This window comes from Anomaloglossus baeobatrachus, chromosome 11, assembly GCF_048569485.1.
Source record: "Anomaloglossus baeobatrachus isolate aAnoBae1 chromosome 11, aAnoBae1.hap1, whole genome shotgun sequence".
Taxonomy (NCBI): Eukaryota; Metazoa; Chordata; class Amphibia; order Anura; family Aromobatidae; genus Anomaloglossus; species Anomaloglossus baeobatrachus.
This window is the reverse complement of record NC_134363.1, coordinates 26,136,184-26,196,183: the sequence shown is the minus strand read 5'-3', so window position 1 is coordinate 26,196,183 and position 60,000 is coordinate 26,136,184. Positions and strand designations below refer to the sequence as shown.

Sequence of the window (60,000 nt, the reverse complement as noted above, 5' to 3'; positions counted from 1 at the left end):
ATAGAAAGAGGGATAGATAGATAGAGGGATAGATAGATAGATAGATAGATAGATAGATAGATAGAGGGATGGATAATAGATAGATAGATAGATAGAGGGATAGATAGATAGATAGAGGGATAGACAGATAGATAGATAGATAGATATATAGATAGATAGAGGGCAAGATAGATAGATAGATAGAGGGATAGATAGATAGACAGACAGACAGACAGACAGACAGATAGATAGATAGATAGATAGATAGATAGAGAGATAGAGGGATAGATAGATAGATAGATAGATAGAGGGATAGATAGATGGATAGATAGATAGATAGATAGATAGATAGATAGATAGATAGATAGAGGGATAGATAGATAGATAGAGGGATAGATAGATAGATAGATAGATAGATAGATAGATAGATAGATAGATAGTTAGATAGATAGATAGAGGGATAGATAGATAGATAGATACAGTCAGGGCCAGAAATATTTGGACAGTGACACAAGTTTTGTTATTTTAGCTGTTTACAAAAACATGTTCAGAAATACAATTATATATATAATATGGGCTGAAAGTGCACACTCCCAGCTGCAATATGAGAGTTTTCACATCCAAATCGGAGAAAGGGTTTAGGAATCATAGCTCTGTAATGCATAGCCTCCTCTTTTTCAAGGGACCAAAAGTAATTGGACAAGGGACTCTAAGGGCTGCAATTAACTCTGAAGGCGTCTCCCTTGTTAACCTGTAATCAATGAAGTAGTTAAAAGGTCTGGGGTTGATTACAGGTGTGTGGTTTTGCATTTGGAAGCTGTTGCTGTGACCAGACAACATGCAGTCTAAGGAACTCTCAATTGAGGTGAAGCAGAACATCCTGAGGCTGAAAAAAAAGACAAAATCCATCAGAGAGATAGCAGACATGCTTGGAGTAGCAAAATCAACAGTCGGGTACATTCTGAGAAAAAAGGAATTGACTGGTGAGCTTGGGAACTCAAAAAGGCCTGGGCGTCCACGGATGAACACAGTGGTGGATGATCGCCGCATGCTTTCTTTGGTGAAGAAGAACCCGTTCACAGTAGGTGTATCTGTCTCTAAGTCAACAGTAAAGAGAAGACTCCATGAAAGTAAATACAAAGGGTTCACATCTAGATGCAAACCATTCATCAATTCCAAAAATAGACAGGCCAGAGTTAAATTTGCTGAAAAACACCTCATGAAGCCAGCTCAGTTCTGGAAAAGTATTCTATGGACAGATGAGACAAAGATCAACCTGTACCAGAATGATGGGAAGAAAAAAGTTTGGAGAAGAAAGGGAACGGCACATGATCCAAGGCACACCACATCCTCTGTAAAACATGGTGGAGGCAACGTGATGGCATGGCCATGCATGGCTTTCAATGGCACTGGGTCACTTGTGTTTATTGATGACATAACAGCAGACAAGAGTAGCCGGTTGAATTCTGAAGTGTACCGGGATATACTTTCAGCCCAGATTCAGCCAAATGCCGCAAAGTTGATCGGACGGCGCTTCATAGTACAGATGGACAATGACCCCAAGCATACAGCCAAAGCTAACCAGGAGTTCATGAGTGCAAAAAAGTGGAATATTCTACAATGGCCAAGTCAATCACCAGATCTTAACCCAATTGAGCATGCATTTCACTTGCAAATCTAGACTTAAGACGGAAAGACCCACAAACAAGCAAGACCTGAAGGCTGCGGCTGTAAAGGTCTGGCAAAGCATTAAGAAGGAGGAAACCCAGCGTTTGGTGATGTCCATGGGTTCCAGACTTAAGGCAGTGATTGCCTCCAAAGAATTCGCAACAAAATATTGAAAATAAAAATATTTTTTTTGGGTTAGGTTTATTTGTCCAATTACTTTTGACCTCCTAAAATGTGGAGTGTTTGTAAAGAAATGTGACAATTCCTACAATTTCTATCAGATATTTTTGTTCAAACCTTCAAATTAAACGTTACAATCTGCACTTGAATTCTGTTGTAGAGGTTTCATTTCAAATCCAATGTGGTGGCATGCAGAGCCCAACTCGCCAAAATTGTGTCACTGTCCAAATATTTCTGGACCTAACTGTAGATAGATAGAAAATAGATAGATGGATAGATAGAGGGATAGATAGATAGAGGGATAGATAGATAGATATATAGAGGGATAGATACATAGAGGGATAGATAGATAGAGGGATAGATAGATAGATAGATAGAAAGATAGATAATAGATAGATGGATAGATAGAGGGATAGATAGATAGATAGCTAGAAAGATAAATGAACAGTGTTGATGAATAAGTTGAATAATATGTTTTTTATTATTACTAATATTATTATTATTATTATTATTATTATTATTATTGTTATTTCAGATTCAGAATCAGAATGGACGCTGCTGATAATAACCTGACCTTACCTGATATAATCCTGGATTTTTATAACCAGTAAGTTTTATATATATATATATATATATATATATTCCTCATTTTTATACGTTAGATTTCCGCTGCTCTCATGTACCGGTGTGCCTGGATGGGAAATTCCATTTTCAGATTCCACTGATATATATAATATTATTAATTCTGTGTTCAAAGCTTCTATTTAATACTCGATAACAAAACTGTGTAACAGATTTTCTATAAAGGGATTGTTCACTAGTTGGACACGCCCTTCTCACTCGCCATGTGCGCCCCCATAAAAATAAAAAAGGGCATACTCACCTACGGTGCCAGCAATGTCGGCAGTCACATTCCCGGGGCCCATGTGACTTGTTATGACATGCAAGTCCCACATCCAGTCACTGCCACATTCCTTCTCCCCAACTTCAGATCTCTAGGTAATTAATAGGAAGTGAGTACTGCGGCTGCCAATCACTTCCTGCTGATTGCCTAACCGTCTGTAGGCAAAGATAAAGGAAGCTGGCGGTGGTGATTGTACATGGGACTCGTGTTTTATAACATTGTCACCTGGGACGTGAGTTTCCACATTGCTGGAACCACGCTCGCACCGGAGGTGAGTATAGGCTTTTTTATTTTTATGGACGCTCACATGGGGAATAGAAGGGGCTTTCCAAGTAGTGAACAACCCCTTTAATTGTAGGATCTTGCACATCTCTCAGTTCTCTACAATGACAGCATATTGAATTATGCATCTATTTCTCCTGTTTCGGACGCTAAAGGAGAGTCACATTTCTTACAAAAAATGCAGCACATATGTAGTAATAAGACAGGATATGGAAAGGTCTATTATGTTTCAATACTCCTTGTATTTCCGTTTCTTTTCACTATTAATATCCTGTTTTGCAGTTAGTATATGGGCGCATCATTGTATACATCCGTAGGGTAGTGTATTTCTTACAGCCGAAAATTTGTTATAAGTTTATGTTTTTAGTTTAATCAACTCAATATCATTTTTTTATTGTGAAAAATGTGTGTCTTTAATTAATCTTCTTAATAGTGTTGAGCGAGTCGTTAACTATTCGCACTCGCTACACCGTTAGTGAGTACTGTCCGCTACTCGCATATTCGTTATGAGTAGCGGGTGCAATGTAAATCAATGGGAAATACTCGAAAGTAACTTGAAAGCCGTACTTTTCATGCGAGTAGTGAATAGTATGGTTTTCAGGTTACTCGCTACTTAGTGAGTATTTCCCATTGACTTACATTGCGCCTGCTACTCGTAATGAATATGCGAGTAGCAGACAGTACTCGCTAACAGCAGCCAGTACTAATAGTCAACCACTCGCTCAACACTACTTCTTAACAAAATATACAAGAAGTTAACAACAAAATGTTTGTAGCTAAGGACTATAATGCGCCACTTTTGTCTCACAGCTGTCCTCTAGATGTAGTTTGATTAGTTTCTCTTCCCGTGTCCAGCGATGAGTTTCCGCCAATGCTCCCATTGTCTGTTATCTGTAGAGATGACCAAACCCGAGTTTCGATTCTTGAAGCTAATACCAACTTAAAAAACAGAGATCGGGTTCGGCGTTTGGATGCTTTACCTGTGAACTTAACTTGCATGACCAGTGCTATGTTCAGGTACGCTTGGTGCTCAGCCCAGTACGAGCCCTTGCAGTGTTTGAACGGCTCGCTCTGGGGATAACAACATCATGATTAGATGTAGTGTGTAACAAAAAGAAAATTTGAAAAAGCCCACTCACCCTCCCGAGAAGTGATCTGCTTATGGCTGACTTATGCGGGAGGAGACTCAAACTGCTAATCAGTGATTACGAACCTCCTCGGGCCAAGTTCGGGCCAGTGTAGGTTTGGTTTGTTTGCTGACAGTGAACTGAACTTCCAAAGGTTTGCTCATCTCTGCAGCGCTGGCATCAAAGTCCCTGTAACTTTCTATGGTGGGGACATCTAGCACTCTAAGGGGATCTCAACTTTAAGTCATCCCCCGATTCTCCATGCATACCTCTGTATCTGTTTACAAAATTATAAATTCTTCCTGATTCTAACGTCTACCCTATCATGTCTTCTAAGGTCATGTTACGAATTCAACAACACAAGTAACACAACTTCTTACAACGGTTCTTATGATCTCATGTACATCCTACGTAAAGTTGCAATTGCAATATACAGCGTTGTTTTTGCTCTCGGGATTATCGGTAATGGATTAGTCATCTGGATTGCCGGATTCAGGATGAAGAAGACGATCAGTGCCGTGTGGTACTTCCACCTGGCCATCGCGGACTTCCTGTGCTGCGCGTCTATTCCTCTGCTGATAGCAGAGTTCACTTCCTCTTCCACAGACTCACAAGTTATTTTTTGCAACTTGAACTTTATTCTGTTTGGTCTGAACATGGGCGCCAGTATTTTTTTCTTGATCGCCATGAGTATTGACCGTTGGGTGTCCATCATGTGGCCATTTTGGGCAAAAGTTCATAGAACATATAAACTAGTTAGAATCACTGCAGGAATCATGTGGTTGATCTGCTTCCTTGTGACTGGTTTTTTTTTGCTTGCATCAAAATTTTTTTCATATCACATAACTGAATGGTGTATAATAGACAACAATCAACAAGTCTATCTTTGTAAGATTCCCTTTAGTACTCGGCTGCACAAATTAGTTTTAATGTGTGTGATCCCTTTTCTTATCATCGTCACCTCTTATGTCACCATTTTCTACAAGATTAGAAAAAGTAAGAGATCCCAGAGATCTCAGAGATCCTCCAGGATCATCACCGCTGTTATATTGTGTTTTGTTATCTGCTGGTTTCCATTTTTCATCTTTCCCCTTACACCCATCTATGATGAAGATAGCCTTCTATTCGATAGTATGAATACTATTGTTACCATCCTGGCTTGTCTTAACAGTTGCATCAATCCAATCATTTATGTATTTATCGGCCAAGATTTCCAACAAGGTTTCCTCAGATCCATTCCCTTCAAGCTTGAAAAAGCTTTAGGTGACCAGACTAATGATGTATGTGTAGAACGACAGCCCTCTAAACCTACTCAAAGTACAGATGGTTAAAATATATTTTTTTTCATCCAAACCTTAAAAAAAATTCCGTATCCTAAATTGATGTATTATCATCTTACAATTCATTTAAATCAGTTTTGTTATATAATCATAGAGTGAACAATAGATGGTTATTTTCTTGTTTTCATGATTATTTATGTAAAAAAAAGTCATTCTTAATAGTCTTACTCGCTGTAATACCTGTTGTTGCCCGGGATAGTAATTGTCTCTCTGTCTCTCTCTCTCTGTCTGTCTTTTTACATTTCTGTCTCTCTATCTCTTTTCCTGTCTTTCTATCATTCCCTGTCTGTCCCTGTCTGTCTCTCCTTCCCTGTCTTTTCTTGTCTGTCTCTTTCCCTGTCTGTCTCTTTCCCTGCCTTTCCTTGTCTGTCTCTTTGTCGGTGTCTATCTGTGTCTCTCTGTCTTTTTGTCTTTCGGAGTCTTTGTCTGTCTGTATCTTTCCCTGTCTGTCTGTTTCTTTCACTTCCCTGTCTGATTCTTTCCCTGTCTGTCTCGGTGTCTGTCTCTTTCCCTATCTCTTTCCCTGTCTGTCTCAGTGTCCGTTTCTTTCCCTGTCTGTCTTGGTGTCTGTCTCTTTCCCTGGCTATGCATTGCGACACGCCAACATTCTTCTGAAGTTCTGGCTGCATTGTGGTTCCCAGCTCCATTGACTTTAATGGACTCAGGGTTTACATACGACGGTGGAAATTCCTTTAGCGGGGACACACACACACATAAACACACACACACACACACACACACATACACTCAGCTTAATATAATAGATTACTAGGGAAAGTGGATCAAGGAAAATTTAAATTTGCATGGTTCCACATTTTTCCTGGGAAATTAAACTGGCGGAGAAGTTATTTAACCTCATATTTAATGTCGGTTATCAAGTCTCAGGATCTCTCGAGACCTTAGACCCATTCAGTCTTTGCTGCTCTTCTCAGCCATCACTGCTACCAGGAGCTAATAATAATAATTTTATTCATTTATATAGCGCTATTAATTCCACAGCGCTTTACATACATTGGCAACACTGTCCCCACTGGGGCTCACAATCTAGAGTCCCTATCTGTATGTCTTTGGAGTGTGGGAGGAAACCGGAGTACCCGGAGGAAACCCACGCAAGCACGGGGAGAACATACAAACTCCTTGCAGATGGTGTCCTCGGTGGGATTTGAACCCAGGACCCCAGCGCTGCAAGACTGCAGTGCTAACCACTGAGCCAGCTCTCATGTTCAGCCAGGACGTCCACTTTTCATGATACCCAGGAGGGCTCTGTACGAGTGTGTGGAGGGTCATGACATCAGCACATGCATCATGATCTTCTGGGCACGTGTACAGAACTGTTCCCAGGCCTATTGACACCCAGAACTCGTAGCTCAGTGCAAGAGGCCCAGAGATTCCAGCACGAGTAATGAAGATGTGGCAATGACCAAATGTTTGATAATAAAGAATGAAAGGGACATATACGTGAGTGTTAAGGTGATAAGGATGCTTTTATTTATATTTTTAATAGCTCTTTTTGGTTTAGAAAAATTGCAGCCAACAGTTGGCATATTCCTCAATTTGCATGTTACTTCCAATGGGTGGCACTAGAGTTCGTCTCCTTACTCCCTGAAGAGACAATTTCAATTTGCATGAAAAAAAAATTCAGAATTTTGGTAAATTTTGATTCTTGTAGAAATTCAAGACTTCAATTTATTCTCTCATCTCTTTTTATTACATTTAGATGTTATAGTCAGCACATTGGTTTCCTACATATCCAAAAACAGAATAATTGCTTTATTTATTTTTTAAGCTCCTTTGTCTTTTAGAATCTTTTTCTAACATTCTCTGAGATGCGTTTGTCAAATTTAACTGAGCATGATATGACAGTCTTATCTTGATGTATTATTATAGTCCATCTATCTATCTATCTATCTATCTATCTACCCATCAAGTATTTATATATCTTTCTATGTATCTTTCTATAATCTAAATATCTATTATCTATCGATCATCCGTCCATACTACTGTCAGTCCATTTATCTGTCTATCTACTTGTTTGTTACCATGTATCTTCTTATATCTAAATAAATGTTTTCCTAAAGATACAGTAATATACCAGATTCATTCATAATTCTGAAAAAAATCCTTCTCTATATTATTTCCATGTTTGCTATTATAATCTGTATTAATTTTTTCTACATTTTTGCTATGTGGATTTTTACCCTAAAAGTCATTTCTATCGATTTCTGTCTATATTAATTCAATGGTTGTAATGATGTATCAATAAAACAAACTTTAAAGTTGTTAATTGTCATCATTTTAATTAAATGTTTAAACTAGAAAAAAATGGGTAATCATGATTAGAGATGAGCGAAACTGTTTGATAAAGGTTCATCAGTTTTAAATTCGGTACGAGCCTTAACACGTTTGTAACCCTGAGCACTTTCCCCAAATGTTGGTAATCTTCCACTTGCTCTTTTTTTGCCCCGAACAACATCCACTTTTCCAGAAATGCTTTTGTAATAACACTTTCTGCTTTTGTATAGGATTATGGTGCTGTCTGATGAATGGGGGTATGTGTAAAATCAGTGAAGTGGAGGGGTGGACTCGGGAAAATCCTTTTGGCGTGCGACATTGATTTTTTTTCTCAACTTTAATTACAGATGTTCCTGCAGCCAATCATGGTGCAGCAAACATCCACAAGGTTCAGACATAACGGCTTCTGTGATTTGCTGCCTAAGTCACATGTCTATCTGTCTGTCTGCATATAAATTGAGGACATGTTGGTCGGTGCCATTTTGTGAATGTGACACGTTAGGGAAGGTGCTGCCACCAGTGCTGCTAGACAGTGAGCGTAGCTAGGGGTTTAATGTTAGGTAGTTGAGATAGATTGGAGAGGAATAGTTTAGAATAGGGATGTACAGTGTAAGGAAAGATGTATGTGTGCCAGAAATTGGCACATAACATGATGGAAATAGGGATTGGTACTATAGTGCCTGCTAAAGAGTTGCCCGTGAAGCATCTAATTAGGTATTTCTACATATTACTGCCTGATAAAAATTGTGCAAACACATTTATATGTATTGCTAGTTAGCAGTGCCTGGCCTAAAAAGTTGCTATGGAAATATCTAAAAAGTGGCTCCTGGCAATTTTAATTGCCTGTTCAAAATTATGCAAACACAGTTATAGGTATTGCTAGTTAGCATTTCCTAGCCTAAAAGGTTGTTAGGGAAGTATCTAAAAAGTGGTTCTGAGCCATTTTAATTGCCTGCTTAAAAGTACATAAACATATATTGCTAGTTAGCAGTGCCTGGCCTAAAACTTTGCTAGAGAAGCATCTAAAAAGTGGTTCTTAAAATTGTCTGCTCAAAATTAACCAAACGGATTTAGAGGTCTTGTTAGCTAGCAGTGGCTGGCCTAAATATTTCCTAGGGAAGTATCTAACAAAGTGTTCTTGACACTTTTAATTGCCTGCACAAAATTATGCAAACACATTTAGATGTATTGCTTGTTTATCTGCTGTAAAATTTCGAGGCAACTAGCTAAAAAGTTCTTCTTGGCAATTTTAATTATCTGCTCAAAATTCAGCAATGAAACCCATTTATAGGTTTGGCCAGTTAGCAATGCCTGGCCTAATATAAATTTTCTTGGTAACTAGCTAAAAAGTTGTTCTTGGCAATTTTAATTGTCTGTTCAAAATTCTGCAGTTAAACACATATATAGATATGTTTATTAGTGCCTGCTTAAAATTTGCTATTGAGCAAGCTAAAATGGTCTTCTTAGCACTTTTCCATGTCTGCTCCAAATTATTCAGTGAACCACATTTGCACGTAGTGGAACTTTTTAGTGCCTTCACAATATTGCCAACTCAGGCAGGAAATAAAAATAAAATATCTTTTGTGTCAGTTGTTTGAAAGGTGTGGGTGTAGGATTGCCAAACATCCCCTGTTTGAAAGGGGACGGGTATATCAACCATGAGTGGTAAATTATGTCAAGGTTGTCAAACAGGGGGAATAGGCAGGGTGTTGGTGTTAGAAGTGTACATGTGGGAAGTTCTGTTAGTAAAAGGTCTTTGAGCAAACATTGGCTTATCCTATCCCAAGAGAAATAAGAACAACTGGTCAGCCTACTCCACTAGATTTCTTAGGCAGCTGCACATCACTTCAACTTTGAAATGAGGCTGATAAACAGCAGGTGCTATAGTAGATGGCAAGCGCTGCATCAAGTGGCCTCTCTTCTTCCTGCACCTCAACATAACACACAGTTAATTTCTCAGGGGTGCCACCCCAATTACACTTGTTTGCTCCCGTGTCACAAATCACCAACTGGCAAACAGACTGTGGGGAACCACTCATGAGCGAATCTCAAAAACTCTTCACAAATTCTATTCCATGGACATCACAGGACCACTCCAAAGATTCCCAGACTGAAAGAGGCGGAAAGCATCAACACCGATGGCAAAATCTATATCATTTGCATCCTGGCCCACATGAACTAGGAACCAGCAGGATCCTTACTCTCGTCAACTGATAACCCCCGGGGGTGGAGGTGATGATGATGAAACTCAGATACCTGAGGCACATGCATACAAGTGTCTGCAAGTGTCCCCTATGCTGATTCCCTGCTAATTGAGCATCACTGATTTGGGATAATGCAATTCTGTCTGGTAGAACGTCTAGAGCAGATACCCTTTCATCTTTCTGAAGCTCAAGTCCATACACACAGTCAAATCCATTATATTTTATAAGATAAAGAGAAAGGTTAGCTAGTGCGTGATCCAAAACAGTTCCTTTCCATTGAGTTATTTGAACACAGCCCTCTTTCCAGCCATGTTGTATCCTGCAAACTACAATATTTTTTCTTGGTTGAGAAATTGCTTTACTTTGTGCCATATTGCTTTGATGTTTCTTGTGAGAGGTCCTTTTCTTCATCGTATTTACAGCAATAGCTGCATGTGCTGCATCAGCTCTTGATCACTGAGCTGCAACCTTTACCAATGGAGTCTTAAATCATCTGTGTATGAAAGGGCAGTGACGCTGCCAAACAAGGGTGAAAATGAGTCCTTCCAAGTCTGATAATGCTGTTATAGTCTACTTGAACAGATACCCTCACTTCCACCTCACACGCAGAGAGATTTATGTCTGTATAGTCAGTCTTGAAGCAAGAGGCCTATGCCTGTTTGTCCTGCATATCTTGTTTTTTAATACTTAAATGCCAAGCCCCATCCTATTCTGTTGCATGGACCATACCTTCCTGCCGTGCAACAACTTTGATGCTAATGTACTGCTGTCTGCCTGAAAGGTTTTTAAAGGTTGAGGCTCCAAGATGTGTGTCGTGTCTGTACTGGCAAGGGTATGGGAGCACCAGAAGTTTTCAACCCCCCTAGAAGGTAGCATGGAGGCAGGACAGATGAAGGTTAACTCATGGGAGCCAGGCACGCACGCTGCAAAGCAGTAACTATTACAGGTGATGTTCCGGAGGAGCAGAGCCAGGATATAGCAGCCTGTCCTCCGGAATGAGACAGAATGGAATTAATCCCTACCATGATCAGTAACCCAAGGATAGGCTATGAGCAAAAGCTCAACAGCAACTTAACCAGGCATGAATCATGACAGCAACTAGTCGCAGTCATCATTAGTGTCTAAGACACAATCTTTAGAAATAGTTTTCTAAAGATCTGTTTATGTATACTAGTAAATCCTGGAACAGTTAGGCAAAGATTCTAGATATGTACCCAGAACTGCTTGTGTCTATGGATGCACAGGGGACCTGACAGGTTCCCTTTAAAATTAACTGTCCAGAACTTAATGGGATACATTATGATGTGACAATTTACATTAATCCAGTTAGCATTATTTGATGCTTTTTTTTTTTTAAAGTTTTTATCTAAAAATATGAAATAACATTCTTGAGAAAGGTTCTCTTTAGAATAGAGGAAGTATGGTTAAAAAAGGCAACTAATGTGGGTCAGTTCTAATTAAAGTAGTCAAAATTGCTAAATATAAACTTAACAGGATGTGGGATTTTTTTTACTAAATAATCAATACCAAATATACTTAGTGAGTTAACCTTTACTTTCCATATTTTTTTCTTTTAATACTTGTTTTTTTTATTTTTGGTTCACCTACTGGGGACTGGTACTTCAATGAGAATAAATATGCCATATAGAAAATCTATTTAATCTACTCTTGTTACAATATACTAATTTCTTTTTTACTTTTTTTTTACTTTTTTACTTTTCACTTTTTTATTCTGCAACATATTTTTTTCTTACTTTTTCTATACGAAACCAATACAAAATTGTTGAAAAATTATTGAGGAAAAAAATTACATTCCAGACAATATAATCCGTGCAACTAAAAAAACAAAACGGCAAAAAAATCTAAATATTTTTTGAAGTGTTTTGAATATCAGAATGGCCAATCTCATACCTGCCCAGTGGCCACATTATTATTATTATTATTATTATTATTTATTTATAGAGCACCATTAATTCCATGGTGCTGTACATGAGAGGGGGGGTTACATACAAAATACGTATACAAGTTACAGTAGACAGACTAGTACAGAGGGAAGAGGGCCCTACCCTTGCGGGCTTACATTCTATAGGATTATGGGGAGGAGACAATAGGTGGGGTGTAGGTCAGGCGGCAGCTCCGCACGGTGGTCGGGCGGCAGCTCCGCACGGTGGTCGGGTGGCAGCTCCGCACGGTGGTCGGGCGGCAGCTCCGCACGGTGGTCGGGCGGCAGCTCCGCACGGTGGTCGGGCGGCAGCTCCGCACGGTGGTCGGGCGGCAGCTCCGCACGGTGGTCGGGCGGCAGCTCCGCACGGTGGTCGGGCGGCAGCGAGTTCATTGTAGATTGTAGGCATTTCTGAACAGGTGCGTTTTCAGGTTCCATTTGAAGTTTGCAAGGGTAGGGGATAGTCTGACGTATTTAGGCAGCGAGTTCCAGGAGACTGAGGATGCTCGGGAGAAGTCTTGGAGTCGGTTGTGTGAGGAGCGAATGAGAGAGGAGGAGAGGAGGAGATCTTGGGAGGACCGGAGGTGACGTGTTGGAGTGTAGTGGGAGAGTAGTTCGGAGATGTACGGAGGGGAAAGATTATGCACAGCTTTGTAGGTCAGTGTTAGAAGTTTGAATTGGATACGGTGGAAGATTGGAAGCCAGTGGAGGGACATGCAGAGAGGAGAAGCGGGGTGGTATTGAGGAGAGAGGTGGATAAGTAGGGCAGCAGAGTTAAGGATGGACTGGAGAGGGGCAAGCGTGTTGGCAGGGAGGCCACAGAGGAGGATGTTACAGTAGTCGAGGCGGGAGATTATGAGGGCATGCACTAGCATTTGAGTAGATTGCAAATTGAGGAAAGGGCGGATTCTGGAAATATTTTTGAGTTGAAGACGGCAAGAGGTGGTGAGGGATTGGATGTGTGGTAACTTTACACACACGGCAACTTTATTGTACTGGGTCCTACTCTATATTACTACCTCTTAAATGGTTTAAAAATCTCATATAATTGGGAAAAGAGAGACCCATCATTAAAGGATAAAAACACCTGTGGCTAATGGGGGAGGAGGGCCTGGAAGCACTTTCAGTCAAATGGACATAATCCACACACATTATATACAGACAAAAAAGAAAGACTTACATGCCAAAGATTGAACTAAAAAAAAAAGCCAAAAAATTCTAAACAATTTTTAATGTGTTTTGCATATCAGAATGGCCATTCTCATATCTGCCCAGTAGCCACGTCACGGCAACGTTATTGTTATTACTACCTTTTTAATGGTTTAAAAATCACATATATTTGGGAAAAGAGAGACCCACCATTAAAGGATAAAAACACCCGTGGCTAATGGGGGAGTAGGGCCGGGAAACACTGTCAGTCAAGTGGACATATTATATACAGCCAAAAAAGAAAGATTTACATGCCAAAGCTAGCAACTAAAAAAAAAGGAAGAACAAAATATTTTTTGAGGTGTTTTGCATATCAGAATGGCCGTTTTCATACCTGCCCAGTAGCCACGTCATGGCAACCTCATTGTACTTGGTCCTACTCTACATAACTACCTCTTTAATGGTTTAAAAAGCACATATATTTGGGAATAGAGAAACCCACAATTTAAGGATAAAAACACCTGAGGTTAATGGGGGTGGAGGGTCTAGAATCACTTTCAGTCAAATGAGCATAATCCACACACATTATATGCAGACAAAAAAGAAAGACTTACATACCAAAGATTGAACTAAAAAAACAAAAAAGCAAAAAAAAATTCTAAATATTTTTTGAGGTATTTTGCATATCAGAATGCCCATTTTCATACCTGCCCAGTAGCCACATCACAGCAATCTCATTCTACTTGGTCCTACTCTAAATTACTACCTCTTTCATGGTTTAAAAAGCACATATATTTGAGAAAAGAAAGACCCACATAATCCTTGTAAACTGCTAATTTTCTTCTTACATATGCTTATGCTATGCTTTGTATCTAGAATTTTGGCTTAAAATCTCATGTTTGGGGTTACGGAGATATGTTTGTTTTGATTCTGTTCAGATATCTTGTTGCAATCTTTCTTTAGATATGTGTTTAATCATTTTTATTAAACTATTTTAACAGTAGATTAACTTCTGAATACATTTTCTTACTGCTATCACCATGAGACTAGAGAATTTTTTTCAAGGCTTCCTTATTAGATTAATTCTTGTTCAAGCTATTCAGACTGGAGGATTGTATAGACAAAGTGTTTGCTTCTCTTTGAACTGTCTGCCTCTATATTGTAAAGTGGTTGTGGTTGGGACATCGCTCACTCTTTGGGATATTCTTGGACAGGCAATAAGATGCTCTAAGTTGTCCTAATCATCTATGTGCAAACAATACAGACCTAAAGAATACTAATAGTACTTTATTGCTAGGTTCCTTGGTATCATTGCCTATTTTACTCTCACAGTACATGGGGTTGACTTGAGAATTCATGGAAGATCAATACTCCTTAAGTCAGTGACAAATGGAGAATATTTTTGTGAAAAGTAGTTAATTAGGATTAATGTTATCTAATGTATTGAATAAACCTTTGTACTCAATTTTGCATTGAATAAACAGAACATTTTTAATGGTGATACATAAATAATTTTAACTTTGCAGTCTCACTTTCGGACCATGGGCCTTCATGGCATGGTATCAGACCACAGCATTCTGCTTTACCTTTGGTTGTTTATAAACTGTCATGATCCAGGCCTGCAGTGGAGGTGGTGGTTTATTATTCCTTTTAGCTCTGGCCTGGTCATGTCAGGGGTTAACTCCTCCCTGCCTTGCTCCACTTTCCGGGACGCTATATCCTGTCGCTGCACCACTGGTCCAGCGCCAGTGATAGTTTATGCTCTGCTGTATATATTTCTCTCTCTGGTGAGTTCCCCAATCTGTCCTGCCTCCCAGCTACCTTGTTCTGACCCGTACCCCCCTCCGTTCATCTATCTGTTCCGGTTCGTGACTACCCGCTCCTGTCTTCTGTATACCCGTCCCTGCCTGTCTTCTCCCGGTCCCGACCTGTTTGTCTTCCTCCCTTGTTTGTACTTGGATTTCACGGCATCTGACCTGTATCTACATTCCTCACTCTGGCCTCCGTCTCTTCGTTCGGCTATAGTTGTGACTTCTCGGCTTCTCATCCTCGACTATCACCTGACCATGATTTGACTATCCCTGTACCATTGTCTAGACCTCCTGCTGCAGACCCAGCTCACTGACTACTCAACTGCCCTCTGGTGGTTTGCATGCTAACTGCATTTTGAAGCTACACTGCTTGTAACTTCAGCATCTTTCTTTAGTACAGTATTACACCCACACTGAATTTTAAAATAATTTATTTATAAATAAAATAATTAAAAAAATGCATGGGTTCCCCTCTTTAGGGTCCATGCCATTTTTTAAAAATGTATTTATTTTTACATTAAACCAGGCAACCAATACCCTTTAGTGCCACATGAAAGGCACAAAAGGGTACAAGTGTACAACCCTGCCTATATGCCTCCTCTCTAAGCTCTCCCTCCTACACCAACTCTCCATGAACTGCGTTCTGACATGAGTTGTCGAGAATCAAACTCCCGGGTCTCATATAAGACCTGATGATGAGATGCGGCCGGCCAATCATAGTAATGCCAGTAGAGACCATGGCTACATCATTACTGTGATTGTCACGCAATTAGCGCATGTTTAGTGGCTGAAAAACAGCTGCAAAATATGCGTTGGAGTTACTTGAACTCAAGTTCAAGACTCCATGATACTCAAGCTCATAACGAGTGTGCCCGAGCACCCCAATGCTTGATTAAGTATCGAGTAGTGGCAAGCATGCTCGCTCATTCTCATTATAGATATGACATCCTGAACCCCTCCAATCTCAAGGATAAACCGCTCCAATTCCATGATAAAACTACTTAACAAAAAAGTATTTAAAAAGTGATGATTGTATAACTCCAAAATTATGCAAAGTCCAATTTTAGTAGACACTAGTGTTGAGCGAGTAGCTAACTATTTGTACTCGCTATGCTGTTAGCGAGTACTGCCCGCTACTCGTATATTCGTTGCGAGTAGCAGGCGCAATGTAAGTCAATGGGAAATACTCGCTAAGTAGTGAGTAACCTGAAAGCCGTACTTTTCATGCGAGTAGCGAATAGTACGACTTTCGGGTTACTCGCTACTTAGCGAGTATTTCCCATTGACTTACATTGCACCCACTACTCGTAACGAATATGCGACTAGCGGAAAGTACTTGCTAACAGCATAACAAGTCCAAATAGTTACACTGTATAGAGAAAAAGACATGGATCGCACATCCCAAAAATACAATAATCCAAAGCCATTGGGCAAAAAATTAAGTAATAGAAATGAGGTTCTTTGTTACCATTCTGATCAGATTGTATTAAGCCCACTGCCACATCACAGTGAATCTCTGAGTGGGTCACTATTCTAAACCTTATGGTGCGGCACTGTGCACTAACCACCGCTGCAGCGACAAAGCACCAGCAGGGCAGGTGACCTGGTGCCTCACAGCGCCCATGCTGGAAGGCGAAGCCCCCATGACTCCAGGCCCCACCGCGCCACTGACACAACACCACTACAACAGCGGCCACCACACAGTACCAGCGCACAGTGAAAGGAGCTGTGCACTCACCTCCCACTGGCTCCCATATGTGAACTAGGAGCAAAAAAAGGCTGACCCCTCCTGCAGTCTCCTGCTGTTTAAAATCACCTGTGCCAAATGGGGGAGTGCAGAGCCAAGCAAAAAGCAGAGGGGGGTAGAATGTTGTATAACACACTATAAAGAAAAAGACATGGATCAAACATCCCAAAAATACAATGATCTAAAGCCGCTAGGTAAAAAATTAAATAATAGAACATGATGTACAACATTCTACCCCCCCTATGCTTTTTGCTTGGATCTGCACTCCCCCCATTTGGCACAGGTGATTTTAGTCAGCAGGAGACTGCAGGAGGGGTCAGCCTTTTTTGCTCCCAGTTCACATATGGGAGCCAGTGGGAGGAGAGTGCACAGCTCCTCTCACTGTGTGCTGGTGCTGTGTTGTGGCCGCCGATGTGGCGGTATCGTGTCAGTGGGGCCTGGAGCCATGGGGGCTTCGCCTTGCAGCATGGGCGCTGTGAGGCACCAGGTCACCTGCCCTGCTGGCGCTTTGTCGCTGCAGTGGCAGTTAGTGCACAGTGCCGCACAATAAGGTTTAGAATAGGGACCCACTCAAGAGGTTCGCCGTGACATGGCAGTGGGCTTAATACAGTCTGATCAGAATGGTAACAAAGAACATGTTTTATTTAATTTTTTGTCTAGTGGCTTTAGATCGTTGTATTTTTGGGATGTGCGATCCATGTCTTTTTCTTTATAGTGTGGAGTCTGAATAGTTACCTACTCGTTCAACACGTAATCACTAGGGAAAGAAAGTGCGAATGTCATCACCTAAGATAGAGAACGTTAACAAGAAGGGTTAAGGGGTACTTTGCACGTTGCGACATAGGTAACAATTTGTTACCGATGCTGCAGCGATAGTCCCCGTCTCCGTCACAGGTGCGATATCTAGTGATAGCTGCCGTAGCGAACATTATCGCTACGGCAGCTTCACATGCACTCACCTGGCCTGCGATGTCGCTCTGGCCGGCGACCCGCCTTCTTCCTATGGGGGTGGATCGTGCGGCGTCACAGCGACGTCACACGGCAGGCGGCCAATAGCAGCGAAGGGTCAGAGATGAGCAGGATGTAAACATTCCCGCCCACCTCCGTCCTTCCACATTGCAGGTCGAGACGCAGGTAAGGTGATGTTCCTCGCTCCTGCGGCTTCATACACAGTGATGTGTGCTGCTGCAGGAACGACGAACAACATCGTACCTGTCGCTGCAGCGGCATTATGGAAATGTCGGACCCTACACCGATGATACGATAACGACGCTTTTGTGCTCGTTAATCGTTTCAAAAAGTATTTGCACACTGTGATATCGACTGTGATGCCAGATGTGCGTCACTTTCGATTTGACCCCATCGACATCGCACCTGCGATATCGCAACGTGCAAAGCCCGCCTAAGTATAATGCAGTACAATTAGTCAATATGGAAAGATGAAGAATGAATAGGTGGTGCTGTATTAGTAGCACATCCCCTTCATTTGAGAGGCTGGTGGAAATGTACGATTAACCCTAGAATGCGCAACCATAGAAATCTACCATAGAAAACAAGTAACCTAGCAGGCCTGCGAGGCCCCTGGAATGCATTCTAGGGTTAAAAAGGATACATAGGATATTGAAGGTGATGTTGGCTTGATTCATAAAGACTGGCTGAGTGCACAATGGAGCTACGCCAGTCTTGTTGTATCAGAGGGTGCTCTATTCATTAAGAGGATTGGCACGAGCCAAGTCAAACTAATGAAAAGCTACCAAAACTCACAAAAGTTTTGTGAACTTTCCAGTTAAATGAACATATTGTTACTAGCATTTATACCAGTTTTCTGTTCACAATGTACAATTCCTCCTGCTTTGGAGGTGGAAGATAACCCCCTTGTCTCACCCCTACTGTTAATGCTGATAATCGGCCAACAAGTACAAAAAGCCAGACTGGTATTTGAAACAATTATGAACATTAATATTTTATAATTGGTTGAAAAGCATGAGTGTTCATTTCTCTGATTAATTGAACCTAATGTTAGTAATGATTGAAATTGTCCATTCCATATCAGTTTGATGTAATGTGGATCTTAGATCTTTCTGTATTAGCCAGATTATGATTAAAATGTTAATGATAACTATGATTTTTAGCCATACTATGTAGCGACAAAGATAGACTAAAGGCTGCTTTACACGCAGCGACATTACAGGCAATTCGCTACCCATGGTGCACAATATCGCTAGGACCCATCACACATACTCACCTTCCTAACGACGTCGCTGTGGCCGGCGAACAGCCTCTTTTCTAATGGGGTAGTTTATGCGGCGTCACAATGACGTCACACGGCAGGCATCCAATAGAAGAGGAGGGGCGGAGACCAGCCGCATGAAAGTCAGCGCCCACCTCGTTACCGGAGGATGCAGGTACGCTGTTGTTCGTCGTTCCCGGGGTGTCACACATAGTGATGTGTACTGCCTCCGGAACGACCAACAATCTGCGTCCTGCACTAGCAATGATTTTTTGAAAAGGAACGATGTCTCAACGATCAACGATTTGGTGAGCTTTTTTATGGATAACACTCACTCATAAGTTTCACACGCAACCATGTCGCTAACAACTCTGGATGTGCGTCACAAATTCCGTGATTCTGACGACATATCATTAGCAATATCGTTGCGTGTAAAGCCCCCTTAAGTTTAAACATTTGGCTAATCAATCAATACAGCATCTGATTACACTATTTTGAATATTAGCCATGTGTATGTAATGTCTACAAATGACCAAATCTTTTAAAATTTAATTTGACACTTTTGACAATTTTTTCCCAAAAATTGATTTACAGGGAAATGATACACAGCAAATTGCAATCCTGCAAATTCTCCAATTGCTCTGAAAAGGTTAATATAATTTGATCAATTCTCCTTGGACTTCTCGTATTTAACCCTTTTTAAATCTGTTTTAAACAACCCCAGCCTTTGTAATATCCAAGTGACTTCATCATAAAAACAGACAGTAATTGATAGAAACCAAAAGCACATTTATTAATACAGTGTTTTAAAAATAAAAAAATATAAAACATATTCTGCTGTTTTGCTTCTGCTTTGTAGTGCATTAAGAATGAAACGATGAATAATTGTAATACAAATTCAGCATCATAGATGTCAAATGGGAAATGCCAGATCACAAAGTTATTTTTTCCCAACACTAATGAGAGCTTCCAGTTATTTAAAAAAAAACATAAGCCCTCATACAGCTATGACTCTCAAAATTTAACAAAGTATTAATTTAAAAAATGTTTTTACTTTGTAGAAGTTTTAAAAAAACAAAAAGTCAATGATATTGTTGTAATTGTAGTGTCCCTCTAATTGATCAATTGATCTGAAAAACCTGTGACACTTGTAACTATGTATATATATACACAATATTTTTCAAATTATAAAACACATTTTTCCTGCCAATACTTTAGGAGGAGAGGGAGGGGTGCATCTTATAATCTGAATTTAACTTACTGGGGGTGGATGAGAGATGTTGCAGGAGGCTGGAGGAATACTGTGGCAGCTGTGCAGGTGCTGTGGCGACTGGGCTAGTGCTGCAGTGGCTGTGTAGGGGCTGCGGTGGCTGGGCTGGTGCAGCAGTGGCAGTGCAGGGTCTGTTGCGGCTGTGTGGGGTGTGCGGCAGCTGTGTGGGGTCTGCGGCGACTGGTGCTGTGGCAGCTGTGTTGGGTCTGTGGCAGCTGGTGCTGCAACAGCAGTGTGACTATCTATATATATAATTGCCTTATTCTGTCTGTCTGTCTGTCTGTCTGTCTTGCTCCAAAATTGTGTCGTGACAGTGACATTTGTGTCGTTACAGTGACAACCAGCGGATTGGCCGCAGGGCTCGGCATGGCCCTGCTTTCCCCCACACGGATTGGACGCTCGGCTCGGCCTGGCCCCGCCCCCCGCACAGATTGGCCGCTTGCCCCAGCCCCTGCACAAATTGGCCGCTCAGCCAGGCCCTGCCCTCTCACGCATTATTGGCCGCTCGGCCAGGCCCCACCCCCACACGTATTGGATGCTCACCTTGTCCCCGCCCCCCTTGCACGCATTCCCCGAACCCACACGGAGACGCCCGACTCCCAGGTGACTGCTGCAGCACCGGAAGCCCACACCGCAAGACAAAGTGGAGAAAAGCCACTAGCTTACCCCGCCTCCTGACACACGTGTGCTGAAGCTGGCGTAGGCTGGTATCCATAGTACACATCGGGTAACTATAGAAACCGCTTTCCTTAGTTACCAGATGTGTAACATGGTTACTAGCTTACCCCGCCTCCCGGCACATGTCAGCACTGTCGCTTACCTTTTCTACACTTTGTCGGATCCGGCGCCCTCCCGTGCACTGTGTACACTACAATTGCCGCGCGACAAGCTCCGATCACATGTTGTCATGTGACCAGGAAGTTGCGGCGCCGCCATTGTCCTGTACACAGTGTACGGCTGCCTTCAGACGTCCGTGTCACACATAGCACATATACATGTATATACACACACACATAGCAGACACACATTGATACACCGACGCATACAAACATAGCGCACATGCATGTACACACACACGCACACACTCTGCTGTATACTTACCCAGCGATGCGGTCCCCGGCACTGAAGTCCCCCGCGCTGTCCCTGCTTCCAGCTCCTCAGGGCATTGAATATTCAGTGAGTATAATGAGCGGCGATAAAGAGCGGGAGGCAGCAGAGCCGGAGACAACATCTCTGGAGAGAAGTAAATATAGAAAATATTTTTATTAAAAAGACCCATATTTTCTCTGGTATGTTTTACACTGATGTCGCACGGATCACATCAGTGTGCGATCTGTGTGACATCCGTGCTGCTGAAGATACCTGCGTGTGTGCGTGCGGGGTCATGAAAAGTCACACGGTCCGTGTGTAAACATAGACGTGTGAGGCACATCATAGAACAACATGGGTACGTGTGACATCTGTGTTACAAAACACATGTCACACGTACCTAAAACACGGACGTCTGAAACCAGCCTATGGCAGCGCGCAGGATCCGACAAAGTGGAGAAAAGCCGGATGTGTGAAACCACTAGCTTACCCCGGCTCCCGGCACACGTGTGCCTGAGCCGGCGTAGGCTGGTAACCATGGTACACATCGGGTAACTATAGAAACTGCTTTGCTTAGTTACCCGATGTGTACCATGGTTAATAGCTTACCCTGGCTCCCTGCCCATTCAGATCGTTGGTCTCCCACTGTCAAACACGCCGATGCATGCTGCAGGACAGGAGACCAACAAGCAAAAAATAAACCAGCACTGTCGCTTTGCATAGTTACCCAATGTGTACCATGGTTATCAGCTTACCGACGTACGCTGGTAACAAATGGTACACAATCCTGTAACTATAGAAAGTGCTTTCGTTAGTTACCCAATGTGTACCATGGTTACCACTTAACCCCGGCTCCCGGCACATGTGTGCTTGAGCTGGCGTATGCTGGTAACCATGGTACACATCGGGTAACTAAGCAAAGCGCTTTGCATAGTTACCCGATTGTGTAACATGGTTACCAGTGTACGCTGGCTCCCTGCCCATTCAGATCGTTGGTCTCCCACTGTCAAACACGCCGATGCGTGCTGCACAGCAGGATGCCAACAAGCAAAAAATAAACCAGCACTGTCGCTTTGCATAGTTACCCAATGTGTACCATGGTTATCAGCTTACCGATGTATGCTGGTAACAAATGGTACACAATACTGTAACTATAGAAAGTGCTTTTGTTAGTTACCCAATGTGTACCATGGTTACCACTTAACCCCTGCTCCCGGCACATGTGTGCTTGAGCTGGTGTACGCTGGTAACCATGGTACACATCGGGTAACTAAGCAATGCGCTTTGCATAGTTACCCGATTGTGTAACACGGTTACCAGTGTACGCTGGCTCCCTTCCCATTCAGATCATTGGTCTCCCACTGTCAAACACGCCGATGTGTGCTGCACAGCAGGATGCCAACAAGCAAAAAATAAACCAGCACTGTCGCTTTGCATAGTTACCCAATGTGTACCATGGTTATCAGCTTACCGACGTACGCTGGTAACAAATGGTACACAATACTGTAACTATAGAAAGTGCTTTCGTTAGTTACCCAATGTGTACCATGGTTACCACTTAACCCCGGCTCCCAGCACATGTGTGCTTGAGCTGGCGTACGCTGGTAACCATGGTACACATCGGGTAACTAAGCAAAGCGCTTTGCATAGTTACCCGATTGTGTAACATGGTTACCAGTGTACGCTGGCTCCCTGCCCATTCAGATCGTTGGTCTCCCACTATCAAACACGCCGATGCGTGCTGCACAGCAGGATGCCAACAAGCAAAAAATAAACCAGCACTGTCGCTTTGCATAGTTACCCAATGTGTACCATGGTTATCAACTTACCGACGTACGCTGGTAACAAATGGTACACAATCCTGTAACTATGGAAAGCGCTTTCGTTAGTTACCCAATGTGTACTATGGTTACCACCTTACCCTTGGCTCCCGGCACATGTGTGCTTGAGCCGGCGTACACTGGTATCCATGGTACACATCGGGTAACTAAGCAAAGCGCTTTGCATACTTACCCGATTGTGTAACATGCTTACCAGTGTACGCCGGCTCCCTGCCCATTCAGATTGATGGTCTCCCACTGTCAAACACGCCGATGCGTGCTGCACAGCGGGAGACCAACGAGCAAAAAATGAACCATCATTATTCAAGACTTGCTGATTATATTATTATTCAATCTGCTAACCTACATACACATTCTAGACTACCCGATACGTTAGAATCGGGCCACCTTCTAGCAATACAAATAATAAGCCGCACACTAAGCACTATAAAAATATAAACACGAAAAATGGCAAAGCATTACTGCTATAGGGATACTATGAACAATGAAAAATATATTTAACTAGCGGGAAAAAATGATCAATGATTTAGCAAATGTATTGATCAATGCAAATAAGCTTGAAAACCAAAGACAAGGTAATCTCTAATTTTCTGGGAACCTAACCTCCATGCCTCTATGTGCTATTAAAAATCTGCAAGTATGGGCAGAGGATCCTGGCTATATAGGATCATGAATAGAGTCTGGTAATAGGGTGGAGTTGGTCGTCGCTCATTTGCATTGATCAATACATTTGCTAAACATCTCTATTACTTTCAAATATTCTTAGCAGTTTTGCAATACCATTTTCATGTATTCATTTTTTCCAGATAGCTAAATGTATTTTTCATTGGTCATAGTATCCCTATAGCAGTAATGCTTTACCATTTTTCATGCTTATATTTTTATAGTGGTTCGTGTGCAGCGTATTATTTGTATTATAACCATGTATTTTTAGGCTAGCACCTAATTCACACACATTGGTTTTCCAGTTAGACTTTTCTCTGAGTAGCATGCAGCAGCTGTGTGAGGTATGAGGCAGCTGGTGCTGGGGCTACATTGGCTGGGCTGGTGCTGCGGGCGGGGGCGATGAGGACTTTAAATAATGGTGCCCGGAGTCGGCGCCTGTGCAGATGGAGCTCTCGGCTCAAGATCACATCAGTGCATACACCGCCTCCGGCCCCTTGATCTCTCACCAGCAACCTTAATTAAAATGGCATCCAGAAGTGGTGCTTGCACAGATAAGATCTCGGCTTGCCATTGAGCCGAGAGCTAAATCTGCACACGTGCTGACTGTCTTTGAAACCCTCACTATGCACAGCAACCACTGATGCAGCCTGAGCCCCAGCACCAGCACAGCCGAAAGTTGCACCATCACATTTTGGTTGTCAGGTCCGAGCACTCTTACATGAACGGTGTCCTGGAAAGTGGAATGGTCATTGTGGGCCAGTTGAATGGTCACCAAGGTCTCCCTAGTTTTTATTGTGAAATTCTCAATAAGTGTGATGTGTTACATGACCCTCTTCCAATTGGGAAAAATAAAGTTGGATCCAAAATGGTCGACTTCAAAATGGCCGCCATGATCACTACCCATCTTGAAAAGTTTTCTCCCTCCCATATACTAATGAGCCACAAGCAGGAAGTTGATATCACCAACCATTCACATTTTATTTAGGTGTATCTATATAAATGGCCCACTTGTGAGGCCATATGGCACATTTTATAAAAATATTTTTAGTGTAGGACTGCCCCAATGAGATTTGCCGAGATGTTGGCCAGGTAGCTCAAGAAATTGCAATTTTTTTGCCAAAAATCTCAAATTATAATAATAGTACAGTTTGGAATTTTTAGTGCAGTCGTGCACATTTAGTGCTGGCTATCTTGTTTTTTTCATTGAATTGGTCGGTGGCTGACCCCCACCTTGCTATGCACCCCAATTTTGGTTATATTCTACATGTCTTGATTTTGGCAGTTGGTGACTGTTCACATTCAGTCATCAGGCCCTGTCCACAGGCTATTTACTTTAAGCAGCATTTGCCTGGGCCTGTCCCGCCCACAGCCATGAATCAGTCATGGGTATGGGCTTGAAATAGACCAGGTGAGTGCTGCTAAGAACAGCTCTACTTTTTTACTTGTGAGGCCGTATGGCACATTTTACAAAAATATCTTAGTGTAGGACTGCCCCAACAGAGATTTGCCGCGACGTGGCGGGATAGCTCAAGAAATTGCAATTTTTTTGCCAAAAATCTCAAATTTTAATAATAGTACAGTTTGGAATTTTTAGTGCAGTACTGCACATTTGGTGCTGTCTATCTTGTTTTTTTCTGAGTATATATATATATATATATATATATATATATATACATATATATATATATATATATATATATATATATATATACTCTTATACATTGAAATTGCAACACCAAGGATAAAAGCTATGGAATTCTGGAAATCACAGGACATACATGTTAGTGATCTGCAAATGAGGAAAAATGTAAACAAAATGTCCAAAACATCTTGATTTATTCAGTATCAAGTATGAACGCTATATACAGAAATCTCCCCACTTACATCCTTAGCCGCTTGAGAAACGTTCCGCCATGCTTGAATGTACTTAGACACATACATCATCATAAATCATCCCTTTGCAGTTGATAACCAATGACGTTTCAGATGTGCTCTATGGAAGAAGCTGCAGGTCATGGTAGCGCCTTTAGTCCACACAGACTTCTTACCGCTTGGGTTTCTATGTTTAAGCAGCGGCATGCAAGCCTTAAATAACCAAGTACAAGGCAATGCATCTAATTGAGTGGCATAAAACTACCACCACTGGACTCTCGAGCAGTGGAAACATGTTCTCTGAAGTGCAGATTACACGTCTCTACTTGGCATCTGATGAATAAGTTAATAAGTTTGTTTTTCGTGAATACCTTGAGACGTTACCCACCCGACTGCATTCTACCCGCTGTATAGTGTGGTGGAGGAGGGATAGCGCTATGGCTTGTTATCAGAGGTCAGGCAATGCTTCTTAGTTCCAGTTCAGGGAAATCTTAAATATGTCAGATGCCATGAACAATTGTAGCTTCCAGTTTTGTGAGAACAGTTTGGGGAAGGCTATTTTCAGTTACCTATGTCTGTGCTCAATGCACAAGGTCCATAAAGACATGGTTGAGGGACTTTAGTTTAGAAGAACATGACTAGTCAAACAGAATCTGGACCTCAACCCCATCCAAGTACCATTGAGACTAATTAAAATTGAGATTGAAAGCCTGACCTTCTTCTTAATTTTTTTTCCAACATGTTTATATGAAATGTCAATTAATATCAAATCAATGTCATCAAATGCTATAAACCATTTTCAGATATGTAATTCTTGCATTCTCTACATTGGTCATTAGGAATCTAGGATGGACATCCAAGGCTCTTTTTAGTCTGGCGGGGATAGATCTGAAGAAACCCTGTTGAAAATCCCGTTCAATAAAAACATAGATCTTTGGATTATTGCAACTGCTGAAGTAAATATAATCACAGACAGTATGTACTTTGAAGAATAGAATGTCAAGGTCATCATGCATGGAGTAATGCCGGTGTGTCAGCATGGTTGCTCTCCCTCCTCTCAGCAGAAATGCCAACATGCTCACGATGATGGCTGCCCTGCAGGTCCATCTCTTTCTGTGCCAGCTCCTACCATGGTCCCCAGACCCCAAGGCCTGTGCACATTGCACAGCTCTCACAGCTACCTGCTTAGGGTGAGCACTTGCAAGCTAGCTCCCCATTTCTTAGGGTGCTTTCACACATCCAGCATTTTGCCGGATTGCCGGATCCGACACACTCCAGTACAGTGCAAAACAGTACAATGGCATCGCGATAAGCTCCAGTCACATGACAGCATATGACTGGAGGTTGCTGCGATGCCATTGTACTGTATTGCAATGTACTGGAGTTTGTTGGATCTGGCAATCTGGTGAAATACTGGATGTGTGAAACCAACCTTAAAGGAGGATTGTGTGCTCTCTGTTAGTGTCCTCAGCCTATGGATGAGAAACACAGGGTACTTAAAGCACCCTCCCCTGTAGGGAGGTGCCTGAGCAACTTCAGAATCTAATGAGTTCCTGTAACAGTTAGCCCGTTGTCAGGTCCCCGAAGCTATACTCATCCTGTACCCTGCCAGTTCCCGATCTGTCTTTGTGTATGTACCTGCTTTGTGTACCCATACTCCAGTACTTCCAAACACCTGTACCAGTTTTCCGCTACAGTACCAGAACCTGTCCTGCCTGCAGCAGAACCTTAACCCAGTCTTGACCAGTTGTCCTGTCTGAACACAAAACAAAAATCTGTCCAAGCCTGTACTAGCCATCCTCTCTGCACCTGAAACTGATCCTGTCATGTCTGATACTGTGTGTCTGTATCTGCATCCTGATCCCTGAGGTCTGCTGCTGCAGCCTAAGGACTACCCTGGAGTGGTGCCTGGTGTCTACTGGCAACCAAGGCAAACCTCACCACAAAAGAATCTGGTGAATACTTGGTAGGCACGCACTGCACCTCCAGGGTAAGCCCGACCCATGGCACAGTAGGTCCACACTCACATGTGTTAGAGGGACCCACATGCATTACACATGGCTGTTAGTTGTCAGATGCATATAACAAATGACAAAAATGACAAATGAAATGCTTCTGAGTTTATCATTGACTAAGCTAAAAGGTAAAAGAGACTTTTATTTAAAAAATGTATAAACAGATAAATATTTTAGTATTTTCCATATAATTTGGAAATATTGAAATTATTACTTAATGAATAATATAAAAACAATTATTCTGTACTTTGCTAATTGTTTGCACTTAGTGGAAGTGTCTGATGGATTTTGGGTGGAGAAGTGAATGTATATATACAGGAGCAATGCTGGTTATAGACAAAGGATCCGCGGCTCTCACTGACCACAGAGAAGGAATCCTGGAGGAGAAGGAAGGTAATGAAAGGAAATATGCCGGGATTCATTCTTTCATTTACACCTTTTTTGCTTGTTTTTTGTTGTGTTTCGCCTGCTCTTCATTTGTGCCTAATTCTTCTTTAATTTGCACTATTTTTTGTCTGTTTTATTTATGTTCACCTCATTTTTTTTATGTTTTTCAATGTTGTCAGAGCTTGGAACTTACAGATAGCTTGAGCTGATTCATCGATTTCGACTTTACCAAGGTTCTTCATTACTCCCCGGAATGGTTTATGTAATCAAATGATGAATGAAGCCCATTGATTTTATATTAATCAACCTAACAACAAAGAAGTGTTATTCCACATTCAAAAGTGAGTATGATATCATATATGCTAAGATCATTATCTATCTATCTATCTATCTATCTATCTATCTATCTATCTATCTTTCTATCTATCCCTCTATCTATCCCTCTATCTATCTATCCCTCTATCTATCTATCCCTCTATCCATCTATCTATCTAACTCTCTATCTATCCCTCTATCTATCTATCTATCTATCTATCTATCTATCTATCTATCTATCTATCTATCTATCTATCTATCTATCTATCTCCCTATCTATCCATCTATCTATCTAACTCTCTATCTATCCCTCTATCTATTCATCCATCTATCTATTAGGGTAGGAAGATTTATAGATTGAAAAATAGCTATGATATATATATTAGTTCACAGTGGATAAATAATTTAAGATAGACACAAATAGTGTTATATTTCATAGATTGATAATGCAGATAGCCTGATAAATAGCAAAATGATAGATAGATAGATAGATAAATAGAGGGAGAGATAGAGGGATAGATAGAAGGATAGATAGATAGATAGATAGATAGATAGATAGATGGATAGATAGAGGGATAAATAGATAGATAGAGAGATAGATAGATAGATAGATAGATAGATAGATAGATAGAGGGATAGATAGATAGATAGATAGATAGATAGATGGATAGATAGAGGGATAGAGGGATAGATAGATAGATAGATAGATAGAGGGATAAATAGATAGATAGAGAGATAGATAGATAGATAGATAGATAGATAGATAGATAGATAGATAGAGGGATAGATAGATAGATAGATAGATAGATAGATAGATAGATAGATAGATAGATAGATAGATAGATGGATAGATAGAGGGATAGAGGGATAGATAGATAGATAGAAAGATAGATAGATAGAGGGATAGATAGATAGATAGATAGATAGATAGATAGATAGATAGATAGATAGATAGATAGATAGAGGGATAGATAGATAGATAGATAGATAGATAGATAGATAGATAGATAGATAGATAGATAGATAGATGGATAGATAGAGGGATAAATAGATAGATAGAGGGATAGATAGATAGATAGATAGATAGATAGATAGATAGATAGATAGATAGATAGATAGATAGATAGATAGATAGAGGGATAGATAGAGGGATAGATAGAGGGATAGATAGATAGATAGATAGAGGGATAGATAGATAGAGGGATAGATAGATAGATAGATAGATAGATAGATAGATAGATAGATGGATAGATAGAGGGATAAATAGAGAGATAGAGAGATAGATAGATAGATAGACAGATGATAGGTAGATAGATAGATAGAGGGATAGATAGATAGATAGATAGAGGGATAGATAGATAGAGAGAGAGATAAATCAACACAGTGTTGATGAATAAGTTGAATAATATTTTTTTATTATTATTATTATTGTTCTTTTAGATTCAGACTCAGAATGGACGCTGCTGATTTTAACCTGACCTCACCTGAAATGATTCTGGATTCAGATAACCAGTAATTTATATATATATTCCTCATTTTTATACATTAGATTTCCGCTGCTCTCATGTACCGGTGTGCCTGGATAGGAAATTCCATTTTCAGATTCCAGTGATATGTATAATATTATTAATTCTGTTTCCCAGGATTCTATTTAATACTCAATAACAAAACCGTGTAACAGATTTTCTATAAAGGGATTATTTACTAGTTGGACACGCCCTTCTCACTCGCCATGTGCGCCCCATAAAAATAAAAAAGGGTATACTCACCTACGGTGCCAGCAATGTCGGCAGTCACATTCCCGGGGCCCATTTGACTTGTTATGACATGCAAGTCCCACATCCAGTCACCGCCACCTTCCTTCTCCCCGACTTCAGATCTTTAGGTAATTAACAGGAAGTGAGCACTGCTGCAGCCAATCACTTCCTGCTGATTGCCTAACCGTCTGTAGGCAAAGATAAAGGAAGCTGATGGTGGTGATTGTACATGAGACTTGCTTTTCATACCATTGTCACCTGGGACGTGTGTTTCAACATTGCTGGAACCACGCTCGCACTTGAGGTAGAGTATAGGCTTTTTTGTTTTTAAGAAGGTGCACAATGGGAATAAAAGGGGTTTTCCAAGTAGTGAACAACCCCTTTAATTGTAGGATCTTGCACATCTCTCACTTCGCTACAATGACTACTATTTCCAGGCTGTAGTTTATATTAAAAAAACTCTTTCTTTATTACAACATCCAACGCGTTTCAGAGACATGAACCGTCTCCTTCTTCAGGGAAAAAGAGAATGCATTCTCTTTTTCCCTGAAGAAGGAGACGGTTCATGTCTCTGAAACGCGTTGGTTGTTGTAATGAAGAAAGAGTTTTTTTAATATAAACTACAGCCTGGAAATAGTGGTCTCTTAGCGCGGCAAAAACCCGATTCTCATATATATGTGTACATATATATTTTTTTCTACCAAGTCTCCACGGGGCTGCTGCTGGAACCACGCGGACACTCATATGCTATACAACGGGTTGTGACTGGCACAACCGCTCCAGGTGAGTGTATCTTTATATATCTTTGCACGGTTAATACCGGGTAAAACCCTATTTGCGCCTTTTTCCCCCTTTCAGCAGTTCGCTACAATGACAGCATATTGAATTATGTATCCATTTCTCCTGTTTCGGGGGCTAAAGGAGAGCCACATATCTTATGAAAAATGCAGCAAATATGTAGTAATAAGACAGGATATGGAAAGGTCTATTATGTTTCAATACTTCTTGTATTTCCATTTCTTTTCATTATTAATATCCTGTATTGCAGTAAGTATATGGGGACATTATTGTATACATCCGTAGGGTAGTGTATTTCTTACAGCCGAAAAATTGTTATAAGTTTATGTTTTTAGTTTAATCAATTCAATATCAATTTTTTATTGTGAAAAATTGGTGTCTTTAATTAATCTTCTTAATAGTGTTGAGTGAGTCGTTAACTATTCGTACTCGCTATGCCATTAGTGAGTACTCTCCGCTACTCGCATATTCGTTATGAGTAGCGGGTGCCATGGAAATCAATGGGAAATACTCGAAAGTAACTTAAGAGTTGTACTTTTCATGCGAGTAGCGAATAGTATGGTTTTCGGGTTACTCGCTACTTAGTATTTCCCATTGACTTACATTGCACCTGCTACTCGTAATGAATATGCGAGTAGCGGAGAGTACTCGCTAACAGCATAGCCAGTACGAATAGTCAACCACTCGCTCAACACTACTTCTTAAGAAAATATACTAGACGTTAACAACAAAATATTTGTAGCTAAGGTAAGGACTATAATGCGCCACTTTTGTCTCACAGCTGTCCTCTAGATGAAGTTTAATTAGTTTCTCTTCCCGTGTCCAGCGATGAGTTTCCGCCAATGCTCCCATTGTCTGTTACCTGTAGAGATGAGCGAACCCGAGTTTTGATTCTGGAACCTAATACCAACTTAAAAAACAGAGATCGGGTTCAGAGTTTGGATGCTTTACCTGTGAACTTAACTTGCACGACCAATGCTATGTTCAGGTACGCTTGGTGCTCAGCCCTGTACGAGCCCTTGCAGTGTTTGAACGGCTCACTCTGGGGGTAACAACATCATGATTAGATGTAGTGTGTAACAAAAAGAAAATATGAAAAAACCTGGCCTCCCTCCCCCAGAGGTGATCCGCTTATGGCTGACTTATGCGGGTGGAGACTCAAACTGCCAATCAGTGATTACGAACCTCCTCGGGCCAAGTTCGGGCCAGTGTAGGTTTGGTTTGTTTGCTGATAGTGAACTGAACTTCCAACGGTTTGCTCATCTCTGCAGTGCTGGCATCAAAGTCCCTGTAACTTTCTATGGTGGGGAAATCTAGCACTCTAAGGGGATCTCAACTTTAAGCCATCCCCCGATTCTCCATGCATACCTCTGTATCTGTTTACAAAATTATAAATTCTTCCTGATCCTAATGTCTACCCTATCATGTCTTCTAAGGTCATGTTATGAATTCATCAACACAAGTAACACAACTTCTTACAACGGTTCTTATGATTTCATGTACATCCTACGTAAAGTTGCAATTACAATATTCAGCATTGTTTTTGCTCTCGGGATTATCGGTAATGGATTAGTCATCTGGATTGCCGGATTCAGGATGAAGAAGACGATCAGTGCCATGTGGTTCTTCCACCTGGCCATCGCGGACTTCCTGTGCTGTGCGTCTATTCCTCTGCCAATAGCAGAGTTCACTTCTTCTTCCACAGACTCAATAGTTATTTTTTGCAACTTGAACTTTTTTCTGTGTGGTCTGAATATGGCCGCCAGTATTCTTTTCTTGATCGCCATGAGTATTGACCGCTGGGTGTGCGTCATGTGGCCATTTTGGGCAAAAGTTCATAGAACATATAAACTAGTTAGACTCACTGCAGGAATAATTTGGTTGATTTCCTTCCTTGTGATTGGTTTTTGTATGCTTGCATCAAAATTTTTTTCATATCACATAGCTGAATGGTGTGTAATAGACGACAATCAACAACTCTCTTTTTGTAAGATTCCCTTTAGTAATCGGCTGCACAAATTAGTTATAATGTTTGTGATCCCTTTTCTCATCATCGTCACCTCTTATGTCACCATTTTCTTTAAACTTAGAAAAAGTAAGAGACCCCAGAGATCTCAGAGATCCTCCAGGATCATCACCGCTGTTATATTGGGCTATTTTATCTGCTGGTTTCCATTTTTCATCTTGCCACTTACACCCATCTATGATGAAGATAGCCTTCTATTCCATAGTATTTATACTATTGTTATCAGCCTGGCTTGTCTTAACAGTTGCATCAATCCAATCATTTATGTATTCATCGGCCAAGATTTCCAACAAGGTTTCCTCAGATCCATTCCCTTCAAGCTTGAAAAAGCTTTAGGTGACCATCCTAATGATGAATGCGTAGAACGACAGCCCTCTAAACCTACTCAAAGTACAGATGGTTAAAATATATTTTTTTCATCCAAACCTTAAAAAGTTTTCCGTATCCTAAATTGATGTATTATCATCTTACAATTCATTTAAATCAGTTTTGTTATAAAATCATAGAGTGAAAAATAGATGGTTATATTCTTGTTTTTATCATTATTTATGTAAAAAAGGTAATTCTTAATAGTCTTACTAGCTGTAATACCTGGCGTTGCCCGGGATAGTAACTGTCTCTATGTCTCTCTTTCTTTCTTTCTGTCCCTTTCCCTGTCTGTCTCTCTATCTCTTTCCCTGTTGGTCTGATTTTCTCCCTGTCTGTTTGTCTCTTTCCCTGTCTGTCTCTTTCCCTGTCTTTCCTTGTCTGTCTCTTTCCCTGTCTGTCTCTCTATCTCATTCCCTGTCTCTCTATCCCTTTCCCTGTCTGTCTATATCTCTTTCCCTATTGGTCTGATTTTTTCCTGTCTGTTTGTCTCTTTCCCTGTCTGTCTCTTTCCCTGTTTTTCCTTGTCTGTCTCTTTCCTGGTCTGTCTGTTTGTCTATGTATATCTGTGTCTTTCTGTCTCTTTGTCTGTCTGTCTCTTTTTCTGCATCTTTCCCTGTCTGTCTCTTTCTCTGTCTGTCTCTTTCCCAGTCTGTCTCTTTCCCTGTGTGTCTCTTTCCCTGTCTGTCTTTTTCCCTGTCTGTCTCTTTTCCTATCTCTTTTTCTGTCTGTCTCGGTGTCTGTCTCTTTCCCTGGCTGCATTGTGACACGCCAACATTCCATTCAAGGGTGTGGCTGCGCATTGTAACACGCCAACATTCTTTTACGTTCTGGCTGAATTCTGGCTCCAAGCTCCATTGACTTTAATGGAGGAAGGTTTTATGGCGATTGTTTGTAAAGCATGGGGTAAATTTCCCCTCAAAACATAGTCTATGACGGTTCTGGAGTCAAATGGGGCTTCTGTGCAAAATTTCATAATTGTTCATGCGACCGTGTGGACTCCTTTAGCAGACATACACACACACAAACACACACACACACTTACATTCACTCAGATTAATATAAGATTACTAGGGAAAGTGGATCAAGAAAAATTTGAATTTGCTTGGTTCCGCATTTTTCTTGGGAAATTAAACTTGTGGAGAAGTTTTTTAATCTCATATTTAATGTTGGTTATCAAGTCTCAGGATTTCTTGAGACCTTAGACCCATCCAGTCCTTGCTGCTCTTCTCAGCCATCACTGCTACCGGGACCTCTTACATTCAGCCAGGACTTCCACCTTTCATGACGCCCAGGAGGGCTCCGTACGAGTGTGTGGAAAGTCATGACATCAGCACATGCTTCAAGATTTTCTGGGCACATATGCAGAGCTGTTCCCAGGCCTATTGACACCCAGAACTCATAGCTCAGTGCAAGAGGCCTAGAGATTCCAGCACGAGTAATGAAGATGTGGCAATGACCAAATATTTGATAATGAATAATAAAAGGGACACATAAGTGAGTGTTAAGGTGATAATTATGTTTTTATTTATATTTTTGATGGCTCTTTTTGGTTTAGAAAAATTGCAGCCAACAGTTGGCATATTCCTGAATTTGCATGTTAGTTCCAATAGGTGGCACTAGAGTTTGTCTCCTTACTCCCTGAAGAGACAATTTCAATATTACCCGGAGGAGCATTGCAGCCTCACTATTGACAGCCAGATTAATTTGTCAGTCTCCACAAGGAGAAAAGTTTTCCCCTTTAGACACCAGTAGAGTTTCTAATACAGCCAGATCAGATCTCATACCTTGCACTGAGGAAGGACAATCATCCCGAAACACCGTGTCTGCAAATTGAGGTTCTCATCTTCCATAAATCCTAGGTCATATAAAAAGGCACATTAAAGGGCCACCGTTGAATGTTAGGATTGCCTTTTCCAATAGGTTGCACTTGAGTTTGTCTCCTTCCTCCCAGAAGAGACCATTTCAATTTGCATGAAAAAAAAAATCAAAATTTTGGTAAATTTGGATTTTTGTAAAAATTCAAGTAGAATTCAATTTCACTTCAATTTATTCTCTCATTTCTAACTATTACATTTAGATGTTCTAGTCAGCACATTGGTTTCCTAAACGTCCAAAAACAGAATAATTGCTTTATTTATTTTTAAGCTCCTTTATCTCTTAGAATCTTTTTCTAACATTCTCTGAAATGCGTTTGTCAAATTTAACTAAGCATGATATGACAGTCTTATCTTGATGTATTATTACAGTCCATCTATCTATCTATCTCTCTATCTATCCATCTATCTCTCTATCTATCCATCTATCCATCTATCCATCTATCCATCTATCTATCTATCTATCTATCTATCTCTCTATCTATCCCCCTATCTATCTATCCCTCTATCTATCTATCTATCCCTCTATCTATCTATCTATCCCTCTATCTATCTATCTATCCATCCCTCTATCTATCTATCTATCCCTCTATCTATCTATCCCTCTATCTATCTATCTATCTATCTATCCCTCTATCTATCTATCTATCTATCTATCTATCTATCTATCCCTCTATCTATCTATCTATCCATCCATCCATCCATCCATCCATCCATCTATCTATCTATCTATCTATCTATCTATCCCTCTATCTATCTATCTATCCATCTATCCATCTATCTATCTATCTATATATCTATCTATCTATCTACCCATCCAGTATCTAACTATCTATATATATTTCTATGTATCTATCTATAATCTATATACCGTATCTATTATCTATCGATCATTCGTCCATACCATCATCCATCCATTATTTATCTATTTGTTTATCTTCTTGTCTGTTACAATATATCTACATATATCTATATAAAATGTTTTCTTAAAGATACAGTAGAATACCAGTTTCATACATAATTTTAGAAAAAACCTACTCTATATTATTTCCATGTTTGCTATTATAATTTTTATCAATTTGTACATTTTTACCAAGTAGATTTTTACACTAAAATTTATTTTACTCGATTTCTGTCTATATTAATTCAATTGTTGTAATGATGTATCAATAAAACAAACCTTTAAGTTGTTAATTGTCATCATTTTATTAATCAAATGTTTAAACTAGAAAAAATGGGTAATGACGATTAGAGATGAGCGAAACCGTTCAATAAAGATTCACCAATTTCAAATTCGGTACGAGCCTTAGCATGTTGGTAACCCCAAGCACTTTCCCCAAATATCGTCAATCTTCTGTTTGTTCTTTTTTTTGCTCTCGCACACCATTCACTTTTCCAAAAATGCTTTTGTAATAACATTTTTTGCATTTGTATAGGATTATGGTGCTGTCTGATAAATGGAGGGATGTGTAAAATCAGTGAAGGGGTGGAGACTCGAGAAAATACTTTTGGCGTGCAACACTATTTTATTCATTGTGCGGTTTCAGAAGTTCTTTTAGTTCCATAGTTGTGTGGATTCAGAAGATCTTTTAGTTCCACAGTTGTGCGGTTCAGAAGATCTTTTAATTCCATAGTTGTGCGATTTCAGAAGATCTTTTAGTTCCGTAGTTGTGCGGTTCAGAAGATCTTTTAGTTCCATAGTTGTGCGGTTCAGAAGATCTTTTAGTTCCATAGTTGTGCGGTTTAGAAGATCTTTTAGTTCCATAGTTGTGCGGTTCTAAAGATCTTTTAGTTCCATAGTTGTGCGGTTTAGAAGATCTTTTAGTTCCATAGTTGTGCGGTTTAGAAGATCTTTTAGTTCCATAGTTGTGCGGTTTAGAAGATCTTTTAGTTCCATAGTTGTGCGGTTCAGAAGATCTTTTAGTTCCATAGTTGTGCGGTTCAGAAGATCTTTTAGTTCCATAGTTGTGCGGTTTAGAAGATCTTTTAGTTCCATAGTTGTGCGGTTTAGAAGATCTTTTAGTTCCATAGTTGTGCGGTTTAGAAGATCTTTTAGTTCCATAGTTGTGCGGTTCAGAAGATCTTTTAGTTCCATAGTTGTGCGGTTTAGAAGATCTTTTAGTTCCATAGTTGTGCGGTTTAGAAGATCTTTTAGTTCCATAGTTGTGCGGTTTAGAAGATCTTTTAGTTCCATAGTTGTGCGGTTCAAAAGATCTTTTAGTTCCATAGTTGTGCGGTTCAGAAGATCTTTTAGTTCCATAGTTGTGCGGTTTAGAAGATCTTTTAGTTCCATAGTTGTGCGGTTCAGAAGATCTTTTAGTTCCATAGTTGTGCGGTTCAAAAGAACTTTTAGTTCCATAGTTGTGTGGTTCAGAAGATCTTTTAGTTCCATAGTTGTGCAGTTCAGAAGATCTTTTAGTTTCATACTTGTGCGGTTCAGAAGATCTTTTAGTTCCATAGTTGTGCGGTTAACATGGGATCCAAGAAAAACATTGATATAGAGAGGGGACTGAATATTGTACCAAGCATGACAAATCACAATACATAACAGAACATGGAGCAAGGTACACAGACACTCCCAGCAGGGAATAATCCAATTCCAGCAGGAACTCCACACAGGCAAAATCACAAGAAAGTGAAAAAAGCAAAGCAAAGGTACAAGACCAACTTATCGGAGAGGAGTTCTGGTAGACACAGAGAACAGGGCTGGTTTCAGAATGTCCTTAGGACACACGACATAAAATTGAGCACCGGCAAGGAACAAAAGGAAGCTACATAGTTATATAGGCCCAAACCAAATTGTCTGATTGAAAATCCTACTCAGCATCAAGTTCCCACTAAGCAAGTCAGCTGCATTACCAGCACTGACCACAAGAGGGAGCCCCAAACTGGAATATAATTCAAATGTATTCATAACAGTTCGCACATGCAAGCTCCCTATTTCTTAAAGGAGCATTGTGCACTCCCTGCTAGGGTCCTCAGCCTACGGCTCAGAAGCACAGGGTACTTAAAGCACCCTACCATGAAGGGAGGGTCCTGAGCAACTTCAAAATCTAATGAGTTCCTGTTACAGTTAACTCATTTTTAGGTCCCCGAAGCTGTATTTGTCCTGTACCCTGCCAGTCCCTGAGCCTGCACCCGATCTGTCTGTGTGTATGTACCTGCTTTGTGTACCCATATTCCAGTACTTCCATACACCTGTACTAGTTGTCCACTACACTGCCTGAACCTGTCCTGCCTGCAGCAGAACCTTAACCCAGTCTTGACCAGTCATCCTGTCTGAACACAAACCCAAAATCTGTCCAAGTCCGCACTAACCATCCTATCTGTACATGCCACTGATCCTGGTCTGTCTGATACTCTGTGTCTGTATCTGAATCCTGACCCCTGAGGTCAGCTGCTGCCACCTAGGGACTGCCCTGAAGAGGTGGACAAATGAAATGCTTCTGAGTTTATCATTTTAAAAACTTGGCTAAAAGGTAAAAGAAACTTTTCTTTAAAAAATGTATAAACAGATTAATGTTTTAGTATTTTCCTTAAAATTTGGAAATCTATCTATCTATGTATCTATCCCTCTATCTATCTATCTATCTATCTATCTATCTATCTATCTATCTATCATCTATCTATCTATCCCTCTATCTATCTATCTATCTATCTATCCCTCTATCTATCTATCTATCTATCTATCTATCTATCTATCCCTCTATCTCTCTATCTATCTATCTATCTATCTATCTATCTATCCTTCTATCTATCTATCTATCTATCTATCTATATCTATCTATATCTATCTATCCCTCTATCTATCTATCTATCTATCATCTATCTATCTATCTATCCCTCTATCTATCTATCTATATATCATCTATCTATCTATCAAATCAAATCAAATAAGCTTTATTGGCAGGACCAAATACAAATTAGTTTTGACAAAGCAAGTGTACATTAGGGACTGGGGCTGTGGGGATGGTGGGTGGGAATTGTATGAAGGATGGATGGGGCACATCCAGGGTGGGGACTGTGGGGGCACTTCTAGGATGGGGGCTATGGAAGTCCATTGCTTATGATGGGGCATATCCAGGGTGGGGATTGGGGGGCCACATCTGGGATGGGGGGCTATGGAAGTCCATGACTTATCATAGTTCTCTTTCTCGAAGTCTATGACATTCGCTCACATACCGCGCTGCTTTCTCCACTGCGCTCTCTTCTTCCCCCAGCAGGATATATATTTTCTCTTCCTCCTTCATGGAGCTGAAATCCGGGAAGAGGTGGGAGAGTCTCCTGAAGTGAGTGCCCCTCACTGCTGAGTACTTGGTGCAGTGTAGCAGGAAGTGGGTTTCATCCTCCAGGGCCTCCAGGTCACAGTGTTGGCACAGTCTGTCCTCCCTGGGCTTGTAGCTCTGCTTCTGTCGGCCGGATTCGATGGCTAGACTGTGGGCACTGAGTCTATATCGGCTCAGGGTCCTGCGGTCTCTAAGATCTGGGAGTTTTTCCAGATATGGGGCCAGTCTGTAGTCTCTCTGTAGTCTCTGGTACGTGGTCAGTTTCTGTGAGGTGTTGATGTCGGTCCTCCAGTCATTGACATACCTCTCCTGGCCATCGTCTACCATCTTCCTGATTCTGGTTCTTGTCAGGCTGCTGTGATTGGTTATTTTGTCCAGTTGGGTTTGGGAGAGCTGTGCCAGGGGTCCTGGTTCATCTGGCCCACGTATATATATCAGAGCTTTGTGGTGATGGGAGCTTGGATTGCTACTCTGTAGATGAGCCTGAAATGATAGTGACCTCTTCAGAGCTGCTAGGTGTAGAGGGAATCTGCCCAGCTCAGCTCGACAGGCGCTGTTGGAGGTGCTTCGATGGACCTGGAGAAGGTGCTTACAGAATTCGATCTATCTATCTATATCTGTCGCGGGCGGAGGAGGGGACGCTGCGCTCTCCCACTGCTCGGGTCCGGCTGCTGCTGCTACTGCTGCTCGGTGGTGGCTCGAGCGGTGGGCCGGATCCCGGGGACTCGAGCGGCGTTCCTCGCCCGTGAGTGAAAAGGGGATTTGATTGTGGGGATTTGATATTGTCCGTGATGCCACCCACGGTTGTGGTGAGATTGGTGACACCACCGCTGCTCAGGACAGGGAACCCGGGAGCGATGACAGGGAGCAGCCTGGATGTTAGTTCTCCCCTCCGTGGGTAGGGGGTTGGTTGTCCCGGGGCCCGGTGAGGGGGTAGGAATGGATTGCAGGCGGGCTACGGGGCCTGGTGAGGTGCAGGGTTGCGGGGGCAGCGCTGTGCCGCACGGCACGGTGGTACTCACTCAGCCAATGATGAACACAGAGTTTCCGGTAAAACAAACGGCTGGATGGACGGGTCCCACAGACGGCTGCGGTGTTTCTCCTCCCGGCAGGTTGATGGTGACTGCCTTTCCCTGCACCTGTGTAGTATGTACAGTTCCAATGGGTTCCCACCGGTAACCCGCTCCCCAGCTTGGATATGTGCTGAAGGATCCCCTTTTGCCCGCAGGCTCTGGCCCTGGGAACTGTAGCCTTGGCGGTGACTGTGTTTCACTCTCTCGGTTGGACGGTTGCCTTCTGTCAGGACTTGGCTGCTGGGAAACCCAGGAGGTTCCCTTCGCTAACGGATTTGACAAATTGCACGGCGACTCCTAGCCTTGTCGGGGTCCGTAAGCCCCTGCCGGATGGTGCTGGCTTCTTTTTGCGTACCGGTCCGGTACCGCTGGGCCACCGCCCGTCCACGGTCCTTACGGCTAGCTCCAAAAGGCCTCTCCTGCAGACGGTCACCACCGTCTGCCAACCTTGCTGTTCTGTCCGGGCCACACACCCGGACCAACTTCAGATTCCTCAACAGCCACTTCACTTCTCAAAACTCCAAACTAATCTGAACTCTTTTCCCACCTCCAGGACTGTGTACTCCTCGGTGGGTGGGACAAACCGCCTGGCCCACCCCCTGGTTTGAACATCAGCCCCTGGAGGGAGGCAACAAGGGTTTTTGTTTGACTTAGGTGTGCCTGACCGGGGTGTGGGGTGTGTTGGTGTAGTGCTTGTGACGTCCTGGCATGTCCAGGGCGCCACATTCCCCCTTAGTAAAATGCAGACCGTCCGCGGGCTGCCCGTCCATCACTGGTTTTATTTTCACAACTGAAAAGATAAATGGTAAAACACATTAAAACATTTTGCAATTTTCCCACATCGGGAGGCACATACTTAAACGTTGCTAACGGTAACGGCTTCCGCTCTCTCCCACCCAAGCAACCTGGCCCTGATGCTGCCCCTAAGCAAATGGGCAGCACCCCTTGACCCCAGTCCCGCACAAGTTACCCAAGCGGGTTCTGTCCTTTTCAGGGGACCCACGTCCATGGGGAACCCCTGAAACCCCCGGAGGATCACCACCGGTTACGGTAGTGGCGGGCCTGGGCCATCACTTCCCTCCAGGCCCATCCTCCAAATCAGCCTCTCCGGAGGCGGTAACGGTAAAGCCATGAAACATTTTTATTTACATACCACAAGTTCGTAGTTGCCCTGCCAGTTCTCGGGCTTGTCCGTAGCAGTTTCTACACCTAACTTGTAAACAGTCCCCACGGGGACAACAGTTGCCGGCAACGACCGGTTCTAATCAAGGTTTGAAAATCAGGTAACATCTCGGTTAATTCTTTTCTTATCATTCTTTAAACTTTCAAAACGGTACTTTCAACACACACAGAGTCGGTGGTCCCAACGGGGACAACTTGCAACGGGACTCCGCTGCCATTACTCGGACTCTTCGGTGTCGGTCGGGGGAGGGGGCACGGTAGACACTCGGGCCTCTTGGCTGCCCCTCAGCTTTGCATCCAATGCGAACCACCCCCTCTCCCCACAGTGCCGGGTGTACTGTACTAGGTCTCCCGGCATTAGGTTGCGGCCCGGGTGTTCCTCCGGTAGGTGGGCGTTGACATCCCGCTGGGCTACAAAGACTTCGGCCTCCAGGCCCGGCTCGTAGATAAAGCTATAGCCCCGGCGGACATCAAACTGCCTCACCTGCCCTTCGTAGAGTGGGCCCCGGACACGGAAGGTTGCTTGACGGTGGCTTTCTTTTTCCCGGATCGTGCGGGCCACCAACTCCGCCTTCTTTCTCTCCCTTTCAGCGATCTCTGGGCCCAGCGGCGCTGGCTCCCTGTCCCAATACGGGCTGCTGCGAGCTCCGGCGCACGGGTCGGGCCCCGCGAGACCTTCTGAACACTGCCCACCACTGGCAATCTGGGTGGAAGGTCCCGCGGTGACTTGGCCTGGGGTGCTGCACTGCAGCGGCAACCCGGCGCAACCTCAGACGAGGTGTGGGGAATGTGCGCAGGGGTCCTCTTCCGCCGGGCCTCCTGCACGGAGCGGCCTGTCGGCTCCGGCTCGGGGGAAGTCTCCGCAGATACCTCCGGTTCAGGCTTCGGCACCTTCCACGGTAGCTGTTCTTGTCGATCACGGGCTCCGGCTGCAGGTCGATCCGCCTGGGCGGACGTGCGGGGTAGCGGGCCTAGTGGCGGGGGCGCGGTGGCCAATACGGGTAGCGAGGGAGGTAGCTGGGTAAGCGGGTATGGACCGGGTCCCTCGGCCATGATGACCAACCCACTAGGGGTACAGGGGCGTGGGTCACTCACCCTCCCTTCCGAAACTCCCTCTTCCTCGCGTCTCCGCACAGTCGCCACAACCTCCGCCATGTCGGCCTCCCACTCCTCCAGGAGGAGCTGCATTTTGACCTGCAGCCGTTGTTGGAGCTGAGCGGTCCGGACCTTCACCCACGCCACGATTCCAGGTGTGGGGGCTACGGTGCTGCGGGACGGCATAAACATGGCTCTGGCGGCCTCTTCCAGGAACCAGCAAAAAGATGGCCGCAGGGTCCTGGCGTCCCTGCTTTTATAGCTGCGGGCTACATGCGGCCAGACGCCATCAGTCCCCCTTAGTCTCTTTCTGGCTCCTCCTCTACAGGGGCGGGGTTTTGGCTTTCGCGCCTCCACTGCTCGAGGAGACGCTCGAGCGGGGATTTTTTGTGCCCAAGATGGCGGCTTCTCAAATTTTTCGTCCAGACACCTCCGGCGGTTACAAGGCGCACCTCTACCAGACGGCAGAGCGGTAAGATCCTGTTCGTGACGCCAAGTTGTCGCGGGCGGAGGAGGAAACGCTGCACTCTCCCACTGCTCGGGTCCGGCTGCTGCTGCTACTGCTGCTCGGTGGTGGCTCGAGCGGTGGACCGGATCCCGGGGACTCGAGCGGCGTTCCTCGCCCGTGAGTGAAAAGGGGATTTGATTGTGGGGATTTGGTATTGTCCGTGACGCCACCCATGGTTGTGTTGAGGTTGGTGACACCACCGCTGCTCTGGACGGGGATCCTGGGAGCGATCACAGGGAGCAGCCTGGATGTTAGTTCTCCCCTCCGTGGGTAGAGGGTTGGTTGTCTCGGGGCCCGGTGAGAGGGTAGGAATGGATTACAGGCGGGCTACGGGGCCTGGTGAGGTGCAGGGTTGCAGGGGCAGCGCTGTGCCGCACGGCACGGTGGTACTCACTCAGCCAATGATGAACACAGAGTCTCCGGTAAAACAAACGGCTGGATGGACGGGTCCCACAGACGGCTGCGGTGTTTCTCCTCCTGGCAGGTTGATGGTGACTGCCTTTCCCTGCACCTGTGTAGTATGTACGGTTCCAATGGGTTCCCACCGGTAACCCGCTCCCCAGCTTGGATATGTGCTGAAGGAGCCCCTTTTGCCCACAGGCTCTGGCCCTGGGAACTTTAGCCTTGGCGGTGACTGTGTTTCCCTCTCTCGGTTGGACGGTTGCCTTCTGTCGGGACTTGGCTGCTGGGAAACCCAGGAGGTTCCCTTCGCTAACGGATTTGACAAATTGCACGGCGACTCCTAGCCTTGTCGGGGTCCGTAAGCCCCTGCCGGATGGTGCTGGCTTCTCTTTGCGTACCGGTCCAGTACCGCCGGGCCACCGCCCGTCCACGGTCCTTACGGCTAGCTCCAAAAGGCCTCTCCTGCAGACGGTCACCACCATCTGCCAACCTTGCTGTTCCGTCCGGGCCACACACCCGGACCAACTTCAGACTCCTCAACAGTAGAGATGAGCGAACCGGTCCCGGTTCGGCTCGAGGCGGTTCGCCGAACGGGGGGTCTGGCTCGAGTTCGGCTCGTCGAACGTTCGACGAACCGAACTCGAGCCCATAGGAAACAATGGCAGGCAATCACAAACACAGTAAAACACCTAGAAAACACCCTCAAAGGTGTCCAAAAGGTGACAAACAACTCACAACACAACACAAACACATGGGAAAGTGACAAGGACATGTACTCATGCGAAAACAAAACAGCTGGACAAGGAAAAAGAGGAGGACACACAGATATAGGCATGGCACGCCCTTCTAAAGTCATGTAAAACACCGCAAGGTGACTCCAAGCGGAGTCTCCCTTTTTTCCAAAAATTGGGCCCCACACACCCACCCCTTCAGTGGCAGCAGTTGTGCCCCAGTTGTACACTTCACAGCTAGATTTGCATCAAGCACATTCAAAAATACGCCATTCTTATCCGTCCCCAGGATGACACCGGGGTAGGTAGCAAAGTCTTTCCTGATCCCAGCTCTGTTCATCTTGGCTTCTTTTAAAAACACAGCAAGCAAGGGTTACTCCAAGCGGAGTCTCCCTTTTTTCCAAAAATTGGGCCCCACACACACCCACCCCTTCAGTGGCAGCAGTTGTGCCCCAGTTGTACACTTCACAGCTAGATTTGCATCAAGCACATTCAAAAATACGCCATTCTTATCCGTCCCCAGGATGACACCGGGGTAGGTAGCAAAGTCTTTCCTGATCCCAGCTCTGTTCATCTTGGCTTCTTTTAAAAACACAGCAAGCAAGGGTTACTCCAAGCGGAGTCTCCCTTTTTTCCAAAAATTGGGCCCCACACACACCCACCCCTTCAGTGGCAGCAGTTGTGCCCCAGTTGTACACTTCACAGCTAGATTTGCATCAAGCACATTCAAAAATACGCTATTCTTAGCCGTCCCCAGGATGACACCGGGGTAGGTAGCAAAGTCTTTGCTGACCCATGACTTGTTCATCTTGGCTTCTTTTAAAAACAATGTAAGCAAGGGTTACTCCAAGCGGAGTCTCCCTTTTTTCCAAAAATTGGGCCACACAGACACCCACCCCATCAGTGGCAGCACTTGGGCCCTAGTTGCAAACAGGATGTTTTGATTTGCATCAAGCACATTCAAAAATACGCTATTCTTAGCCGTCCCCAGGATGACACCGGGGTAGGTAGCAAAGTCTTTCCTGATCCCAGCTCTGTTCATCTTGGCTTCTTTTAAAAACACAGCAAGCAAGGGTTACTCCAAGCGGAGTCTCCCTTTTTTCCAAAAATTGGGCCACACAGACACCCACCCCATCAGTGGCAGCACTTGGGCCCTAGTTGCAAACAGGATGTTTTGATTTGCATCAAGCACATTCAAAAATACGCTATTCTTAGCCGTCCACAGGATGACACCGGGGTAGGTAGCAAAGTCTTTCCTGATCCCAGCTCTGTTCATCTTGGCTTCTTTTAAAAACACAGCAAGCAAGGGTTACTCCAAGCGGAGTCTCCCTTTTTTCCAAAAATTGGGCCACACAGACACCCACCCCATCAGTGGCAGCACTTGGGCCCTAGTTGCAAACAGGATGTTTTGATTTGCATCAAGCACATTCAAAAATACGCTATTCTTAGCCGTCCACAGGATGACACCGGGGTAGGTAGCAAAGTCTTTCCTGATCCCAGCTCTGTTCATCTTGGCTTCTTTTAAAAACACAGCAAGCAAGGGTTACTCCAAGCGGAGTCTCCCTTTTTTCCAAAAATTGGGCCACACAGACACCCACCCCATCAGTGGCAGCACTTGGGCCCTAGTTGCAAACAGGATGTTTTGATTTGCATCAAGCACATTCAAAAATACGCTATTCTTAGCCGTCCCCAGGATGACACTGGGGTAGGTAGCAAAGTCTTTGCTGACCCATGACTTGTTCATCTTGGCTTCTTTTAAAAACAATGTAAGCAAGGGTTACTCCAAGCGGAGTCTCCCCTTTTTTCCAAAAATTGGGCCCCACACACACCCACCCATTCAGTGGCAGCAGTTGTGCCCCAGTTGTACACTTCACAGCTAGATTTGCATCAAGCACATTCAAAAATACGCCATTCTTATCCGTCCCCAGGATGACACCGGGGTAGGTAGCAAAGTCTTTCCTGATCCCAGCTCTGTTCATCTTGGCTTCTTTTAAAAACACAGCAAGCAAGGGTTACTCCAAGCGGAGTCTCCCTTTTTTCCAAAAATTGGGCCACACAGACAACCACCACATCAGTGGCAGCACTTGGGCCCTAGTTGCAAACAGGATGTTTTGATTTGCATCAAGCACATTCAAAAATACGCTATTCTTAGCCGTCCCCAGGATGACACCGGGGTAGGTAGCAAAGTCTTTCCTGATCCCAGCTCTGTTCATCTTGGCTTCTTTTAAAAACACAGCAAGCAAGGGTTACTCCAAGCGGAGTCTCCCTTTTTTCCAAAAATTGGGCCCCACACACACCCACCCCTTCAGTGGCAGCAGTTGTGCCCCAGTTGTACACTTCACAGCTAGATTTGCATCAAGCACATTCAAAAATACGCTATTCTTAACCGTCCCCAGGATGACACCGGGGTAGGTAGCAAAGTCTTTCCTGATCCCAGCTCTGTTCATCTTGGCTTCTTTTAAAAACACAGCAAGCAAGGGTTACTCCAAGCGGAGTCTCCCTTTTTTCCAAAAATTGGGCCACACAGACACCCACCACATCAGTGGCAGCACTTGGGCCCTAGTTGCAAACAGGATGTTTTGATTTGCATCAAGCACATTCAAAAATACGCTATTCTTAGCCGTCCACAGGATGACACCGGGGTAGGTAGCAAAGTCTTTGCTGACCCATGACTTGTTCATCTTGGCTTCTTTTAAAAACAATGTAAGCAAGGGTTACTCCAAGCGGAGTCTCCCTTTTTTCCAAAAATTGGGCCACACAGACACCCACCCCATCAGTGGCAGCACTTGGGCCCTAGTTGCAAACAGGATGTTTTGATTTGCATCAAGCACATTCAAAAATACGCTATTCTTAGCCGTCCCCAGGATGACACCGGGGTAGGTAGCAAAGTCTTTCCTGATCCCAGCTCTGTTCATCTTGGCTTCTTTTAAAAACACAGCAAGCAAGGGTTACTCCAAGCGGAGTCTCCCTTTTTTCCAAAAATTGGGCCACACAGACACCCACCCCATCAGTGGCAGCACTTGGGCCCTAGTTGCAAACAGGATGTTTTGATTTGCATCAAGCACATTCAAAAATACGCTATTCTTAGCCGTCCACAGGATGACACCGGGGTAGGTAGCAAAGTCTTTCCTGATCCCAGCTCTGTTCATCTTGGCTTCTTTTAAAAACACAGCAAGCAAGGGTTACTCCAAGCGGAGTCTCCCTTTTTTCCAAAAATTGGGCCACACAGACACCCACCCCATCAGTGGCAGCACTTGGGCCCTAGTTGCAAACAGGATGTTTTGATTTGCATCAAGCACATTCAAAAATACGCTATTCTTAGCCGTCCACAGGATGACACCGGGGTAGGTAGCAAAGTCTTTCCTGATCCCAGCTCTGTTCATCTTGGCTTCTTTTAAAAACACAGCAAGCAAGGGTTACTCCAAGCGGAGTCTCCCTTTTTTCCAAAAATTGGGCCACACAGACACCCACCCCATCAGTGGCAGCACTTGGGCCCTAGTTGCAAACAGGATGTTTTGATTTGCATCAAGCACATTCAAAAATACGCTATTCTTAGCCGTCCCCAGGATGACACTGGGGTAGGTAGCAAAGTCTTTGCTGACCCATGACTTGTTCATCTTGGCTTCTTTTAAAAACAATGTAAGCAAGGGTTACTCCAAGCGGAGTCTCCCCTTTTTTCCAAAAATTGGGCCCCACACACACCCACCCATTCAGTGGCAGCAGTTGTGCCCCAGTTGTACACTTCACAGCTAGATTTGCATCAAGCACATTCAAAAATACGCCATTCTTATCCGTCCCCAGGATGACACCGGGGTAGGTAGCAAAGTCTTTCCTGATCCCAGCTCTGTTCATCTTGGCTTCTTTTAAAAACACAGCAAGCAAGGGTTACTCCAAGCGGAGTCTCCCTTTTTTCCAAAAATTGGGCCACACAGACAACCACCACATCAGTGGCAGCACTTGGGCCCTAGTTGCAAACAGGATGTTTTGATTTGCATCAAGCACATTCAAAAATACGCTATTCTTAGCCGTCCCCAGGATGACACCGGGGTAGGTAGCAAAGTCTTTCCTGATCCCAGCTCTGTTCATCTTGGCTTCTTTTAAAAACACAGCAAGCAAGGGTTACTCCAAGCGGAGTCTCCCTTTTTTCCAAAAATTGGGCCCCACACACACCCACCCCTTCAGTGGCAGCAGTTGTGCCCCAGTTGTACACTTCACAGCTAGATTTGCATCAAGCACATTCAAAAATACGCTATTCTTAACCGTCCCCAGGATGACACCGGGGTAGGTAGCAAAGTCTTTCCTGATCCCAGCTCTGTTCATCTTGGCTTCTTTTAAAAACACAGCAAGCAAGGGTTACTCCAAGCGGAGTCTCCCTTTTTTCCAAAAATTGGGCCACACAGACACCCACCACATCAGTGGCAGCACTTGGGCCCTAGTTGCAAACAGGATGTTTTGATTTGCATCAAGCACATTCAAAAATACGCTATTCTTAGCCGTCCACAGGATGACACCGGGGTAGGTAGCAAAGTCTTTGCTGACCCATGACTTGTTCATCTTGGCTTCTTTTAAAAACAATGTAAGCAAGGGTTACTCCAAGCGGAGTCTCCCTTTTTTCCAAAAATTGGGCCACACAGACACCCACCCCATCAGTGGCAGCACTTGGGCCCTAGTTGCAAACAGGATGTTTTGATTTGCATCAAGCACATTCAAAAATACGCTATTCTTAGCCGTCCCCAGGATGACACCGGGGTAGGTAGCAAAGTCTTTCCTGATCCCAGCTCTGTTCATCTTGGCTTCTTTTAAAAACACAGCAAGCAAGGGTTACTCCAAGCGGAGTCTCCCTTTTTTCCAAAAATTGGGCCACACAGACACCCACCCCATCAGTGGCAGCACTTGGGCCCTAGTTGCAAACAGGATGTTTTGATTTGCATCAAGCACATTCAAAAATACGCTATTCTTAGCCGTCCACAGGATGACACCGGGGTAGGTAGCAAAGTCTTTCCTGATCCCAGCTCTGTTCATCTTGGCTTCTTTTAAAAACACAGCAAGCAAGGGTTACTCCAAGCGGAGTCTCCCTTTTTTCCAAAAATTGGGCCCCACACACACCCACCCCTTCAGTGGCAGCAGTTGTGCCCCAGTTGTACACTTCACAGCTAGATTTGCATCAAGCACATTCAAAAATACGCTATTCTTAACCGTCCCCAGGATGACACCGGGGTAGGTAGCAAAGTCTTTCCTGATCCCAGCTCTGTTCATCTTGGCTTCTTTTAAAAACACAGCAAGCAAGGGTTACTCCAAGCGGAGTCTCCCTTTTTTCCAAAAATTGGGCCACACAGACACCCACCACATCAGTGGCAGCACTTGGGCCCTAGTTGCAAACAGGATGTTTTGATTTGCATCAAGCACATTCAAAAATACGCTATTCTTAGCCGTCCCCAGGATGACACCGGGGTAGGTAGCAAAGTCTTTGCTGACCCATGACTTGTTCATCTTGGCTTCTTTTAAAAACAATGTAAGCAAGGGTTACTCCAAGCGGAGTCTCCCTTTTTTCCAAAAATTGGGCCACACAGACACCCACCCCATCAGTGGCAGCACTTGGGCCCTAGTTGCAAACAGGATGTTTTGATTTGCATCAAGCACATTCAAAAATACGCTATTCTTAGCCGTCCACAGGATGACACCGGGGTAGGTAGCAAAGTCTTTCCTGATCCCAGCTCTGTTCATCTTGGCTTCTTTTAAAAACACAGCAAGCAAGGGTTACTCCAAGCGGAGTCTCCCTTTTTTCCAAAAATTGGGCCACACAGACACCCACCCCATCAGTGGCAGCACTTGGGCCCTAGTTGCAAACAGGATGTTTTGATTTGCATCAAGCACATTCCAAATCCACAAGCATTTACTCTCCCCAGGATGACACAGGGGTAGTAAATTCCTTCTGGATCCATGACTTGTTCATTTTGATGAACGTCAGTCTGTCCACATTGTCACTGGACAGACGCGTGCGCTTATCTGTCAGCACACACCCAGCAGCACTGAATACACGTTCAGAGACAACGCTGGCAGCTGGACACGACAAAATCTCCAAGGCGTAAGTTGCGAGCTCTGGCCATTTTTGTAGGTTTGAAGCCCAAAAGGAGCAAGGCTCCAGTTGCACAGTCATGGCATCGATGTTCATTTGGAGATACTCCTGTATCATCCTCTCCAGCCGTTGACTATGTGTCAGACTTGTTGTCTCTGGTGGCCTTGCAAAAGAGGGTCTAAAAAAATTATGAAAAGATTCCATAAAATTGCTGTTACCGGCACCAGAAAAGGTCCTACTGGTACGGGTAGACTGTTGAAGATGACGAGACCGTCCCATGTTTGTCAAGTTACAACTGGGAGATTCACTCCCTGCACCTGCACGGTTGTTTGGTGGAAAAGCCGAGCTAAGATCTAGTAACAGCTTCTGCTGATACTCCTGCATACGTGCGTCCCTTTCTATGGCTGGAATTATGTCACAAAATTTGGACTTGTACCGGGGATCTAATAGTGTGGCAATCCAGTAGTCATCATCACTTCTAATTTTGACAATACGACTGTCATGTTGGAGGTAGTGCAACAAAAAGGCACTCATGTGTCTTGCGCAGCCATGCGGACCAAGTCCATGCTGTGTTTGTGGCATAGAGGTGCTACCCGTTCTTTCTTCCTCTGACATCTGACCCCAACCTCTTTCAACTGAAATTTGACCAAGGTCTCCCTCATCCGCTGAGTCTTCCATGTCCATGGACAGTTCGTCCTCCATTTCTTCATGTTCTCCTGCACCTTGCTCAACATTTCGCCTGCTACTATGCGCCCTTGTCGATCCCTGTCCCCCATGGTCCCATGCCTGCTGCGTTGGTGATGATGAACGTCTGGACCTTCGTGATGTTGTTGTCCCTTGCGCATATGAATCCTCCTGTAGTTCCTCCCCTTCATGTTGTCCCACCCCCTGACTCCGAATAGTGTTTAGCGTGTGCTCCAGCATGTAAATGACTGGAATCGTCATGCTGATAATGGCGTTGTCAGAGCTAAACATATTCGTCGCCATGTCGAAACTGTGCAGAAGGGTGCATAGGTCCTTGATCTGAGACCACTCCATCAGGGTGATCTGCCCCACCTCTGCATCTCGTTGGCCCAGGCTATACGTCATGACGTATTGCACCAGGGCTCTGCGGTGCTGCCACAGTCGCTGTAACATGTGTAGAGTTGAATTCCAGCGTGTCGCCACATCGCATTTCAGGCGATGAACCGGCAGGCCGAAAGACTTCTGGAGCGATGCAAGTCGCTCTGCTGCGGCGCTTGAACGGCGGAAGTGAGCTGACAGTTTTCGTGCCCTGTTCAGAAGGCCATCTAGGCCGGGATAGTGTGTTAAAAATTGCTGCACGACAAGGTTCAACACGTGAGCCATACAAGGTACGTGTGTCACCTTGCCCAGGCGAAGTGCCGCACCCAGGTTTGCAGCATTGTCGCACACGGCCTTACCAGGCTGCAGTTTGAGTGGAGACAACCATTTATTAAACTCGGACCGCAAAGCTGACCACAACTCCTCAGCTGTGTGACTCTTATTACCAAGACATGTCAAGCTAAAGACCGCCTGATGCCGTTGCGCTCTGCTGCCAGCATAGTAATGAGGGGTGCGTGATTCCTTCTGCGCAGTGAGAACGCTGGTGGCCTGACCAGGCAGGCTTGGGGCGGAGGTGGAGGACCCAGATGAGGTGGAGGATGCAGAAGCAGTGGCGGAACTTGGACAGACAGAGGATTGACACACAAGTCGTGGGGACGGCAAGACTTGTGCAGCAGACCCTTCACCATCTATCACCATAGTTACCCAGTGCCCAGTCAGCGACATGTAACGTCCCTGTCCATGCTTACTGGTCCAAGTATCGGTGGTGAAATGCACCCGTTCACACACAGAGTTTCTCAAGGAAGCGGTGATGTTGTGTGCGACATGCTGGTGTAGCGCGGGCACACCTTTCTTAGAGAAGTAGTGGCGACTAGGCATCTGGTACTGGGGCACAGCGACAGACATAAGGTCTCTAAAATCCTGTGTGTCCACTAGGCGGAAAGGCAGCATTTCGGTAGCCAACAGCTTACAGAGGGATAGAGTCAACCTCTTAGCTTTGTCATGGGTCGGAGGAAGTGGCCTTTTATTTGACCACATCTGAGGGACAGAGATCTGGCTGCTGTGTGTAGACGGTGTTGAGTAGGGTGTCCCTTGAAAAATGCAGGTTTGTGAGGAAAGTGCAGGCGGAGACATGATGTTGCCTTCATCCAACGTTGGTGCTATCGATGTCTGAGAGAGCTGTACACACTCACTTGTTTCCCCTTCCAAACCAACTGACGACCTTACAAGCAAACTGCCTGTTGCGGTTACAGTGGTGGAAGTTTTGCGTGGAAAAACAGGTGTGGCAGCTGTCCCCACAGTCCTAGAAGATGAAGAGCGCGCAGATGCAGTGGAAGGGGCGGGCGGTGGATGGTTCGCTCCGCTAGGCCGCATTGCAGCACGGTGAGCTTCCCACCGGGACTTATGATATTTATTCATGTGACGATTCATGGAAGAAGTTGTCAAACTGCTGAGCTTTTGACCTCTACTAAGAGAATCATGACAAATGTTACATATCACATGAGTTGGGCGATCTTTTTCGATGTGAAAAAAGGACCAGGCTAGGCAAGGCTTAGAGGCCATGCGACCTGTTGATCCACCCCGAATAATGCTCATAGGCAGAGTGGTGGCTGAGGATGCAGTTGTAGACGTGCTACCAGTGCTCCGACTCTGTCCAGGAAGGCGCAAGGTAACTTCGTCGTCGGTTGCATCCTCCTCCACCGCCTCTGTTGACCTCCTCGAGTGCCTGACTGGGGGTTGACAGTAGGTGGGATCTAGAACGTCATCATCAATTGTTGTGTTTGCACTCCCCTCCCCCTCAGACCGAGCCTCTTCTTGCCCTGACGGAATATTTAAGTTGTCATCCCAATCGGGTATCTGCGTCTCATCTTCATCAGTATGTTCCTCATTGTCTATAACCACAGGTGTTACAGTTTGTGACAAAGGGTCAACATTATGCTCAGAAACTTGGTCCTCACGGCCTGAATCTGAGTCACAAAGGTTCTGGGCATCACTGCAGACCATTTCCTGTTCTGTACTCACTGTAGCTTGGGAGCAGACCTCTGATTCCCAGGCTATAGTGTGACTGAACAGCTCTGCAGACTCAGCCATCTCAGTTCCACCATACTGTGCAGGGCTGATGGAGACTTCAGAGCTGGGAGAAAGCAAGTTTGATTGGGATGACAACTCAGAGGACTGGTGTTTTTTGGATGCGGTACTTGAAGTGGCAGAGAGGGCACTTGTTGGACCACTTGAGATCCATTCAAGCATTTTCCTTTTTTGCCCATCATCTACCTTTGTTCCTGTTGTTCGTGTCCGTAACAAAGGGAGCACATCGGATTGTCCACGGTAAGTAGTAGACATCTTACTTTTGCTGGTAGATGGTCTATCTTCAGCAGATGATAATGGAGCTTTGCCACCTTCCCCACGGACAAAACCTTTTTTGCCTTTTCCACCACGCCTCTTCCCCTTTCCACCAGCATCTGTCATTTTGCCACTCATGTTGATTGCGACAAGATTGTGGACTGAAAATGTGGTAGTAAAAATTGAGAGGTGGTGAAGATTGCAGTGGTGGTCTAGCTTTATTAACAGCAGAATAATAAAGAATAAATATCCCTGACAATGCAACTTAGTTATAATTAGTTGGAGTGTGCAACGCAGGCAGACGTGCTGCAAATGTCTTTGCACTAGTGGGACTATAGCAAAGTCCAATAGCCACGTATAGGATGCCACTAGGTACACTGAGTGTTTGCTAGTATAATGGCTTGGTTAGAATGAGTTGTAGTGTGCAACGCAGGCAGACGCGCTCTGCAAATGTCTTTGCACTAGTGGGACTATAGCAAAGTCCAATAGCCACGTATAGGATGCCACTAGGTACACTGAGTGTTTGCTAGTATAATGGCTTGGTTAGAATGAGTTGTAGTGTGCAACGCAGGCAGACGCGCTCTGCAAATGTCTTTGCACTAGTGGGACTATAGCAAAGTCCAATAGCCACGTATAGGATGCCACTAGGTACACTGAGTGTTTGCTAGTATAATGGCTTGGTTAGAATGAGTTGTAGTGTGCAACGCAGGCAGACGCGCTCTGCAAATGTCTTTGCACTAGTGGGACTATAGCAAAGTCCAATAGCCACGTATAGGATGCCACTAGGTACACTGAGTGTTTGCTAGTATAATGGCTTGGTTAGAATGAGTTGTAGTGTGCAACGCAGGCAGACGCGCTCTGCAAATGTCTTTGCACTAGTGGGACTATAGCAAAGTCCAATAGCCACGTATAGGATGCCACTAGGTACACTGAGTGTTTGCTAGTATAATGGCTTGGTTAGAATGAGTTGTAGTGTGCAACGCAGGCAGACGCGCTCTGCAAATGTCTTTGCACTAGTGGGACTATAGCAAAGTCCAATAGCCACGTATAGGATGCCACTAGGTACACTGAGTGTTTGCTAGTATAATGGCTTGGTTAGAATGAGTTGTAGTGTGCAACGCAGGCAGACGCGCTCTGCAAATGTCTTTGCACTAGTGGGACTATAGCAAAGTCCAATAGCCACGTATAGGATGCCACTAGGTACACTGAGTGTTTGCTAGTATAATGGCTTGGTTAGAATGAGTTGTAGTGTGCAACGCAGGCAGACGCGCTCTGCAAATGTCTTTGCACTAGTGGGACTATAGCAAAGTCCAATAGCCACGTATAGGATGCCACTAGGTACACTGAGTGTTTGCTAGTATAATGGCTTGGTTAGAATGAGTTGTAGTGTGCAACGCAGGCAGACGCGCTCTGCAAATGTCTTTGCACTAGTGGGACTATAGCAAAGTCCAATAGCCACGTATAGGATGCCACTAGGTACACTGAGTGTTTGCTAGTATAATGGCTTGGTTAGAATGAGTTGTAGTGTGCAACGCAGGCAGACGCGCTCTGCAAATGTCTTTGCACTAGTGGGACTATAGCAAAGTCCAATAGCCACGTATAGGATGCCACTAGGTACACTGAGTGTTTGCTAGTATAATGGCTTGGTTAGAATGAGTTGTAGTGTGCAACGCAGGCAGACGCGCTCTGCAAATGTCTTTGCACTAGTGGGACTATAGCAAAGTCCAATAGCCACGTATAGGATGCCACTAGGTACACTGAGTGTTTGCTAGTATAATGGCTTGGTTAGAATGAGTTGTAGTGTGCAACGCAGGCAGACGCGCTCTGCAAATGTCTTTGCACTAGTGGGACTATAGCAAAGTCCAATAGCCACGTATAGGATGCCACTAGGTACACTGAGTGTTTGCTAGTATAATGGCTTGGTTAGAATGAGTTGTAGTGTGCAACGCAGGCAGACGCGCTCTGCAAATGTCTTTGCACTAGTGGGACTATAGCAAAGTCCAATAGCCACGTATAGGATGCCACTAGGTACACTGAGTGTTTGCTAGTATAATGGCTTGGTTAGAATGAGTTGTAGTGTGCAACGCAGGCAGACGCGCTCTGCAAATGTCTTTGCACTAGTGGGACTATAGCAAAGTCCAATAGCCACGTATAGGATGCCACTAGGTACACTGAGTGTTTGCTAGTATAATGGCTTGGTTAGAATGAGTTGTAGTGTGCAACGCAGGCAGACGCGCTCTGCAAATGTCTTTGCACTAGTGGGACTATAGCAAAGTCCAATAGCCACGTATAGGATGCCACTAGGTACACTGAGTGTTTGCTAGTATAATGGCTTGGTTAGAATGAGTTGTAGTGTGCAACGCAGGCAGACGCGCTCTGCAAATGTCTTTGCACTAGTGGGACTATAGCAAAGTCCAATAGCCACGTATAGGATGCCACTAGGTACACTGAGTGTTTGCTAGTATAATGGCTTGGTTAGAATGAGTTGTAGTGTGCAACGCAGGCAGACGCGCTCTGCAAATGTCTTTGCACTAGTGGGACTATAGCAAAGTCCAATAGCCACGTATAGGATGCCACTAGGTACACTGAGTGTTTGCTAGTATAATGGCTTGGTTAGAATGAGTTGTAGTGTGCAACGCAGGCAGACGCGCTCTGCAAATGTCTTTGCACTAGTGGGACTATAGCAAAGTCCAATAGCCACGTATAGGATGCCACTAGGTACACTGAGTGTTTGCTAGTATAATGGCTTGGTTAGAATGAGTTGTAGTGTGCAACGCAGGCAGACGCGCTCTGCAAATGTCTTTGCACTAGTGGGACTATAGCAAAGTCCAATAGCCACGTATAGGATGCCACTAGGTACACTGAGTGTTTGCTAGTATAATGGCTTGGTTAGAATGAGTTGTAGTGTGCAACGCAGGCAGACGCGCTCTGCAAATGTCTTTGCACTAGTGGGACTATAGCAAAGTCCAATAGCCACGTATAGGATGCCACTAGGTACACTGAGTGTTTGCTAGTATAATGGCTTGGTTAGAATGAGTTGTAGTGTGCAACGCAGGCAGACGCGCTCTGCAAATGTCTTTGCACTAGTGGGACTATAGCAAAGTCCAATAGCCACGTATAGGATGCCACTAGGTACACTGAGTGTTTGCTAGTATAATGGCTTGGTTAGAATGAGTTGTAGTGTGCAACGCAGGCAGACGCGCTCTGCAAATGTCTTTGCACTAGTGGGACTATAGCAAAGTCCAATAGCCACGTATAGGATGCCACTAGGTACACTGAGTGTTTGCTAGTATAATGGCTTAGTTATCAGTTGGAGTGTGCAGAGGACAAGAGGGTACAGTGGCAGGATTGTGGTGCTCTGGGTAGAGGAATGGAAGCCTGCCTTTCTATTCCCTCCTAATGGTGAAATGCAGGTAGGAAATCCCTGACCTGGGCTACACAGACGCTGTTGCTGTTTGCAGGACCTGTCACCTATGGCTCTCTGACCCTGCCGGTTGGAGCCCTTAAAAGGACTGCTATAAAGTGCTCTCCCTAAGCTGTCTAACGCTGTGTATGCAGCGCATACAGCTGTATCGGCTATAGGACTCAGGAAGACGGAGCTGCGACAGTGATGTCTGACACCAAAGACGCAGAAGGCAGATAATGGCGTCCGTGAAGAAAATGTCCGGTTTTATAATGCAGGGACATGTGACATGCAGATCCTATCACACATGCCGTTGCTTCTCTGGCTCAAAGTCCACTTAGCTGTGTGTGTGTCTGGGATTGGCTGACATGCTGGCCCGCCCCACAAGACGCGCGCGCTTAGGGAAGGAAGACAAGAAAAAAAAAAAAAAAAAATGGCGATCGCCATTATAGAAACAGCAGTGATCTGAAGGCGCTGTTCACGCACACTATACACTGAAATGTGATAATAGTTTGATTCACAGAGTGACTTACACTATTACAGCAGAAACCAAGCTATGATTTAGCTGTTTTTTGGCTGCTAGAACCGTTCTCGAACGTTTCTAGAACTACCGAGCTTTTGCAAAAAGCTCGAGTTCTAGTTCGATCTAGAACATGCCCCAAAATCACTCGAGCCGCGAACTGGAGAACCACGAACCACGAACCGCGCTCAACTCTACTCAACAGCCACTTCACTTCTCAAAACTCCAAACTAATCTGAACTCTTTTCCCGCCTCCAGGACTGTGTACTCCTCGGTGGGCGGGATCAACCGCCTGGCCCACCCCCTGGTGTGAACATCAGCCCCTGGAGGGAGGCAACAAGGGTTTTTGTTTGACTTAGGTGTGCCTGACCGGGGTGTGGGGTGTGTTGGTGTAGTGCTTGTGACGTCCTGGCTTGTCAAGGGCACCACATATCTATGTATCCCTTTATCTATCTATCATCTATCTATCTATCCCTTTATCTATCATCTATCTATCCCTCTATCTATCTATCCCTCTATCTATATATCATCTATCTATCTATCCCTCTATCTATCTATCTATCCCTCTATCTATCTATCTATCCCTCTATCTATCTATCTATCTATCTTCTATCTATCTATCTATCTATCCCTCTATCTATCTATCTATCTATCTATCATCTATCTATCTATCTATCTATCTATCCCTCTATCTATCTTTCTATCCCTCTATCTATCTATCCCTCTATCTATCTATCTATCTATCTATCCCTCTATCTATCCCTCTATCTATCTATCTATCTATCTATCTATCTATCCCTCTATCTATCTATCCCTCTATCTATCTATCTATCTATCTATCTATCCCTCTATCTATCCCTCTATCTATCTATCTATCTATCTATCTATCTATCTATCTATCTATCTATCTATCCCTCTATCTATCCATCTATCTATCTGTCTATCTATCTATCTATCTATCTATCTATTTATCCCTCTATCTATCTATCCCTCTATCTATCTATCTATCTATCTATCTATCTATCTATCCATCCCTCTATCTATCTATCTATCTCTCTATCCATCCATCCATCCATCCATCCATCCATCCATCCATCCATCCATCTATCTATCTATCTATCTATCTATCTATCTATCTATCTATCTATCTATCTATCTATCTATCTATCTATCTATCTATCCCTCTATCTACCCCTCTATCTATCTATCCCTTTTTCTATCTATCTATCTATCTATCTATCTATCTATCTATCTATCTATCTATCTATCTATCTATCTATCCCTCTATCTATCTATCTATCTATCTATCTATCTATCTATCTATCTATCTATCTATCCCTCTATCTACCCCTCTATCTATCTATCCCTCTTTCTATCTATCTATCTATCCCTCTATCTACCCCTCTATCTATCTATCCCTCTTTCTATCTATCTATCTATCCCTTTATCTATCTATCTATCTATCTACCCACCCGACTGCATTCTACCCGCTGTACAGTTTGGTGGAGGAGGGATAGCGCTATGGCTTGTTATCAGAGGTCAGTTTATGCTTTTTAGTTCCAGTTCAGGAAAACCTTAAATCTGTCAGTTACAATGTACAATTGTAGCCTCCAGTTTCGTGGGAACAGTTTGGGGAAGGCAATTTTCAGTTACCTATGTCTGTGCTCGATGCACAAGGTCCATAAAGACATGGTTGAGGGACTTTAGTTTAGCAGAACATGACTTGACAAACAGAGCCTGGACCTCAACCCCATCCAAGTACCATTGTGATTAATTACAATTTGGGATTAATAGCCTGAACTTCATCCAAGGCCCTTTTTAGTCTGGCGTGGAAAGATCTGAAGAAATTTTGTTGAAAATCTTGTTCAATAAAAAACATAGATCTTTAAATTAATGCAACTGATAAAGTAAGCCAGAAATATAACAATAGTATGTACTTTGAAAAATAGAATGTCAAGGTCATCATGCATGAAGTAATGCCGATATCTCAGCATGGTTGCTCTTCCTCCTCTCAGCAGAAATGCCAACATGCTCATGATGACGTCTGCTCCGCAGGTCCATTTCCTTCTCTACCAGCTCCCACCATGGTCCCCAGACCCCCAGCACTCCCAGCTACCTCCTTAGGGTGAGTACCTGCAAGCTCCCCATTTCTTAAAGGTTCAGTGTGCACTCTCTGCTAGTGTCC

At 43.8% G+C, this 60,000-nt stretch overlaps 2 protein-coding genes across 2 annotated transcripts in view; both read left to right on the top strand.

Annotated features, from left to right (window-relative positions):
* The window catches only part of LOC142256175 (formyl peptide receptor 2-like), an 11,686-nt gene extending 4,052 nt beyond the window's left edge, over positions 1 to 7,634 (top strand). Inside the window, exons 3-4 of the mRNA XM_075327728.1 lie at positions 2,363 to 2,434; positions 4,478 to 7,634. Of these exons, the coding sequence (XP_075183843.1) occupies positions 2,363 to 2,434; positions 4,478 to 5,471 (1,066 nt within the window). The 3' untranslated portion in view covers positions 5,472 to 7,634. The remainder of the gene's footprint in view (positions 1 to 2,362; positions 2,435 to 4,477) is intronic.
* A 20,275-nt stretch (positions 7,635 to 27,909) lies between these two features.
* LOC142256319 (formyl peptide receptor 2-like) lies at positions 27,910 to 36,263 on the top strand. Its single transcript, XM_075327945.1, has 5 exons — positions 27,910 to 28,001; positions 28,175 to 28,336; positions 29,751 to 29,822; positions 30,773 to 30,850; positions 32,302 to 36,263. Exons 3-5 carry the CDS (start codon positions 29,764 to 29,766, stop codon positions 33,293 to 33,295), a joined length of 1,131 nt encoding a protein of 376 aa, XP_075184060.1. The 5' UTR covers positions 27,910 to 28,001; positions 28,175 to 28,336; positions 29,751 to 29,763; the 3' UTR covers positions 33,296 to 36,263.
* The last annotated feature ends 23,737 nt before the right edge of the window (positions 36,264 to 60,000 follow it).

Bases quoted from the DNA above. Each gene is read 5' to 3' on its own strand.
- LOC142256319 (XM_075327945.1), top strand. From the start codon at position 29,764: ATGGACGCTGCTGATTTTAACCTGACCTCACCTGAAATGATTCTGGAT. The intron at 29,823-30,772 runs GTAATTTATATA...TTTTCTACCAAG, and splicing joins ATTCTGGATTCAGATAACCA to TCTCCACGGGGCTGCTGCTG. The intron at 30,851-32,301 runs GTGAGTGTATCT...ATGTCTTCTAAG, and splicing joins GACTGGCACAACCGCTCCAG to GTCATGTTATGAATTCATCA.